We start from the raw sequence: 72089 nt of genomic DNA on the forward strand, positions 1-72089 counted from the left end.
TAACTATAACAATCTTATTTCAAGTGATGATCTTACTTGAACTTGTTTTCATGTCATGATTCTGCTTCAAGAACTTCGAGCCATCTAAAGATCCGTTGAAGCTAGATCCATTTTTCTCTTTTCCAGTATGTTTATCCAAGGAACTTAAGGTAGTAATGATGTTCATAACATCATTCGATTCATACATATAAAGCTATCTTATTCGAAGGTATAAACTTGTAATCACTAGAACATAGTTTAGTTAATTCTAAACTTGTTCGCAAACAAAAGTTAATCCTTCTAACTTGACTTTTAAAATCAACTAAACACATGTTCTATATCTATATGATATGTTAACTTAATGATTTAAAACCTGGAAACACGAAAAACACCGTAAAACCGGATTTACGCCGTCGTAGTAACACCGCGGGCTGTTTTGGGTTAGTTAATTAAAAACTATGATAAACTTTGATTTAAAAGATGTTTTTCTGAGAAAATAATTTTTATTATGAACATGAAACTATATCCAAAAATTATGGTTAAACTCAAAGTGGAAGTATGTTTTCTAAAATGGTCATCTAGACGTCGTTCTTTCGACTGAAATGACTACCTTTATAAAAATGACTTGTAACTTATTTTTCCGATTATAAACCTATACATTTTCTGTTTAGATTCATAAAATAGAGTTCAATATGAAACCATAGCAATTTCATTCACTCAAAACGGATTTAAAATGAAGAAGTTATGGGTAAAACAAGATTGGATAATTTTTCTCATTTTAGCTACGTGAAAATTGGTAACAAATCTATTCCAACCATAACTTAATCAACTTGTATTGTATATTATGTAATCTTGAGATACCATAGACACGTATACAATGTTTCGACCTATCATGTCGACACATCTATATATATTTCGGAACAACCATAGACACTCTATATGTGAATGTTGGAGTTAGCTATACAGGGTCGAGGTTGATTCCAAAATATATATAGTTTGAGTTGTGATCAATACTGAGATACGTATACACTAGGTCGTGGATTGATTTAAGATAATATTTATCGATTTATTTCTGTACATCTAACTGTGGACAACTAGTTGTAGGTTACTAACGAGGACAGCTGACTTAATAAACTTAAAACATCAAAATATATTAAAAGTGTTGTAAATATATTTTGAACATACTTTGATATATATGTATATATTGTTATAGGTTCATAAATCAACCAGTGGCCAAGTCTTACTTCCCGACGAAGTAAAAATCTGTGAAAGTGAGTTATAGTCCCACTTTTAAAATCTAATATTTTTGGGATGAGAATACATGCAGGTTTTATAAATGACTTACAAAATAGACACAAGTACGTGAAACTACATTCTATGGTTGAATTATCTAAATCGAATATGCCCCTTTTTATTAAGTCTGGTAATCTAAGAATTAGGGAACAGACACCCTAATTGCCGCGAATCCTAAAGATAGATCTATTGGGCCTAACAAACCCCAACCAAAGTACCGGATGCTTTAGTACTTCGAAATTTATATCATATCCGAAGGGTGTCCCGGAATGATGGGGATATTCTTATATATGCATCTTGTTAATGTCGGTTACCAGGTGTTCACCATATGAATGATTTTTATCTCTATGTATGGGATGTGTATTGAAATATGAAATCTTGTGGTCTATTATTATGATTTGATATATATAGGTTAAACCTATAACTCACCAACATTTTTGTTGACGTTTTAAGCATGTTTATTCTCAGGTGATTATTAAGAGCTTCCGCGCATACTTAAATAAGGACGAGATTTGGAGTCCATGCTTGTATGATATTGTGTAAAAACTGCATTCAAGAAACTTATTTTGTTGTAACATATTTGTATTGTAAACCATTATGTAATGGTTGTGTGTAAACAGGATATTTTAGATTATCATTATTTGATAATCTACGTAAAGCTTTTTAAACCTTTATTGATGAAATAAAGGTGATGGTTTGTTTTAAAATGAATGCAGTCTTTGAAAAACGTCTCATATAGAGGTCAAAACCTCGCAACGAAATCAATTAATATGGAACGTTTTTAATCAATAAGAACGGGACATTTCACTACACACATGACGTAACAGTCGAATATAATACATGACAAAGGTTTTATTAAATGCAACACTTTATTTAAATAAAAGTATGAGACTCCATGCACAGCTTGCTCAGATAATGCAACAGCGAAAGACTTTCTTAAGGACCTGAGAATAAACATACGTAAACAGTCAACACAAAGGTTGGTGAGATATATAGGTTTATCATCGATATAAATATAGACCACAAGATTTTATAGTTATAAATATATGTACACTCGCAAGTGTATAAAAGTATTCTATAAGTTGTTGAGCGCTTCGGTAACCATACTTAACCATTAATGTGGCATATTCCCTTTATTATGAAATCTCCCTACATTGTACCAAGTGTAGTAAAAACGAAGTACTATGCAACCGTTTACGATACTAGAGCGACTAGCCTGGTTGGGGTTGTCAAACCCGATAGATCTATCAATAGGATTCGCGTATACATGTTCTTACAACATGTAAATATTAGTTACCAAGCTATTAGGGAAGATATACAAAGTGGTACAACTCAACGTAGAATATATTTTAAGTACTTGTGTCTATGGCGTAAAACATAAAATGCATGTATTCTCATCCCAAAATATTTTAGAGTTTAAAAATGGGACTATATGCTCACAGTAGTAAAAGTATATTAATAATAAGTTTTCAACTTCTTAAAAATATGACCGTCGTCCTTGGATTCACGATCCTATAACAATAATAACGATTCAGATAATAATACGACATATGAATAAAATAAAGCAAGTTCATAGAATACTTATATAATAATTTTTAACATTTTATGTTAGTAGTCCATTGTTAGTAGTCCTTTGTTAGTATTCCAAAATAGTCCGAAAAGTCCAACAGTCCAATAATCGGTATATATATATATATATATATATATATATATATAATCTTAGAATTACCCCCACGATGTATTGTATACGTATTGTATTTGCATCAACCCAGAGACGTATTGTATATGTATTATCTTAGAATTAACTAAGACGTATTGTGTATGTATTGTCTTAGGATTTATCAAAACGTATTGTATACTTATTGTGTTAGGACGTACCAAGAATATTATTATACATATATACAATCACAGAATTAACCAAGATTATAATATTTTGTTATACTACTGATAACATGTCCAAATATATATAGGATATAGGAAAAGTTAACAAGGATATGGTTAATATAGTTTTTATAATATAAATTTTGTCCATACAACGTTAATTTTAGCAGATTTTGTTTTGCTCGCTAAATATTCATTACAACTCCGTTTAAAGTGAATCAAATTGCTATGGATTCTTTAAGAAGTAAATTTTACAAAACCAATTCAAAAAGTTCATCCCAAGTAGTAATTCTTAGAGCTTTACCCTCTTTTTGTGTCGGTGGACATATTTGGAAAAATTCCGGCATCCACCCAATATATGATTTTTGATAAAATACTTCCACTTTGTCTAAAATCATGAAAAAAATACTGGAAGTCTTATTTATATATATTAACATATTTCCAAAGTCTTAGCCTCGAACTCAAAGTCTAAGTTAGGTTTTTAATTCCCAACCTAAAACAGCCCGCTTTTTACCGAATGGAGATTAAAGGATATATGTTAAGTTTCAAGGTGTTCTTCATATGTACAAGTTATAAGTTCTTATATTAACTTAATATAACATCATAATATATATAAATAAGTGTTATTAGAGTTAAGTTAGAAAGATTAGATTAGTTTTTCAAACAAGCTTGGTGTTCACCAAAATAAGTTCTAGTTTTTACAAGTTTTATAAGTATAATAAGATAGCAACTATACAAGGAATTGAACAAGGATTTTGAGAAGTATTTTACCTTGATTATTAAGAGGAAAGTTGTTGAGATTAAAGTATGATATGAGAGCATTCAAGTGTGTATTTTTAGTTTAAGAAAATGTGGAGTAAAAATGAGTTAAAATTGTCCTTATTTATAAGCTTATAATTTTGGCTTTTAGTAAAAATATCTAAGATAAGTTAAATTGTATTAAGTCATGCATGACATATTAAATTGATTAGGTCATGGATGACATATTACACAAATAATTGCATATTTCTATTGGTATATACCAATAGTAAATACTTCTAGAAGCTGTGTATAATACGGGTAAAAATACCGTATGAATGCGAGTAGAATTTTTGAGGAAATTGAACGGAAATATGAGTATAGCTATCCTTTATATGTATTGGTATATTATAAAGTGTATTCAATACTTGTAAGGATGTATTTACACTCGTAATACATTATATGTAAATACATTTTAACATAAGTTAATTACGTCGTTTAAATAGTAATATATATATTGTTTGAAAACTCTTTAAATTAGTAGTATGAAAATATATATATATAATACTTTGTTAATATATTTAATGAGATATTTAATTATCATATTTTCAAGTTAATTATATATAAATTCATATATATACACAATAATTAAACAATTAAACAATTAAATCAAGTTATGACGTTCGTGAATCGTCGGAATAAAAGGGTGACCAAAAGCTTGTGTAAAACTCTTTTCAGAGGTTCAAAATTTATTAAAATTCATTGCTTATCAAGTCGGAATTATATAAAGATTAAGTTTAAATTTGGTCAGAAATTTCCGGGTCGTCACAGTACCTACCCGTTAAAGAAATTTCGTCCCGAAATTTGATCGAGGTCGTCATGGCTAACAATAAGAATGTTATTATGACGAATATAAGTTGATTCATAGGGTTTTATCATGATTGAGAAATATGAATAAAATAATTCGATTACTCGAAACGTATGAGTGAAGCTACCGTAAAAGAGTGAAATGAGAAAATAGGGATTCGTCTTATCTTTTGACGTCATCACCGTTGATCTCCGGATTAAAGAAAATCTTTGTAATCTATATAAGATTTGATTCTTCGGCGATTAAGGAAATTATGATCCTCTTCGATTTAATGCAATAATCTGTCTCAATTTCTGTGTCGAATATTTTACTATAAATCAACCTTCTACGTTTCCTTATTTCCACATCTCCCATCTTTTATACTTTCTTCCTTTCTTGGTACTTCCAAAACAGTCATCAATATGCTCCATCTAGTTTTAATTCTTAATATATTCTTGACTATCACATCTGTCATTCTTCTTTTTCATCTTCCACCGGTGGAATCCGTTAATTTATACTATGCTCTTGGGTTTATAGTGTTCTTAGTTTTTCCGTGTCTTTATATTGCTATACGCATCGATATACACGGTTTGTAATTTCTACGTTGTCTTCGTGCTTATATTTTTCCTTATATTTTGGAGTTTCATGCTTCCGTCTTTTTTTCCCGACTTCAAGTCAAGCGAATAATGGTCTAGAATTCATAGATATGAAATTCGGAATGAACATAGCTAATGCTCTAAGCGAGAAATTGTAATAGCACAATTTAACTTGTGAAATTACCAGAATCCAAAGAAAAAGATAGAACTATCAATAGAATATGTTCTTGATATGTTTAGAGATTAGATTGAATGTAAGAGTCATGTAACTTGGCACATGATGACGTTATGGACTGTGAATCATTACGTTCCGTTTAGAAACTCAGCATGACTTACCGTAATATAATCACGTTGATCAAGTGTCATTATATTATACTAACTCATGCTTCAGTTCCCAACATTACTTCAAAAACATTCATACTTTACACTCAGAGGTTTCAGAAGTTTAGAAACTAAAACAGTTTTCTTTATGATGTGATACAGATAACGCGAAGGAATAAATGATTTCAGATAAGAATGGTTATGAAAATATCTTAAGAAATATGAAGGATATTTATAATGGAAGATACGATGATATCTTAGAATATTTAAGATAAGAAGATGATGAAGAATATTGTCCGCAAGGGTTTTAGAGTAAGGAGCAAGGTATTTGCTAAGGATTTTAGCAGACACCGAATCATTTGGATTCTTTGAAGGTAGATTTCGTCCTTGTGATTTGTCCACAGCCTCCTTCAGGATTTGCTCAATCCGTTTTCCAGTTTCAAACCTTCTCTTTTTCTGTACTTTGCTAACACAATATTCTTTATCATCAACTTTTGACTGTTACGGTTGTCTACAGTTTCTGCTGCTTCATTCAGCTTTTTCAAAACTTCATAGTACTGATTCTTAGGCTGAAGTGCTATTCCGGATTTCTGAATTATAATTCCAGGAAATAACGTTATATGTATATGCAGAAATGATGTGAGATTCAAGAATAATTATTGATGCTTCCGGGGGTTTGGTATGATAATTATTGTTACAAGATGTAGATGGGTACATGACAAGGTTTTATAGTAATCTTTCAGAGAGATTTAAGTCAAAGAGCAATAAAGTTGCTGGTAAGCTTACTACTAATGTGGTGGAATATAAAATGTTCCCCAGTAACGATGGCGAAAAGACAACGTATATATCAAGGTTATAATAAGGCTACTCCGGATGAAAAGTCGAAGTTGTCTTTTTGGAGCTGTGATAAAATTCGCTATTTTGAAAAGGGATTGTAAAGTTATTTTGGGTAATAATAATGCTAAATGATCTGACACGGATACGTGTTGAACCTTTGCTTAGGTTCAAGTGTCCTCCGAATGCATATCTATATGCATATATTCTTCGTATGTATCGTGTGATTGGTTTATTCTCTCGATTGTTCCTTAGTTGAGATGTTTTCAAGAATTTTGAAGGGTTTAGACGCAGGTTGTCATTGTCAATATCCGTATAATGAATTCGTCGTGAATCTTGAATGATACGAATATCTTTATGAGTTCTGTGAATGAAAGTGATGTTCTAGTATAGTTTAAATTTAAAGTATGATTTTGAAGGATGTAGGAATTTAAGATTGATGGTACTTCTTAAATCTTGACTTGGATTTTGATCTATCAAAATCAGAATATGTAATTGAATTGGTATGGAAAATGACTGTCTTGAATTTTGTGAAATAATGTATATTGCTATGAAAGGAGAGAGTATAATTAACGATTGTCGAAACATCATTGAAAATGTACAGTGTAACATATTAATGTGAACTTAAGTATTTCTCGGGTATTACCTACCCGTTAAAATAAAATTTCACAAGTAATATTTTGTACAAAATAATTTTTATTACAGTCTTTATGAAAATATATGTATGTATATTTTCTTCAGATGTAATATGGATTTAATGAGTTAACATTATATTAATCTCATTTGGTTTACGGTTGGAACTAGAAATGAATAATCCCTAAAACTTTAGAGATTATATAATTGCCGCGGAATATTTATTCAACGTAAATGAAATAATGAATTAATACTTCATCACTCATTATTGTTGGTATCCCTCAGTGCCTGCGATGCGTATGATGTTGATGCTCATAATGCGGCTTGCAATGTTGAGGCTTGTGATGTTGTTGGTACTGCTGCTGCTGGTGCTGGTAGTGGTTTGATGTGAGTATAGATGATGAGAATTTGTTTTGTTTTGTATTGTGAAAGAAGATGTTTAAAGTTTCTTGAATAAAAAGAGAGGTCAAGAGCTTTATAAAGGGAATGAAATGATGTAGGATGCACTTGCTAATGAAGTTTTGTTTTTCATGACAGTAATTTTTTTTTTACTAAATAATTCACCATGCAAGATACGGAGTAAAGGTCGGATAGCCTCAATAATATTAGTAATATTATACTCGTTGCGGCATATCCTGGAAAGGAGAGAGAAAACGTGTTATGAACGGGTTCGCCGGTAAGTGCCTCATGTTCTCCACCGAGAGGCGAATTAGATTCATGAAACAGATCGCCTTCTTATTGTCTAAATTGATTAATTCGTCCACGAACCCACCCCCAATTTATCCAGAAGAGGTGATGACTAATTGGTTGGTTCATTACGGTTAGACTGCTCTCGGAGCTTAAATGAAATTCCATATCGGAATAGCTTTTAGAATCCGATGAACTTGAGCTTTGTGAAGAATCCGCCTTACACGTTCAGAGGAATGATTGTTGATATGAAAAAGATTTAGGACTTAGATTGATATTCTTAATACATCATTTACATATGTACATTTAATACCAAAATCCGATAATTTACAAAGGAATTTACGGAAGATGTCAGGCAAAGTCTACCGTGATAGATATGATAAGATATGAATATTTGTCTATATACTATCTATCCAATAATTGCAATAAGACGCGTCTAGACTTAAGATGATAAACAGGTAATTTCCGACAAGAATGATAAGCAAAACTTTTAATATGCAGATAAGGTCGAAGTCCAGACTCACTAATGCATCCTAACAACTATCAGTTAGACACACTAATGCAAGACCTGGTTCGCTAAGATCACCGCTCTGATGCCAACTGAAATGACCCGTCCATATTACTATAAACGCAGTACGTTCTCATTGGTCCCATAGCGAGGTATTTGACCTCTATATGATACGTTTTAGAAAATATTGCATTCGTTTCATAAAAAGCACATCATTATTATACATAATGCATGTTTTAAATAAGTGGGCAATTATTTAATAAATAATCCCCAAAATACATCAGTTTTCAATTACTACACACATGACGTAACAGTCGAATATAAGACATGACAAAAGTTTTATTGAATGCAACACTTTATTTAAATAAAAGTATGAGACTCCATGCACAGCTTGCTCAGATAATGCAACAGCGGAAGACTTTCTTAAGGACCTGAGAATAAACATACGTAAACAGTCAACACAAAGGTTGGTGAGATATATAGGTTTATCATCGATATAAATATAGACCACAAGATTTCATAGTTATAAATATATGTACACTCGCAAGTGTATAAAAGTATTCTATAAGTTTTTGAGCGCTTCGGTAACCATACTTAACCATTAATGTGGCATATTCCCTTTATTATGAAATCTCCCTACACTGTACCAAGTGTAGTAAAAATGAAGTACTATGCAGACGTTTATGATATTAGAGCGACTAGCCCGGTTGGGGTTGTCAAACCCTATAGATCTATCAATAGGATTCGCGTATACATATTCTTACAACATGTAAATATTAGTTACCAAGCTATTAGGGAAGATATGCAAAGTGGTACAACTCAACGTAGAATATATTTTAAGTACTTGTGTCTATGGCGTAAAACATAAAATGCATGTATTCTCATCCCAAAATATTTTAGAGTTTAAAAATGGGACTATATACTCACAGTAGTAAAAGTATATTAATAATAAGTTTTCAACTTATTAAAAATATGACCGTCGTCCTTGGATTCACGATCCTATAACAATAATAACGATTCAGATAATAATACGACATATGAATAAAATAAAGCAAGTTCATAGAATACTTCTATAACCTATTATAATTCTTAAAGATATTCCACGTGGCTTCATCAGCTTTTCCTTGCCCCTTATTTCAAACCTATTCTCAAATCATGACATCTGTCCAATTGTAATTGGTTTATTCTCTGAACAAATACAAATTAAACGGATCTTCAATTGCTTCTTCCCCCACATATTTTTCTCATTCAATACCACGATTAACATACCATATACGATCTTCAATTACACGCTCATATTCTTTTCTCCAACCCTAAGACCCTAATACCTTCATCGGCCGATTCATGGATTCAATAGCATTTTTTTTCCCTAATTAGGGTTTATCAAATTTAATCTTCTACAATTCTCATCTTCTAATAGGGTTTCATATTTTTAAAATCAGATAGCCGCACGACCTGCATCGATTTCAATTATGTAACGATGGATTTACAAATCGTTAAATTTTTGGGATGATTTTGACGAAGCCTCTCATCCCAGGTGCCGATTTCAATAGATAGTTTACGTTTATAATCCATATATTTTAACCATTAAGGGTGATTTGGAGTTTTGTAATCGGTAAATTTCAACGATATCATAGATGAAGTTTTGAAATCGATTAATTTATGATAAAATTTCATTTGATAATTTATTATTAACATGATAAAGTTGATTTAGATAATTAATTAAATACTACATGTGTGTGGTGGGTTTTTTTTATTGTTGATTGAATAATTACTTGATTTTTTTTGTTGCTGATTGAATAATATCACAACTATGTCTTTATATGGTTGATCGGATTATCACATTTAGTAAGGTTTTGTACTTTATAATAAGTGACTCTTTTTGTTCACATGTTATCCTAAATGAGATGACTGAGTTTATTGGCTTTTTGGAAGTCCTAAGACTTCAATTTATCAAACCTCATGTCTATTTTGAAATTTGGTTGTAGAATGTCTGGGTTTGTTTTGTGAAATGAGTGAGTTTTTAAGGATTCTTATTGTTATAATAGCTTAAAGAATATAGCAAAGTAGTTAATTCTCCAAAAATATCTGTAGCCTATTGGAAATTAGAAAAGTTTATGTCTGAGTTTGTGAAATGACTGAGTTTTTAAAGATTGTTAATGTTATATTGGTCAAACAAATTCATACAATTTACAGTGTTAGTATAAGTCAAACAAAAAAACTCAACAAGTTCATTCTGTTTGCAGTTAGTGTTGGTCAAATAGAAAAGTCCTCAAGTCAATTCAGTTGGATGAAGTCATTAAGTCTATAATTCATTGTGTTTGCTGGTAGTTTGACTATTTATGAAGTCAAAAAAAACTTTATGAAAATTCATTGCAGTTTTTAAAACACAGTTTATCAAACAAAAAATTCTTTGTAGTTTGTAAAACACGGTTGGATGATGGTAGTTTGATCATTTATGAAGTCTTTAAGTTAATTCATTACACTTTGCATATTATGAAGTCTTTTTGGATGAATGATAGTTTGACTTTTCTAAGTCAGTTGACATGAATGGTAATTGAATCTTTTTGTTGGTTGAAATGAACTGATTATTTATGTTTTTGAAAAAACATACTGATTTGAACCATTTATGTAGTTTCAACTGACAAATTTTGACCATTATTTATGTTTTTGCATTCATCGCTCAGTTGTCAAATATATTTGTCATATTAGTATATTACCCAAAAAGCATACCAATTATGTAAGTTTGTGTATGTAGTACATAACAAAAACACTACAAAAATATCTATAAAAAATAGCAACTTTCAATAGTGGCAACTATATCTCATTTTCACAACTTGCTTAGTTGGCAACTTTCTAATTTCACTCACTGGGCTAATAAAAAGAGTACTAGAATGCTATTTATGTAGTTTCCATTTTGTTTTTTCTTTTATGTGTATGCAGGACTATACAACTAAGTTAGTTGTATATCCAAATGCACAAAATCTAAAGCTTAAGATATTCTGTTAAGCTAATTTTATTATTTTTGCACACGCACTTTCTGCCAAATCACATTTAATTACCAAATCCAAAACCTGTTTTATTACAAAAATGATTATCAATCACATAAACGATGGTGGATTAGGTTTAGTAATATGTTTAGTTCTGTCATGTATCTTTTTGATACGGGTCAAAACAAGTTGGGTCGGTTTGGCAAGACCCACCACCATGTTTGTGTTCATTCAATTGAAACACCCTATTGAGTCATTTACAATACACTCCATATTTTTGTTAGTCATTCACAGTCACAATTTACACTGCATTTTTGTGGGTCATTATACTACAGTTTTTCAACTAATAACAATATAAAAAAAGTACAGTTCAACTAATCAGCTATAATCCATATTGTATTTCAATAAAAATTAAACTGTACACTAAAGTAATATAAGTAAACTGATTATATATGATACCATAAAAACATGGGTCACATACAAAGATGTTTATGTAAATGTATATGTACATGTTTATGTAGGGTCTCAAGGTGTATATGGAGCTATGCTCAATCACAACAATGGTATGGTATCGTCACTAGACTTTGATGATTTTTCGGATTTCAGTAACTTCACGTTAACCCACGGGTCGCATTCCTCCGATTTAATCCTTCTTGAGAGCTATCTAAAGGCAAAGTAGGCTCACGTTCGCCGAAAGGCAAATAGATTTTTTTTTAGCTCAAAGGTATATACATTACTTATTCTTCTTTGTACTCACTTGCATACTTTGAAATTGTACACATTTAAGTTATATGATTTTGATAATTGAATTGATCATTTTGTGTTTTGGAAGATTTGAAGAACAGTTTGACTTGTATAAGTCAAACTAATGGTTGTTTCTGTTAGAAATAGAATTCTCTATTTTTTTTGTTGGTATTGATATGTTAGAAGATCTTGGTTATCACTTTGTAGAAGATGTTTGAAGAGTCATAGAATAGTTTTGCTGTTTTTTGATGTTTTGAAGGTCAGTTTGACTTTTATAAGTCAAACTATTACTATGATGATATGTGAACCGATGGGCATCAGAATTATGAATGTGGGTAATGCTGGCAATATGGATTTTAAGCAGTTAAAAAGTGGTTGTGAGTTTATCTTCTGTCTCAAGTAGCTTAATGGGTTTAATATGCATGGGTTGGCATTTTTAAGTTAAGCTATACTTTTTGATTGTTAGATCATCAGTGTTTGGTTATATATAATGGTTGGGATTGGAAGTTAAATAGCTTAATTAGGATTTACAGATGGTATAATTTTGGTTTGAATAAGTATGATGGTAATCGTAAGGAACACTTTTCATTTCATCCCCGTAGATCCACTTCTTGCTTTGAAAATTAGGATAGACTTCAGACTAAGATTATAAATGGTATGCCTTTTGATGACTCATAAAGTAACTTAAATTAGGTTGAAAATGATTGACCTGTTGTTTTTATAACCAACTGTTACTGTTATAGGCAATTGTTTGCTGACATATACATCAAGAGGTGTGTCGGGTTTGGCAAATTATACCATGGAAAGTGGGATGTTAAAGTCACGATTTTTGCTGACATTATGCTACATTCAAAGTTTTTGATGTTGTCGTTGTTTGTAATGGACATTATTCGGAGCCCTGAATAGAAGATATGTCGGGTATCTTTAGTTATGGATTAAGAATGTTAATGATTCAAATAATTGACCGTGTTCAGCCCTTAAATTTTTTTTATCTTTTTAGTACTTAATGTATAACACATACAATATGTACGAATATTAACGTATTACTATACAAACTTTTTTAGCTACCGTGCAACGCACGGGCTATTAAAGCTAGTATATAATAATTTTTAACATTTTATGTTAGTAGTCCTTTGTTAGTAGTCTAAAATAGTCCGAAAAGTCCAACTGTCCAATAATCGGTATATATATATATATATATATATATATATATATATATAATCTTAGAATTACCCCACGACGTATTGTATACGTATTGTCTTTGCATCAACCCAGAGACGTATTATATACGTATTGTCTTAAAATTAACTAAGACGTATTGTATACGTATTGTCTTAGGATTTATCAAAACGTATTGTATACTTATTGTGTTAGGACGTACCAAGAATATTATTATACATATATACAATCACAGAATTAACCAAGATTATAATATTTTGTTATACTACTGATAACATGTCTAAATATATATAGGATATAGGAAAAGTTAACAAGGATATGGTTAATATAGTTTTTATAATATAAATTTCGTCCATACAACGTTAATTTTAGCAGATTTTGTTTTGCTCGCTAAATATTCATTACAACTCCGTTTAAAGTGAATCAAATTGCTATGGATTCTTTAAGAAGTAAATTTTACCAAACCAATTCAAAAAGTTCATCCCAAGTAGTAATTCTTAGAGCTTTACCCTCTTTTTGTGTCGGTGGACATATTTGGAAAAATCCCGGCATCCACCCAATATATGATTTTTGATAAAATAATTCCACTTTGTCAAAAATCATGAAAAAAATACTGGAAGTTTTATTTATATATATTAACATATTTCCAAAGTCTTAGCCTCGAACTCAAAGTATAAGATACGTTTTTAATTCCCAACCCAAAACAGCCCGCTTTTTACCGAATGGAGATTAAAGGATATATGTTAAGTTTCAAGGTGTTCTTCATATGTACAAGTTATAAGTTCTTATATTAACTTAATATAACATCATAATACATATAAATAAGTATTATTAGAGTTAAGTTAGAAAGATTAGATTAGTTTTTCAAACAAGCTTGGTGTTCACCAAAACAAGTTCTAGTTTTTACAAGTTTTATAAGTATAATAAGATAGCAACTATAAAAGGAATTGAACAAGGATTTTGAGAAGTATTTTACCTTGATTATGAAGAGAAAAGTTGTTGAGATTAAAGTATGATATGAGAGCATTCAAGTGTGTATTTTTAGTTTAAGAAAATGTGGAGTAAAAATGAGTTAAAATGGTCCTTGTTTATAAGCTTATAATTTTGGCTTTTAGTGAAAATATCTAAGATAAGTTAAATTGTATTAAGTCATACATGACATATTAAATTGATTAGGTCATGGATGACATATTACACAAATAATTGCAGATTTTTATTGGTGTATACCAATAGTAAATACTTCTAGAAGCTGTGTATAATACGGGTAAAAATACCGTATGAATGCGAGTAGAATTTTTGAGGAAATTGAACAAAAATATGAGTATAGCTATCCTTTATATGTAGTATATTATAAAGTGTATTCAATACTTGTAAGGATGTATTTACACTCGTAATACATTATATGTAAATACATTTTAACATAAATTAATTACGTCGTTTAAATAGTAATATATATATTGTTTGAAAACTCTTTAAATTAGTAGTATGAAAATATATATATATAATACTTTGTTAATATACTTAATGAGATATTTAATTATCATATTTTCAAGTTAATTATATATAAATCCATATATATACACAATAATTAAACAATTAAATAAAGTTATGACGCTCGTGAATTGTCGGAATAAAAGGGTGACCAAAAGCTTGTGTAAAACTCTTTCTGGAGGTTCAAGATTTATTAAAATTCATTGCTTATCAAGTCGAAATTATATAAATATTAAGTTTAAATTTGGTCGGAAATTTCCAGGTCGTCACACCACAAAATCAAGCTAAATTTTGTGGAGAATTTTCCAAATACTTTTCAACTGCATATTAGGCCATTTTTGTAAGATAACTAGAAAATGGCGCTACGAGCAAATATTCCTCAAGCTTTCCCCGTTCGAAGCAGTTTATACTCCGAAAATGACATTTTACTATTTTTAAAGGTGAATTTTTGAACTTTTAGATCTTAGGATAAGTAATACATTAACATGTGAATTGTTGTGTCTGTTTAAATACCACTATGATACTTGTTTTTATTTAATATTGTATTTATGTACATCGAGAATCATGTTGGGGCTACTTTCTCACCACTAGCTACAAAAAGTTGCTGCTTTTATAACGTCTTGGTTTTATTGTTCGAGTATTTTTAGCCGATTTTTTATTTCTTTAAATTCATTTTTGTTTTTTTTCTAAATTTCATATTGAATGAAAATTTATGAGAGTGTATTTTCGTTTTGATAAAAATAAATGGCCGCAAAACACATATTTGAAGTCACTACATTCCACACAAAATGGGAAAAATTTTGTGGAGAATTTTTCGAAAATTTTTAACTGAAAATTATGCCCATTTACACAATATTACTAGAAAATGGCGCTACGAGCAAGACTTTTTTAAGGCTTTCCCTCGTTCGAAGTAGATTAGATTTCGAAAATGACATTTAACTATTTTTAAAGATAAATTTTGCACTTTTAGATCTTAGGATAAGTAATAACTTTACATGTGAATTGTTGTGCTTGTTTAAATACCACTATGATACTTGTTTTTATTTAATATTGTATTTAGGTACATCGACAATCATGTTGGGGCTACTATCTCACCACTAGCTACAAAACGTTGCTGCTTTTATAACGTTTTTGTTTTATTGTTCGAGTATTTTTAGCCACTTTTTTATTTCTCTAGATTCATAACCTTATTTTTGTTTTTATTTCTAAATTTCATATTGAATGCGGATATATGAGAGTGTAGTTTCGTTTTGATTATTATTAATGGCTGTAAAACACATATTTGAAGTCACTATATTCCCCACAAAATCGGACAAAATTTTGTGGAGAATTTTTCGAAAAACTTTCAATTGCAGATCAGACCCATTTTTGGAATATAACTAGAAAACGGCGCTACGAGCAAGACTTCCTTAAGGATTTCCCCCATTCGAAGCAGTTTAGATGCCGAAAATGACATTTTACTATTTTTAAAGGTGAATTTTGCACTTTTAGATTTTAGGATAAGTAATACCTTCACATGTGAATTATTGTGCCTGTTTAAATACCACTATGATATTTGTGTTTATTTAATATTGTATTTAGGTACATCAAGAATTATGTTGGGGCTACTATCTCACCACTAGCTATAAAAAGTTGCTGCTTTTATAACGTCTTGGTTTAATATTTTCATAGAAAAGGCGTCATATTTTCATGTAGTTTGTATGTAATGAATTTTATATATATATATATATATATATATATATATATATATATATATATATATATATATATATATATATATATATATATATATAGTACGTGTTAGAATAAGTGTTTCATCACCCATGAATGCTTAATAAGCTGATAATTGAATTATGTTTTGTAGTTAATCAATAGTTACACGAGCTTTCATGTTCTACTCCTTTCATGTTCCTGAGATGCTACATTTTTTCCTATAAATACTCATTCTCATCTTCACATTACTCACATTTTTCAAATGTAACCCATCATCATCATCGTCATCATTTTTGTAAGTTGCTATGTTCTTTCTATGTTGATTTCATCCACCACATAACATCGAATGTATATTGTGATATCATTTCATTAAGATGTTCTTGAAGTTCAAATTAATATTTTCAATTTTTGTAATTGTTTATCATTAAAGATGATTATTTAGAGTTCATTTATAAATGTATAACTTTTATACAATTTATTATATAGTTAAGTAAATAGTTTACTTTTTTAGATTTCATTCTAATATTATTAGAATTTGTATATTAGTTAATTAAAAGTAAATAATATGCTAAAAGTTAAGTAACAATATAGATTACTCAATATTTAGTCTTTATTGTAACTATTTTTAATTATCATATGCGAAATGCGGAAATGATAAGTGATCATGTAGTGAAGTGGTAAAAAAAATTAAAAAGATACGAGTAATAACTAGGCACTACTCATTATGTATACATAAATAATAATAATAATAATAATAATAATAATAATAATAATAATAATAATAATAATAATAATAATAATAATAATAATAATAATAATAATAATAATAATAATAATACTATATATATAAATCGATTGAGAGAGTTTAGAGAAATATATTTTCAAGTTTCTATGAAATAATGAAACCTATTGAATTCTATTTATAATAGATTTTTGAATTATTAAAGTGAATTATTAAAGTATGAATTATTAAAGTGAATTATTAAAGTATGAATTATTAAAGTATGAATTATTAAAGTGAATTATTAAAGTATGAATTATTAAAGTGAATTATTAAAGTATGAATTATTAAAGTGAATTATTAAAGTGAATTATTAAAGTGTGAATTATTAAAGTATGAATTATTAAAGTGAATTATTAAATTATGAATTATTAAAGTGAATTATTAAAGTATGAATTATTAAATTGAATTATTAAAGTGAATTATTAAAGTGAATTATTAAAGTATGAATTATTAAAGTGAATTATTAAAGTAAATTATTAAAGTATGAATTATTAAAGTGAATTATTAAAGTGAATTATTAAAGTATGAATTATTAAAGTGAATTATTAAAGTATGAATTATTAAATTGAATTATTAAAGTATGAATTATTAAAGTTAAAGTAAAATAAAAGTAAAGTAAAGGTAAAGTTAAAGTATAGTAAAAGTATAAAAACTATGTATGTATAATACGCGTATAAATATATATAATATTAATTTAAATCGTTATATATATTTAATGAAATAAAATATAAATATCGTTATATTTATTATACTGGTTAAGTAATGAGTTGTCAAAAGTGATTCTATATATTTATAAAAGTTATATATGTTTTAATAATAAAGTTCTTTTTAAACTGAAAACGTTTTTTGTACTTTTGAAACTAAATTAATAGAATATTATGGAAACCAATTCTCCACTAACTGTTGTCTAACTTTCGTAAATGACACTTTTTGTTTTTATTTATGAATAGCTTTACAAATTATTCTGAATATCGTTAAGAGGAATAGATTTTCTCAAATCATAGTGGACCTCTCAACAGAGACTTGTAATCATAATTCAATGTTTCTGATAATTCAATCATTTAATATATTTTTTTAATTTCATCGAAAATCATATTGAAACAAATACGTTCGTATAAAGTATTATACGTTTAATACTTTATTAATATTCTCAAGTTATAATATATATATACATATACATATCTATTTATATATAACGGTTCGTGAATCGTCGGAATTTGGTCGAGGTTATAATGAATGTATGAACACAGTTTAAAATTCTTGAGATTTAACTTAACAAACTTTGCTTATCGTGTCGGAATAATATAAAGATTAAAGTTTAAATTTGGTTGGAAATTTCCGGGTCGTCACATTTAATTATGGGACTCTATACATAGCCAATGATAATTATGGGACTCTATACATAGCCAATGAAGCAAAGTTGTTATCAATCATTAATAGTTAATCAATGTATTTAGTTAGAATTGTAAAAGATGATAAGTTCATCATTGTAATAAAGTAATTAAACTACTATTTATCTTCCTTGAAATAAATACGGGTATATCAATCGGTTAGAAATTGCTCTAACTATTGAATAACTATTATAACTTAACTATATGAATATATAAGATGTCTTTAACCACAAGTTTATGCTAAATCTTCTTAATTTTCAATTCTCTAGATACACTCTTAAGAACTATATGTATCTTTCGAATCTTTCAATATTTCATTACAATTTCGGTAGATATTGTTATATAACTTACTATTATTTTGATATTTTCATAGAAAATGCGTCATATTTTCATTTAGTTTGTATGTAATGCATCTTATATGTGTGTGTGTGTGTGTGCGCGCCGCACGTGCGCAGAATGAGTATTTCATCACCCATGAATATTTTTTTGCTCAATAACCTTATAATTGAATTATGTTTTGTAGTTAATTAATAGTTACACCAACAGTTATCTTATTTTTTTATCATCTTATCAATCTATTGTTTTCATGATTTCATATTAGAGTGCACAAAATGATATATTATGTTTATATCCAAATAATTCACATTTGTATTGTTAAACTCGATCCTTCACGTACCATCAAGTGTTTCATATTCATTAGATAATTTGATACGTCAATAACAGACAATTGAAACGAGGGATAAGACGACCAATGTAGTGACCCGAACTTTTCCATGTTTATATATATTAATTGAGATTGATGTTTACATGATTAAATGTTTCCAACATGTTAAGCAATCAAACTTGTTAAGACTTGATTAATTGAAATAGGTTTCATATAGACAATTGACCACCCAAGTTGACCGGTGATTCACGAACGTTAAAACTTGTAAAAAAAACTATATGATGACATATATATGGTTATATATATAGTTAACATGATATTATGATAAGTAAACATATCATTAATTATATTAACAATGAACTACATATGTAAAAACAAGACTACTAACTTAATGATTTTGAAACGAGACATATATGTAACGTTTATCGTTGTAACGACATTTAATGTATATATATCATATTAAGAGATATTCGTACATCATAATATCATGATAATATAATAATTTAAAATCTCTTTTGTTATTATAAACATTGGGTTAACAACATTTAACAAGATCGTAACCTAAAGGTTTCAAAACAACACTTACATGTAACGACTAACGATGACTTAACGACTCAGTTAAAATGTATATACATGTAGTGTTTTAATATGTATTTATACACTTTTGAAAGACTTCAATACACTTATCAAAATACTTCTACTTAACAAAAATGCTTACAATTACATTCTCGTTCAGTTTCATCAACAATTCTACTCGTATGCACCCGTATTCGTACTCGTACAATACACAGCTTTTAGATGTATGTACTATTGGTATATACACTCCAATGATCAGCTCTTAGCAGCCCATGTGAGTCACCTAACACATGTGGGAACCATCATTTGGCAACTAGCATGAAATATCTCATAAGATTACAAAAATATGAGTAATCATTCATGACTTATTTACATGAAAACAAAATTACATATCCTTTATATCTAATCCATACACCAACGACCAAAAACACCTACAAACACTTTCATTCTTCAATTTTCTTCATCTAATTGAACTCTCTCAAGTTCTATCTTCAAGTTCTAAGTGTTCCTCATAAATTCCAAAAGTTCTAGTTTCATAAAATCAAGAATACTTTCAAGTTTGCTAGCTCACTTCCAATCTTGTAAGGTGATCATCCAACCTCAAGAAATCTTTGTTTCTTACAGTAGGTTATCATTCTAATACAAGGTAATAATCATATTCAAACTTTGGTTCAATTTCTATAACTATAACAATCTTATTTCAAGTGATGATCTTACTTGAACTTGTTTTCGTGTCATGATTTTGCTTCAAGAACTTTGAGCCATCCAAGGATCCATTGAAGCTAGATCCATTTTTCTCTTTTCCAGTAGGTTCATCCAAGGAACTTAAGGTAGTAATGATGTTCATAACATCATTCGATTCATACATATAAAGCTATCTTATTCGAAGGTTTAAACTTGTAATCACTAGAACATAGTTTAGTTAATTCTAAACTTGTTCGCAAACAAAAGTTAATCCTTCTAACCTGACTTTTAAAATCAACTAAACACATGTTCTATATCTATATGATATGCTAACTTAATGATTTAAAACCTGGAAACACGAAAAACACCGTAAAACCGGATTTACGCCGTCGTAGTAACACCGCGGGCTGTTTTGGGTTAGTTAATTAAAAACTATGATAAACTTTGATTTAAAAGTTGTTATTCTGAGAAAATGATTTTTATTATGAACATGAAACTATATCTAAAAATTATGGTTAAACTCAAAGTGGAAGTATGTTTTCTAAAATGGTCATCTAGACGTCGTTCTTTCGACTGAAATGACTACCTTTACAAAAATGACTTGTAACTTATTTTTCCAACTATAAACCTATACTTTTTCTGTTTAGATTCATAAAATAGAGTTCAATATGAAACCATAGCAATTTGATTCACTCAAAACGGATTTAAAATGAAGAAGTTATGGGTAAAACAAGATTGGATAATTTTTCTCATTTTAGCTACGTGAAAATTGGTAACAAATCTATTCCAACCATAACTTAATCAACTTGTATTGTATATTATGTAATCTTGAGATACCATAGACACGTATACAATGTTTCGACCTATCATGTCGACACATCTATATATATTTCGGAACAACCATAGACACTCTATATGTGAATGTTGGAGTTAGCTATACAGGGTTGAGGTTGATTCCAAAATATATATAGTTTGAGTTGTGATCAATACTGAGATACGTATACACTGGGTCGTGGATTGATTCAAGATAATATTTATCAATTTATTTCTGTACATCTAACTGTGGACAACTAGTTGTAGGTTACTAACAAGGACAGCTGACTTAATAAACTTAAAACATCAAATTATATTAAAAGTGTTGTAAATATATTTTGAACATACTTTGATATATATGTATATATTGTTATAGGTTCGTGAATCAACCAGTGGCCAAGTCTTACTTCCCGACGAAGTAAAAATCTGTGAAAGTGAGTTATAGTCCCACTTTTAAAATCTAATATTTTTGGGATGAGAATACATGCAGGTTTTATAAATGATTTACAAAATAGACACAAGTACGTGAAACTACATTCTATGGTTGAATTATCGAAATCGAATATGCCCCTTATTATTAAGTCTGGTAATCTAAGAATTAGGGAACAGACACCCTAATTGACGCGAATCCTAAAGATAGATCTATTGGGCCTAACAAACCCCATCCAAAGTACCGGATGCTTTAGTACTTCGAAATTTATATCATATCCGAAGGGTGTCCCGGAATGATGGGGATATTCTTATATATGCATATTGTTAATGTCGGTTACCAAGTGTTCACCATATGAATGATTTTTATCTCTATGTATGGGATGTGTATTGAAATATGAAATCTTGTGGTCTATTATTATGATTTGATATATATATAGGTTAAACCTATAACTCACCAACATTTTTGTTGACGTTTTAAGCATGTTTATTCTCAGGTGATAATAAGAGCTTCCGCTGTTGCATACTAAAATAAGGACAAGATTTGGAGTCCATGTTTGTATGATATTGTGTAAAAACTGCATTCAAGAAACTGATTTTGTTGTAACATATTTGTGTTGTAAACCATTATGTAATGGTCGTGTGTAAACAGGATATTTTAGATTATCATTATTTGATAATCTATGTAAAGCTTTTTAAAACCTTTATCCATGAAATAAAGGTTATGGTTTGTTTTAAAAATGAATGCAGTCTTTGAAAAATGTCTCATATAGAGGTCAAAACCTCGCAACGAAATCAATTAATATGGAACGTTTTTAATCAATAAGAACGGGACATTTCAGTTGGTATCCGAGCGTTGGTCTTAGAGAACCAGAATTTTGCATTAGTGTGTCTTATCGAGTTTATTAGGATGCATTAGTGAGTCTGGACTTCGACCGTGTTTACTTGAAAAATGATTGCTTAACAAATTTTGTTGGAAACTATATATTTTTAACATGTGAATATTATGTGATATATTAATCTCTTAACACATTTGATATTATGTGATAGATGTCTACCTCTAGAACAAGTCCCATTGACTCACCTAATAATAATGAAGAGTCAAATGTAAATTGGAATGATTCGTGGACTGATTCACAAGTTCCCGAAGAGGAACCGGAAGAAGAGTCGGAACCGAAAGAAGAATCGAAACCGGAAGAAGAATCGGAACCGGATGAAGAAATAGAACCGGTGGGGGAAATAATAAAACGGTTAAGTAAAAGAAAATCCTCAACCAACCGACCAAGGTTAATTATGGTCAATGGTGTTTCCGCCAAGGAAGCAAAATATTGGGAGGATTACCAATTCTCCGATGAATCGGATTCCGACGAGAATTCCGATGATGTTATAGAAATTACCCCAACTGAATTTAAAAAGGCAAAAGAAAATAATAAGGGAAAGGGCATAAAAATAGAGAAATCTAATTCCAACCCCGATGAACTTTATATGTATCGTCAACCCCCGAAGTCCTTAAGTTGTAACAATGACCCGGGAACCTCTAAACCACCAGGTTTTTCTAAACCAATGTGGAAAATAACGGCTCGTATTAGGGGAACATCATATATCCCTAGAAACTTGGCAAAACGAACCAAAACCGAAGAAGAAGAAACAAGCTAGTCAGAATAAGATAGTTGTATTCGTGTGGTGTAATATATGTAATATAGTGTGCTTATGCTTTATGATATATGTAAAAATTGCTTGTATTAATAAGTATTTTTTTTATGAATCTAACTCTTGTCTATTTTACAGTATAAAAACACAAAATGGATAGACAACCCAATATTTTAAGAGACCTACCCGGAGACATGATTGATGAAATCTTGTCTAGAGTTGGTCAGAATTCTTCGGCACAACTATTTAAGGCGAGATCAGTTTGTAAGACATTCGAAGAACGTTCCAAGAATGTCTTGGTTTATAAGAGACTTTCGTTTGAAAGATGGGGGATATCACATTGGGAAACCAATAAGTTAACATGTGTTTACTTTGACGCATATATTGCGGGGAACCCAAATGCTATTTTACGCAATGGGTTAAGAAATTATTTTGACTCAATATATCCGAATATTGGACTTCGTGATTTAGAAAAAGCGGCTAACATGCAACATAAAGAAGCATGTTATGCTTACGGATTAGTAATGTTCGCTTCTCACCAAAGTGAGAAAAAGAACATCGGGCTACAGCTATTAAACAAAACGTTCCCACAAGTGACGGAGTCGGTAATTGGGGTAAGAAATGAGGTTTTTAGATTGTTACGGGACTGTTGGACATTACGTAACCCTCGTCCCTTTGACGACGTTACAACACGCTGTCTTATCAACGGTCATAACGGTTATGTTCCACAAGACCAAGGATGGGAAGTAATCCTAGTAAAACCAGAATGCATGACTTGTTTCTGGACGTATGAATTACGTGTCTTTATTGCCTTTGCTGAACGACTTGTGTACTAGCTAGAATTATCTTCACAAGCATCTTGTATCAAATTTATTGTGTGCTATATTTCATGCTATATGTAAAATAAGCGGTATTGTAAGTTTGCAAAAAAAAAAGTTGTGTAAAAGTTTGAACGCGAAATATTATTATAATCAGTTTTTCATATAGAATTGTAGTAGTTGAATTGTATATTAGCTACTAAGTATGAACTTAACGGGTAGGTACTACCCGAATTTAAACTTATAAAACGCTAATATGAAGAAAAAGCTTTTATAAATGAGTTCATATTATGCTACGAAATACTATTAACTACTCTTAATATTCTGTATGATTAACTTGTTCCATTTGATAATTTTGAAGGAAATGGCACCGACTACTCGACACACCGTGAATATGAATGAAGAGGAATTCCGTACTTTTCTAGCTTCAAACATAGCCGCAGTACAGGCTGCGCTACATACCAACAATAACCTTGGATCTAGCAGTACAGGAAATCGTGTAGGATGCACCTACAAAGAATTCACTGCCTGCAAACCTTTGGAATTTGATGGAACCGAAGGACCGATCGGATTGAAACGGTGGACCGAGAAGGTTGAATCGGTGTTTGCCATAAGTAAGTGTACTGAAGAGGACAAAGTGAAGTACGCTACGCATACCTTCACAGGTTCTGCGTTAACATGGTGGAATACCTATCTAGAGCAAGTGGGACAAGACGATGTGTACGCACTACCGTGGTCAGCATTCAAGCACTTGATGAACGAGAAGTACCGTCCCAGAACCGAGGTCAATAAGCTCAAGACAGAACTTAGAGGGTTACAAACCCAAGGATTTGATATTACCACGTACGAAAGACGATTCACAGAATTGTGCCTATTGTGTCCGGGAGCATTCGAAGATGAGGAAGAGAAGATCGACGCGTTTGTGAAAGGATTACCGGAAAGAATCCAAGAAGATATAAGTTCACACGAGCCCGCCTCCATACAACAGGCATGTAGAATGGCTCACAAACTAGTGAACCAGATTGAAGAAAGAATTAAAGAACAGACTGCTGAAGAGGCCAATGTGAAGCAAGTCAAAAGAAAGTGGGAGGAAAACGGTGATAAGAATCACCAATACAACAACAACAGTAATTACAACAATAATCGCAACAATTATCCCAACAATCGCAACATCAATCGCAACTACAACAAACGGCCCAACAACAACAACAACAACAACAACAACAACAGCAACTACAACAATCATCCCAACAACAATAATAACCGCAACAACAACAACAATCAGAAGCAGCTATGCCAAAGGTGTGAAAAGTATCACTCGGGGTTCTGCACCAAATTTTGCAACAAGTGTAAAAGAAATGGTCATAGCGCGGCGAAGTGTGAGGTCTACGGACCAGGGGTTAATAGAACGAAAGGAACAAATGGTGTCGGAACGAGTAATGGCGGAGCAAGTAGTGTTGGAGCAAGTTATGCCAATGTAGTTTGTTATAAATGTGGAAAACCGGGCCACATTATTAGAAATTTCCCGAACCAGGAGAACACGAATGGACAAGGCCGCGGAAGAGTTTTCAATATTAATGCGGCAGAGGCACAGGAAGACCCGGAGCTTGTTACGGGTACGTTTCTTATTGATAATAAATCTGCTTACGTTTTATTTGATTCGGGTGCGGATAGAAGCTATATGAGTAGAGATTTTTGTGCTAAATTAAGTTGTCCATTGACGCCTTTGGATAGTAAATTTTTACTCGAATTAGCAAATGGTAAATTAATTTCAGCAGATAATATATGTCGGAATCGAGAAATTAAACTGGTTAGCGAAACATTTAAGATTGATTTGATACCAGTAGAGTTAGGGAGTTTTGATGTGATAATCGGTATGGACTGGTTGAAAGAAGTGAAAGCAGAGATCGTTTGTTACAAAAATGCAATTCGCATTATACGAGAAAAAGGAAAACCCTTAATGGTGTACGGAGAAAAGGGCAACACGAAGCTACATCTTATTAGTAATTTGAAGGCACAAAAACTAATAAGAAAAGGTTGATATGCTGTTCTAGCACAAGTCGAGAAAGTACAAACTGAATAAAAGAGCATCAATGATGTTCCCATTGCAAAAGAATTTCCCGATGTATTTCCGAAAGAATTACCGGGATTACCCCCACATCGATCCGTTGAATTTCAAATAGATCTTGTACCAGGAGCTGCACCAATAGCTCGTACTCCTTACAGACTCGCACCCAGCGAGATGAAAGAACTACAAAGCCAATTACAAGAACTTTTAGAGTGTGGTTTCATTCGACCAAGCACATCACCGTGGGGAGCTCCTGTTTTGTTTGTCAAGAAGAAAGATGGTACATTCAGGTTGTGTATCGACTACTGAGAGTTGAACAAACTTACCATCAAGAACCGCTACCCACTACCGAGAATCGATGACTTATTTGATCAACTACAAGGCTCGTCTGTTTATTCAAAGATTGACTTACGTTCCGGGTATCATCAAATGCGGGTGAAAGAAGATGATATTCCAAAGACTGCTTTCAGAACACGTTACGGTCATTACGAGTTTATGGTCATGCCGTTTGGTTTAACTAATGCACCAGCTGTGTTCATGGACCTTATGAACCGAGTGTGTGGACCATACCTTGACAAGTTTGTCATTGTTTTCATTGATGACATACTTATTTACTCAAAGAATGACCAAGAACACGGTGAACATTTGAGAAAAGTGTTAGAAGTATTGAGGAAGGAAGAATTGTACGCTAAGTTTTCAAAGTGTGCATTTTGGTTGGAAGAAGTTCAATTCCTCGGTCACATAGTGAACAAAGAAGGTATTAAGGTGGATCCGGCAAAGATAGAAACTGTTGAAAAGTGGGAAACCCCGAAAACTCCGAAACACATACGCCAGTTTTTAGGACTAGCTGGTTACTACAGAAGGTTCATCCAAGACTTTTCCAGAATAGCAAAGCCCTTGACTGCATTAACGCATAAAGGGAAGAAATTTGAATGGAATGATGAACAAGAGAAAGCGTTTCAGTTATTGAAGAAAAAGCTAACTACGGCACCTATATTGTCATTGCCTGAAGGGAATGATGATTTTGTGATTTATTGTGACGCATCAAAGCAAGGTCTCGGTTGTGTATTAATGCAGCGAACGAAGGTGATTGCTTATGCGTCTAGACAATTGAAGATTCACGAACAAAATTATACGACGCATGATTTGGAATTAGGCGCGGTTGTTTTTGCATTAAAGACTTGGAGGCACTACTTATATGGGGTCAAAAGTATTATATATACCGACCACAAAAGTCTTCAACACATATTTAATCAGAAACAACTGAATATGAGGCAGCGTAGGTGGATTGAATTATTGAATGATTACGATTTTGAGATTCGTTACCACCCGGGGAAGGCAAATGTGGTAGCCGATGCCTTGAGCAGGAAGGATAGAGAACCCATTCGAGTAAAATCTATGAATATAATGATTCATAATAACATTACTACTCAAATAAAGGAGGCGCAACAAGGAGTTTTAAAAGAGGGAAATTTAAAGGATGAAATACCCAAAGGATCGGAGAAACATCTTAATATTCGGGAAGACGGAACCCGGTATAGGGCTGAAAGGATTTGGGTACCAAAATTTGGAGATATGAGAGAAATGGTACTTAGAGAAGCTCATAAAACCAGATACTCAATACATCCTGGAACGGGGAAGATGTACAAGGATCTCAAGAAACATTTTTGGTGGCCGGGTATGAAAGCCGATGTTGCTAAATACGTAGGAGAATGTTTGACGTGTTCTAAGGTCAAAGCTGAGCATCAGAAACCATCAGGTCTACTTCAACAACCCGAAATCCCGGAATGGAAATGGGAAAACATTACCATGGATTTCATCACTAAATTGCCAAGGACTGCAAGTGGTTTTGATACTATTTGGGTAATAGTTGATCGTCTCACCAAATCAGCACACTTCCTACCAATAAGAGAAGATGACAAGATGGAGAAGTTAGCACGACTGTATTTGAAGGAAGTCGTCTCCAGACATGGAATACCAATCTCTATTATCTTTGATAGGGATGGCAGATTTATTTCAAGATTCTGGCAGACATTACAGCAAGCATTAGGAACTCGTCTAGACATGAGTACTGCCTATCATCCACAAACTGATGGGCAGAGCGAAAGGACGATACAAACGCTTGAAGACATGCTACGAGCATGTGTTATTGATTTCGGAAACAGTTGGGATCGACATCTACCGTTAGCAGAATTTTCCTACAACAACAGCTACCATTCAAGCATTGAGATGGCGCCGTTTGAAGCACTTTATGGTAGAAAGTGCAGGTCTCCGATTTGTTGGAGTGAGGTGGGGGATAGACAGATTACGGGTCCGGAGATTATACAAGAAACCACCGAGAAGATCATCCAAATTCAACAACGGTTGAAAACCGCCCAAAGTCGACAAAAGAGCTACGCTGACATTAAAAGAAAAGATATAGAATTTGAAATTGGAGAGATGGTCATGCTTAAAGTTTCACCTTGGAAAGGCGTTGTTCGATTTGGTAAACGAGGGAAATTAAATCCAAGGTATATTGGACCATTCAAGATTATTGATCGTGTCGGACCAGTAGCTTACCGACTTGAGTTACCTCAACAACTCGCGGCTGTACATAACACTTTCCACGTCTCGAATTTGAAGAAATGTTTTGCTAAAGAAGATCTCACTATTCCGTTAGATGAAATTCAAATCAACGAAAAACTCCAATTCATCGAAGAACCTGTCGAAATAATGGATCGTGAGGTTAAAAGACTTAAGCAAAACAAGATACCAATTGTTAAGGTTCGATGGAATGCTCGTAGAGGACCCGAGTTCACCTGGGAGCGTGAAGATCAGATGAAGAAGAAATACCCGCATCTATTTCCAGAAGATTCGTCAACACCTTCAACAGCTTAAAATTTCGGGACGAAATTTATTTAACGGGTAGGTACTGTAGTGACCCGAACTTTTCCATGTTTATATATATTAATTGAGATTGATGTTTACATGATTAAATGTTTCCAACATGTTAAGCAATCAAACTTGTTAAGACTTGATTAATTGAAATAGGTTTCATATAGACAATTGACCACCCAAGTTGACCGGTGATTCACGAACGTTAAAACTTGTAAAAAAAACTATATGATGACATATATATGGTTATATATATAGTTAACATGATATTATGATAAGTAAACATATCATTAATTATATTAACAATGAACTACATATGTAAAAACAAGACTACTAACTTAATGATTTTGAAACGAGACATATATGTAACGTTTATCGTTGTAACGACATTTAATGTATATATATCATATTAAGAGATATTCGTACATCATAATATCATGATAATATAATAATTTAAAATCTCTTTTGTTATTATAAACATTGGGTTAACAACATTTAACAAGATCGTAACCTAAAGGTTTCAAAACAACACTTACATGTAACGACTAACGATGACTTAACGACTCAGTTAAAATGTATATACATGTAGTGTTTTAATATGTATTTATACACTTTTGAAAGACTTCAATACACTTATCAAAATACTTCTACTTAACAAAAATGCTTACAATTACATTCTCGTTCAGTTTCATCAACAATTCTACTCGTATGCACCCGTATTCGTACTCGTACAATACACAGCTTTTAGATGTATGTACTATTGGTATATACACTCCAATGATCAGCTCTTAGCAGCCCATGTGAGTCACCTAACACATGTGGGAACCATCATTTGGCAACTAGCATGAAATATCTCATAAGATTACAAAAATATGAGTAATCATTCATGACTTATTTACATGAAAACAAAATTACATATCCTTTATATCTAATCCATACACCAACGACCAAAAACACCTACAAACACTTTCATTCTTCAATTTTCTTCATCTAATTGAACTCTCTCAAGTTCTATCTTCAAGTTCTAAGTGTTCCTCATAAATTCCAAAAGTTCTAGTTTCATAAAATCAAGAATACTTTCAAGTTTGCTAGCTCACTTCCAATCTTGTAAGGTGATCATCCAACCTCAAGAAATCTTTGTTTCTTACAGTAGGTTATCATTCTAATACAAGGTAATAATCATATTCAAACTTTGGTTCAATTTCTATAACTATAACAATCTTATTTCAAGTGATGATCTTACTTGAACTTGTTTTCGTGTCATGATTTTGCTTCAAGAACTTTGAGCCATCCAAGGATCCATTGAAGCTAGATCCATTTTTCTCTTTTCCAGTAGGTTCATCCAAGGAACTTAAGGTAGTAATGATGTTCATAACATCATTCGATTCATACATATAAAGCTATCTTATTCGAAGGTTTAAACTTGTAATCACTAGAACATAGTTTAGTTAATTCTAAACTTGTTCGCAAACAAAAGTTAATCCTTCTAACCTGACTTTTAAAATCAACTAAACACATGTTCTATATCTATATGATATGCTAACTTAATGATTTAAAACCTGGAAACACGAAAAACACCGTAAAACCGGATTTACGCCGTCGTAGTAACACCGCGGGCTGTTTTGGGTTAGTTAATTAAAAACTATGATAAACTTTGATTTAAAAGTTGTTATTCTGAGAAAATGATTTTTATTATGAACATGAAACTATATCTAAAAATTATGGTTAAACTCAAAGTGGAAGTATGTTTTCTAAAATGGTCATCTAGACGTCGTTCTTTCGACTGAAATGACTACCTTTACAAAAATGACTTGTAACTTATTTTTCCAACTATAAACCTATACTTTTTCTGTTTAGATTCATAAAATAGAGTTCAATATGAAACCATAGCAATTTGATTCACTCAAAACGGATTTAAAATGAAGAAGTTATGGGTAAAACAAGATTGGATAATTTTTCTCATTTTAGCTACGTGAAAATTGGTAACAAATCTATTCCAACCATAACTTAATCAACTTGTATTGTATATTATGTAATCTTGAGATACCATAGACACGTATACAATGTTTCGACCTATCATGTCGACACATCTATATATATTTCGGAACAACCATAGACACTCTATATGTGAATGTTGGAGTTAGCTATACAGGGTTGAGGTTGATTCCAAAATATATATAGTTTGAGTTGTGATCAATACTGAGATACGTATACACTGGGTCGTGGATTGATTCAAGATAATATTTATCAATTTATTTCTGTACATCTAACTGTGGACAACTAGTTGTAGGTTACTAACAAGGACAGCTGACTTAATAAACTTAAAACATCAAATTATATTAAAAGTGTTGTAAATATATTTTGAACATACTTTGATATATATGTATATATTGTTATAGGTTCGTGAATCAACCAGTGGCCAAGTCTTACTTCCCGACGAAGTAAAAATCTGTGAAAGTGAGTTATAGTCCCACTTTTAAAATCTAATATTTTTGGGATGAGAATACATGCAGGTTTTATAAATGATTTACAAAATAGACACAAGTACGTGAAACTACATTCTATGGTTGAATTATCGAAATCGAATATGCCCCTTATTATTAAGTCTGGTAATCTAAGAATTAGGGAACAGACACCCTAATTGACGCGAATCCTAAAGATAGATCTATTGGGCCTAACAAACCCCATCCAAAGTACCGGATGCTTTAGTACTTCGAAATTTATATCATATCCGAAGGGTGTCCCGGAATGATGGGGATATTCTTATATATGCATATTGTTAATGTCGGTTACCAAGTGTTCACCATATGAATGATTTTTATCTCTATGTATGGGATGTGTATTGAAATATGAAATCTTGTGGTCTATTATTATGATTTGATATATATATAGGTTAAACCTATAACTCACCAACATTTTTGTTGACGTTTTAAGCATGTTTATTCTCAGGTGATAATAAGAGCTTCCGCTGTTGCATACTAAAATAAGGACAAGATTTGGAGTCCATGTTTGTATGATATTGTGTAAAAACTGCATTCAAGAAACTGATTTTGTTGTAACATATTTGTGTTGTAAACCATTATGTAATGGTCGTGTGTAAACAGGATATTTTAGATTATCATTATTTGATAATCTATGTAAAGCTTTTTAAAACCTTTATCCATGAAATAAAGGTTATGGTTTGTTTTAAAAATGAATGCAGTCTTTGAAAAATGTCTCATATAGAGGTCAAAACCTCGCAACGAAATCAATTAATATGGAACGTTTTTAATCAATAAGAACGGGACATTTCAACCAACGCATGGGCATTGCCTTCTAGTAATAGGAATAGTAATAGTAATAACATTATCATAATTCATTATGAACAACTATAGTTGCAAACACATACGTTGGATCAACATGGCTCCAACTCGTATGGTGTCATGCCAAGATGTGATCCGCTTATTTCTCAATGTGTGGCCTCAACAATTTCACAACAACGTCTGGTTGTATCTTATACGTTAAATTCTTTATTCATCCTTAATGCCTTATCTGTTAACAGATTAAAACACCAATATTAAACTTGATGTTGGGCAAATATATTAAAAGAAAACAACAGAATATATATACAACAATTTTGCAAATAAGTTGTAGACGTACTCATATAAAACTGGTTAAACTGATAATGCAACTATACATAAATACATAAAATAACATTATCATAATTCATTAGTGCTTATCATAAAACATTAAAGGAAAATGGAGATAATTGATGACCATTTAAATTAAATTGAAAGGCACAAACTCCAGACAATGGTCCTTAGGGATGGCATCGGGTCGGGTTTGGGCCGGGTATAGGTAATCCCAGTCCCAAACCCGATAAGGAATCTCGATCCCAAACCCGGTCCCATACCTGGCGGGTCCCCATTTACTTACTAACTATCGGGTTTCGGGTTTCCTCACGGGTATTCGAGTCCCCATTTACCTATTAATTTTCAAGTCTTAAACCTATTAAGTCATACAAACAGGGACCTGATTATCAGTTAAATTGATACGGAGTAATATACAATGTTTTAATTTTTGTTACCGTTCTACCATTGTTTTATGTAGTAAATTGTTAATTAATATTTATATGAATGTTGTTGGAGACTAGTAGTTACATCATATGGTTCATATGCTAATATGATCAACCTCGAATATTTTATGTTGTTTAAAATCAATTCATTATATGATGCAAGTTAACACAACAAACTAGCTAGTTGAATTTATCAGTTGGTTTCACATTATTAAGTTTAATCAATTTTGGACGGAAATAGCTAGTCCAATATAGTACAGTGAAAGCTTAAATGTTCACAAATAACAGCACATGCTCGATATATACACCTAGAAACAAACTAGAAAATTACCTGTAGGATGTGAGAAGGTATCCAGATGCAAATTTAGTTGTTCCATAGCATATCCAAATTTAGTTGAATCGTATAACTAGTCGTATTCTTGTTAAAATTTTGTTGACTTAATATTTAACTCGTTATCAGGATCATATATATATTATCTATAATTGTAATTTAAGCGGGTCGGGTACACGGAGACATGAGTCAGGTCTTTTTTCGGGTATACGGGTCGGGTATACGGGTTTGTATCTAAAACTCTCCCCGAACCCAAACCCGGATAAAATTTTAGAACCATCCCCATAACCGGCCCGCGGACCCGCAAACCTGGCCCGAACCCGGCCCAAAAATCTCGGGTTTCAGGTTTCCCCATCGGATACGGGTCTTTCACTACTTCATTTCTTTCACTACTTTTAAGTTTATCATGATAATACTAATACAACTTACGCAAGTGTAGCTGAAAATAAGTGCATAGCTGTTGAAATTTTCCTTCATTTCATTACACAATTCATTTTTACAGTATCATCCAACTTTACAATTTAATCTGTAGATAGTACAGTATCATGCAACTTTACACTTTTGAACAACAATTTGAATCCCATAAGAGCCTGGAGCTCTATTCGTTTAGGTTAACAAATATTGTTTAACAAACCTAAATTATCTTTTCGATATGTTTAAAGCAAATAACAATGAAAACGAAACCCTAAAGACCATCAAATAGCGAATAGAAACTTACCGTTGTCAACAACGATGAACGGAAAAACCCTAATAGAAATCACACGGCAAACCCACCGCAACAACCATCGACTGAAACAATGTGATGACCCGGGAATTTCCGACCAAATTTAAACTTTAATCTTTATATGTTCTGACACGATAAGCAAAATCTGTAATGTTGAGTCTCGAAAGTTTTGAAAACTACATTCATGTAATTAAGTACCCTTTGACCATTCTCGACGATTCACGAACCATTATAAAATTGGATATGAATATATATGTATATATATGTATATATATATATATATATATATATATATATATATATATATATATATATATATATATATATATATATATATATATATATATATATGTGTGTGTGTGTGTGTGTGTGTGTGTGTATGTGTGTGTACATATATATATAAACGTTAACAAAGTATTAGATGTATAATATTATACATGAACGTATTTGTTTCAATATGTTTATCGATGGAATTAGAAGATAATATCAAATGTTTGATTATCAGATACATTGTATGATTATAAGTCTCTGTTGAGAGGTCCACTATGATTTAAGAAATCTGTTCTTTTTAACCATATTCGGAAATTGGTAAAAGTAATTTACAAGTGAGGACAAAGTGTCACTTAACAAAGACTTAGACATAAGTTAGTGGAGAATTAAATTTCATAATACTTGATTGATATATTTTCAAACGTACGAAAACGTTTTTCGATATAATAGGACTTGATTATTAAAGATGTCTTTATTTAAATAACGTAGGTTGGAATATTGGTTATTAGATATATACATAACTGGTAACGTGTATTTAAAACGTGTTTATGTATATTAAATATATATGATTTCAAAGTTAGTTAGTAAACAATAGTAACACTCAATTGCAAACCGATTGGTATTAAACGAAGTAAAAGCGAATATTTATAAATATAAATTTGTAAGTTGTTATATATAATATATTTACATCATTCTATACATAATGATTATTATATGTATATTGAAAAATGTATATAGATATATATATATGTAAAAAAAAATATTAAGTATACAATATAGGTTATGTAATACAACCTATAATATATAATATATTAAAAACAGTTGTCATTATCTTAATAATAACATCGTTACCAGTGTTATTAATATTACTATATAGATATGGAATTAAATAAATAAATATTATATGTACTAATATTATTATCAATATTAATATAATTAGTATTATTATTATAATTGTTATTAATAATAATATTATTATCAATTTCACTAATATTATTATTATTACTCTTATTATTATCATTATTAATATTAATACAAATATATAAATATATATATATATATATATATATATATATATATATATATTATAAATATTTATAATAAACTAAAAAGTCATTAATCTATTGTATGTAAAATTTATAATATCTATTTTATTTAGTATTAAATTGATATTATTATTATTATTATTATTATAACTATTATTACTATTATTATTATTAATGTAATTATAATAAATATTATTAAATATATATTACATCTATAATAGATAAAAAAAATAAATAAATAAATAATGAGATCAGATGGCTAACTGTATTTATCTTTGACGCCTTTATTTTTTTTCCCCATCTTTTCCATACAGCTCGTGAACTCTGGTCGACTAAATCCTCACAACAAAACAAGATTAATTCTGATTCTAACATCCATTATACACTCATATTACTTGTATCTGCCTTCTGCAAATTCGAAAGAAAACAGAAAAGGAAAACAGAAACCTAGTTCGTCTCTGTTCGTACTACCTATTTATTCATACTTCGAATTCGAACCAAACTCCAAAAACTAATAATGTATTGTTGTTAGGAATCATGCACTCAATCTTTCTTCAAAATCTCAAGACTCAATTCGTGATATCGAGTGAGAATTTCGAAGTCAAAATTCTTAAAACAAAAAGTCAAACGAATTTCTTTGAACGAATTTGAGTAATCAGTTACGATTAAAGTTCAATTGGTAATTCTATAGTGTTAGGATGAAGATTTGGAAGGTATTCCATGAAGGTGTCGAAGTCTCAAAACGGATCAATATCAAAATTGAATTTTTTTTTTTTCTTTTACAGCGAAGCTGCTGTAGGAGTATTTTTTTTAATATTATCCTTTTCCTTTCATGTTTCTGTAAACCAATTGATCAGCCGAGCCATTCCAATTGTTTATAAATCCAAAAACCGAAATCATTTTTTTTCATGGTTGATAGTAATCCCTGTCGAGTTTAAGGTTGAGAAGAGGAAGAAGAAATAGTGAAACAGATAGCTATAGGATATATAAACTAGTCAGGGTATTAAAACAGAAAAATCAAAACAGACGGATGGTTAGGCATATGTTTAGTGAATGGGAGGTCGTAGGTTCGAGCCCGGGCATGGACACTTTTGTTTTTGGAAGCTTTTCATATAAGGTAGTGTTATTGATATTATTGTTATTATTATTATTATTATTATTATTATTATTATTATTATTATTATTATTATTATTATTATTATTATTATTATTATTATTATTATTATTATTATTATTAATTATGTTATTATTGTTATGTTGATTATGGTTATCACTAATATTAACATTATGAGTGTTATTATCATTGTTATTATAAGTAATATCAATTAAAAAAAACCTATTATTACTATCATTATTGATATTATTATTATCAGTTTTATTATTATTGTTAATACTATGATTATTATATTATTACTAATCGAACACATATTATTATTATTAACATAGTTGTAAGTAGTAAAAACCATTATCATTATTATTAACATTATTAATGTACTTATTATTATAAATGTTATAATTCAAGTATTAGTTATCATTATTATTATTATAGCTATAAATAAGAATATTGTTATTTTTATCACTGTTAATATTATATTTGTTTTAACGACTAATATATGTATTATCATGAGAACATAAATACTATGATTAATATTAGTATTAGTATCACTTTTAGTACTATTATTATTATTATTATTATCAGTAACATAAGTATTATTATAAATATTATCATTATTATTATTAATATAATCATTAGTATTATTATTATTAAACTTATTATTATTATTATCATTCTTACTAAAAATTAATATTTTGTCATCACCCAAACAATTAATATTATCATAAATGGATACTTTTATATAAAAATACATTACGCTATACTTTTATTATTAAAAAGATATTAGTTAATACTATATCAATTATTACCCAAATATATATACTAAACCTTAATATACAGTTTTTAGTATTAATGATAAGAAATAGTTACATAAAACATATAAACTAAAAATATTAAATTATCTAAATAACATATAGTATAACAAGTATAAAATTAATATCAAAATATATATATAATTACTCAATTACGATTATATGTTTTAATATATATATATGAATGATATAGGTTCGTGAATCCGAGTCCAACCCTGCATTGTTAGATGTTGTCTTATGTATTTTTACTACAAAATACAGTATGGTGAGTTTCATTTGCCTTTTTACCCTTTATATTTTTGGGTTGAGAATACATGCGCTGCTTTTATAACTGTTTTACGAAATAGACACGAGTAAATGAAACTACATTCTATGGCTGGATTATTAAACCGAATATGCCCCTTTATAGTCTGGTAATCTAAGAATTAGGGAACAGACACCCTAATTGACGCGAATCCTAAAGATAGATCTATCGGACCCAACAAGCCCCATCCAAAGTACTGGATGCTTTAGTACTTCGAAATTTATATCATGTCCGAAGGAGGATCCCGGAATGATGGGGATATTCTTATATGCATATTGTGAATGTCGGTTACCAGGTGTTCAATCCACATGAATGATTATTTTTGTCTCTATGCATGGGACGTATGTTTATGGGAAATGGAAATATGAAATCTTGTGGTCTATTAAAATTATGAAATGATTATTTATGTTAAACTAATGAACTCACCAACCTTTTGGTTGACACTTTAAAGCATGTTTATTCTCAGGTATGAAAGAAATCTTCCGCTGTGTATTTGCTCATCTTAGAGATATTACTTGGAGTCATTCATGACATATTTCAAAAGACGTTGCATTTCGAGTCGTTGCGTTCATCAAGATTATTATTAAGTCAATTATAGTTAGATATATTATGAAATGGTATGCCTGCTGTCAACTTTCGATGTAATGGAAGTTTGTCTTTTCAAAAACGAATGCAATGTTTGTAAAATATATTATATAGAGGTCAAGTACCTCGCGATGTAATCAACTGTTGTGAATCGTTTATAATCGATATGGACTTCGTCCGAATGGATTAAGACGGGTCTTTACAAACAATGAGAACAAACCCCTAATAAACGACCACCAATGGTAAGAAACCATCAGAGAAGCAAACACGAATGCCCAAAATCAAGCGCAACGAACATCGCGCACTGAAAAAGAACCACAACAACCATCGATGAAGAGGGAATTGTCCATTAATCGAACCAAAACAACCATCGATGAAGTGGCAATTGTCCATTAATCATCAGAGACATTAGGCATCTAGGGATGAAAACCATCGCCAGATGCTAGATGAAACCATACACCGCCAAAATCATGGGTAGGTTAAAGACTGAAATGGGTATACCTGGCAAACGGGTCGAGATGGGTCAGGTTGGGTCAAAGATCAAATGGGTTCGGGTCGAAATAGGTCATGGGTCGAAACGGGTCAGAATTAAAATGGGTCGAACGGGTTGGGTCGAGACCCGGGTCGGGTTGGGTCGGGACCCGGGTCGGTTGGGTCAGGCTAATAAAAAAAAATTTGTTTATATTTTTTGATGTATCTCTTCCGAAAACGCGCGCCGAAAACGCGAGCCGAAAACGCGCGCAGAAAATGTGCCCCGAAAACGCGCACTCGCGCCGAAATCGCGCCCCGAAATCGCGCCCCAAAATCGCGCGCCGAAAATAGGCACCGAAATCGCGCCCCGAAATCGCGCCCTGAAATCGCGTGCCGAAATCGCGCGTAGAAAACACGCGCCGAAAAAAGCACGCACAAAACGCGCGTCGAAAACCGCGCGCCCAAAACGCGCTGAAATTGAGCGCCAAAAACGCGCGCCAAAAACAGGCGACGAAAACGTGCGCCGAAGCGCACGCCGAAAACGCGCGGAGAAAACGCGCCACGAAAACGCACACCGAAAAGCGCGCCAAAAAACGCGCCCCGAAAACGCGCCCCGAAAAAGGGCGACAAATATGTGCGCCGAAAACGTGCCTCGAAAACGCACGCCGAAATCGCGCGCCGAAAAACGCGCGCCGAAAACGCTCGCAGAAAACCGCGCGCCGAAAACTCGCGCCGAAAAACGCGCGTCGAAAACGCGCCCCTAAATGGCGCGCCGAAATCACGCTCCGAAAAACGCACGCCGAAAAACAAATCTTTTGAAGTGAACTCATTTGGACCCATTTGGGTGTTCAAGTAATTTTTGTATTGTGATTGGACTCATTTGGGTCTTTAAGATATTTGTTATATTATGTGCTTTGACCCATTTGGGTCTTCAAGTAAAAACCCAATGGATCCATTTTTAAGACTTTGGGTCCATTTTGCCAGGTCTAGAAATGGGGTATAAAAAAAACCCTAGCAACTATAAACATGAGGTTGAGAAAGGATACAAAATGACCAAAGTACCCTTAAAATTATGTGAAAGGACAATTCAATCCAAACCCAACTGAAACAGTAAATCAACAGGAGTAGTAGGCAACTTTTATAAATAGTATATAGAGATAATTCAATCCAAATGAAACGGTAACTCAACAGGGGTACTAGGCAACTTTTATAAATAGTATATAGAGATAATATATACAGGCATTATGAAATAATATATGCATGTTATCTATTATTTAAATTTAAATGGGTCGTCTTACGGATTTGAGTATTTTTCTAGTATACGGGTTGTTTAATCGGATTTGTATAAAAAGTTGTACCTGACCCGGACCCGTATAATAATTTAAAATCATTCACATACTCGACCCTTGACCCGCAGACCTGGCCCGTACCCATTTCAAAAATGTCGAGTTTAGATTTTTTTTTCATCGGGTACGGTTATTTTTTTTCATGAGTATTGAACACCGGAGGGGAGTACAAGAACTTCAGGGTCCCGCGTTTTAAATGTTACTAATGAATCCACTTGGCATGCTCTAAAAAAAGTAATAATGATACGACTAGCAAAATGAATGTTATATCAACGAAAATTGACAATGATGTAGAATAATGAACTAATCTTTATATTTATGGAGAATGTTAAACGTAACCTTAAGGCTATGTTTAAACATACTATATTTAAGTTTTAAAATTTTGTTGTATTAATTGAAAAGCATAAATGTTTGTTTTTTAATATCAACTTTCCTTATATAATTGAAGTATTAGTGATATTCATGATAACAATTAATTATAAATATAAAATTAATTAATGCTTAAATGTAACATTTAGGAGTACGTTTATCATTTTAAATTGTATATATTTTGTAAAAAAAAAAAACAAGTGGAAATGCAAGGGAAATTTAATAAGTAACCAAGTGTATATGATAACTTAGTAATTAATATTTCATTAATATATAAACATAACACATAAAGAGCTAAACTACATCTTTAACTTACCAGCCTAAATGTAACATATCTTAAGGTTGTAGGAGAGCTACACTTTGAATCTTTCTTCCTCACTTCAACCAAAACACAAAAAGAAAAAACAACAGTTATTTTTTAACAAAAAATAAAAGAAATACGGTTTGTTTCTGTGGATCTCTTTTGAACCGTTTCTGGTGTTAGCATTTTTGGCCTGCTAAGTTGCTCTAAAAAAGTATCCATCCATGTGAGTCGGAATATAGTAATATGTGTTACAGCGGTACAGGCCCACGTCTCTTTCATGCATAATACATGTACAAGCTGTTAGCAGCAGCACAGGCTATGGAGTTTTCGCTAGGATGCCACGCCAGATGGAGCAGCTTCGTTGTAAAATCAAATGAATTTCCATTTGCATCAACCCCCGGGCTCTCTCCTCCTCCTATACATTTTTTTTTCATTTACAATCGATAAATTATAATTGTATTAGATAGAGGTGACAAAATAAGAAAGTTGGGCAACGTGTTGACTGATTTGTTTCGTGGTCCACTAGAGAATAAACACAAGCCACATAAGGACCCATTCATAAGCTAATGGGTCAAAATTGTCACCACTAGTACAAAATGAAATAAAAGAAGACAGCTGACCTCGTCTGACCACACGGGTTATGCTGCTTAGGGATCTGGAAGGCCTTGAAGGGGTCTGGACTTGTCTCCTACATTTTTTATAACAGATGTCAATCAATCACATCTAAAGAAAAATAATATTGTTATGCAAACAGTTATTTAACTACCTCATTGGGTTTTTGCTAGCTTCCAGGGTTGTAGCTTCTGTATTGCCAGCACCACAACCAAACACGCGAAATAAATTACTGTAATCATATTGACCAAATAAGTTAGTGAGAACAAGATGAATAAGAAGATTAATAACAACCACCTGAAATGTATTTTACCTGTAAGAGCCAGTTGCCACTCGCTGGCTATCACCACTGAGACAGCACTCGAATTTATCAAAGATTGAATCATTTTCATAGAGATCACATAGCTGAACATAAGTAATTCAACAACATCAATCAATGTAGATTAAAATTAAGAGTTAACAGTTTGTAATAAAACAGGTGAATGTGTAAGTATATACCCTGGGTCTTAAATGTTCATGCACCTGGAACGTTGAAACTGGACCAGAGTCCATGTTGATGTCCCATAGCTGCACAAATCGTAGAAATTAACACCACAAGTGTTATGGCTAATAGCCTAATAATTAGGTATATGTAATGGCCCCTCAATGACAAAATAACGGAAACCCTAGCAATGCTAATCAATGGAATCAATACTTTTTCAGTATGACTACGTAAAAAAAGGGGCACATATTTGAAACAAATTATAAAACCATGCAATCACCGCAGACATGACAAAATGGGTAGATCGAACAAGTCAAATATGGACATTTTGTGATATACATCAGATTAGGTTGATCACTTGATCTATAGCATAAAAAAAACACATATCTGTTTTTACACTAATATATGATATTACATCAAGTATAAATGCAGTAGTGACACTTGAGCAACAACAAATTTAACTTCTTGAAATAAAGCAATCAGAAAGTTAGAAGCATTTATATTCACTTCAGAATACTTTGAATCCATTTGAAACATTTCAAATTAAGCTGATGTTTATAAGTCGTTGGAGATGTAATACAAAGTAAAACCAACCTAATATACATAGATGTGTGCAGATAGAGACCTCTATTGGATATTTACAGCAAACATCCATTAATAACCTATAATATATTCCAGAACAGTGGAACAAACAATTTTTTTCGTCTTCTTGTATAGGTGTCCAGATCGAAAGAACAACAGATTATAAAAATCATGAACAGTAAATCCGTGATAACATACAAAAGATGAAACTGTTACAAACCTTAAGGGTCATGTAGTCACGACTGAGTATATATCTCCCATCCCTTGCAAACTTTATATCAGAAATAGAAGCTATTATCTCAGTGAAGAATGACCTTGAACCAGGTGCTTCATGTTCTTCGAACCTAAAAAAAGAGTATATCAATGCTTCTTTTAATTATAACTAAAGGCTAAATTGCATCTAGACACAAACTATAAAAATCATAAATTTCTGTTAAAGCTGTTTCAGAATACTATGTAGAAGCAGCAGAAAAAATAACATGTAGAACTAAGTTTCAGAAAAGCATAAATTTGACGGAAACACTTACAATTTAGAGTGTTTATCACATAGCGCGGACTGACGTAAATCAATGAGACGAATGGAACCTTTTGAACTACTATAAGCTAGTGTGCTACAATTAGTAGGATGAAATTCAGCCGAAGTGATCACCTCTGCAAAAAAAAGAAAAAAAAAAGATTCACAGTCATGGAAGCAAACTAAACGTGCTTATAGATGAGAAATAGAGAATAATATTCCAAAAGTGTAAAAATAACGTATACTTTAATTATGATTAGAAAACTAATATTAACGTAATCTCTTTCAACAAAAGGGACTAAAAGGTTATACATTATAAATAGACATTGCACAACTGTCAACACATTTAGAGCGTTCTGCCCATTTGACAAGTTAAATTGAGTGTATATCTAATCACTGTTAAAAAACTGTACCAGTGAGATCTTCCATGTTGGCAGGCTTGACATCTACAATGTTGAAACTCTGATTGCTAATTTCCAAATTCCAAAGGTTTATCCGTAGATCATCAGCTGAAATGAATGTTTCGCCATCACTGATGTATAGGAAGGAAGAAATAAGGAGGCATAAGAGTATATTTACCTAAATGGGTACATACAATACATATAAACCCAGATGCATAGTTATACAACTATATAAGCACATATGAAATGAAATTGCATACATGATTGCAGCACACCAAATTGTTATTGATAAAAGCTGCTTCAATAAGACATCAAAATATCTGGTTATGCATTGCATTTAAACTAAGTGCAAATGTCACTCAGACAAGAAAAACAGAACTTACAGATTTCATAACTGCCATATCGACTACCACACCAATAAAAAAAATATATTTTTGTTAACATAAAAGACTACTATTTTCTATAAGAAGAACCCTGCAAAGTTTTGGAGAAATATTCTGAGAAAACAGCATGTGAGATAGATGATGTTTTATCACGTTATTTTTAAGGAAAAGGTTAGCACTATTGATTTTTTAAGTATTTAACAAACTAAACCGAAGCTAAACATTAACGTGTGAAAAAGATTAAAGCATTACATCCTCTTATACTATCTTTCCACTTGTAATTTGTAAGCCTTACAAAAATAAAATATTGCAACCCTTAATTCTCTCTAAACTTGATAGCAGATAGTAAGAACCATGTTTTTTCAAAGACTATAACCAAAACTTAAATTCAATTCTCACAACTGAAAATAATTTGATATTGAAAATTCCTTGGAAGCCTTGGACTACTAAGGTGACACGTAGACTAGCTCTACCTTACAAAAAATAGTAGAAAGTAATAGCAACTGGTAAGCATCTCTTCAAGGTGTATGATGACCAATTGACCATATTGCAACACAAGATTCAAGCAGTCGAAAGCAGATATTTATGAATAGTGAAGCATTAGCCAGAAATAACTGTAAACCTGTTATTTGAAATCGAGTTAATATGGTAGTCATGTGCGTGAGCATACACCCTTCTACATCTGGAAACAAGGTTTGTCTCATAACTAGTCACCTACATACGGAAAAAAAATTAATAAAAGGATAATGGTAATAATTAGTTAAATAATTAATAATAACAATAATAATACAACAGTAATAAAATGTGACCCCTGAGAGTTTGTTTTAATGAAAAACAATTGTGGTAAATTTAATGGTAGTTGGTCATGATTATAGAACGTTGCGAATGAATTTACCTACAGTGCTAACACTAGTGGACGACAATTTAGAATACGAGAGATCAGTTGAAAGATATCATGAGAGAGCATTTATTTAATATTTAATATAATAAAATGATATAAATAAACTATGCAAAAAACATCAGCATATGTCTAGTTAAATTACCACAGGTAGACGCAGTGATGGGATGCCTGCAGGAGGAAATTTGAAGTCATTGCTCAAACTACCAGTAGACTTGTCTTTGTGTCCCCCATTTGAAAGATGTGAATTAGGGCTGGAAGATACACTCGAACTAGCTATATTGCTCTTTCCAGCAACTTTCGAAGTGTCCATGTTCATGTTTGATACTTTCTTGACCTTCTTCTCTTGGACCTGTGTAAAGCCCAAAACAGAACGAGTCTCAGAACTTACCCACAATGGGCAGCAAATATATAAAGAGCACCTCATATGAACGTAATCAGATATAAAAATTAGGTGCTATCAGACATAAGTTAATGTCTAAATGCATGAACCTGTTAGAGAAATACAACTGGGTGGCAGGAAATTAGAGAGGTTACCTTCCAGAATTTAATGGTTTTATCATTAGTTGATAAAAGGAACAGGGCACCATTGGCTGTTTGGCACCATTTAATTTTGTTAATTTTCTCCTCAATTTCCAGACTCTTCAGATAATCAAACTGAAAGAAAAGTTGGATATACATTATGATAAATATATATCCATCAACTAAAAGAAAAAGAAAAATAAAAAATGGTAAGTGTACCATTGGCACAGAGAAGTTATTAAAACAACAAAAATAGAAAAATTCAAAGTTCAAAGAAACCTCGGGTTCATGGCTCTGGAACTCAGTTTTATAGCGAAACTCTGGATGTCTACTTGTTGGGTAATCAGTTTTCTCTAAATCCATTCGCTTACCACCATTCTACATAACATACAAATCACAGTAAATATAAATATCAAAGGGATATGAAAACCATAATTCGAAATTGCAACAGTCACAGTCACACACACACACACACACACACACACACACAAATCTAAAGGTAAGAACATCAACAGAAAATTCCTATATGAAAACCTACTGACCTCCTTTGTATCTGTTCTCTCGAATAATACCACACGGCCCCCACGATCGCCAGTTGCAAGGTGACCACCACTTTTATCAAACTCGATTGCTGAGATGATATCAACTGTATGAAGAGATGACAAATAGATCAGATATATAATCACACAATTACAATTAATGAAATAGAAGAAGACGGTAAAATCAATAGGTGGATAAATAATTGAATACATGCTAAATAGGAGTTTATATTTGTTCCTATTATTAAGTGAAGATCCATAATTCTAATTAGACAGCTGCTTAAAATAGACATTCGATACTGCAGTACACGTGAAATTAAACCTTTTCAAATACACCCTCCAAGAGGTTAAATTTTCATAGCCAAAAAATTAATGAACAATTTTTGAAAGAGCAAGGGGATGTTGGTATCTGTGTGTGCCATGAAGTACACAATCTATTTATGTCTGTCTATACTCTATATAGATAGGCTTTAAGAAGAAAAAAAATTCAAGTAAGCTGTAAGCCAAAAAGAAAGGCTTTTAAGCACTGCATCTCGTGATAAAGTTTAGGCGGAGGAGTGTAACTGCCTTATCGCGCTATCCGACTTGTATGTGAAAAGCATTTCGTACTCATAACTGATCCCTTCCTAGCGAAAGGTGTGCTCCAATGAAAAGTATACAACACTAGTAGTGCCCCTTTTGACGACCAAGTCACAATGGAAACAATGTATGGGGATGCGAAGAATATTTGAAAGCACTTTCGAACCATCACACGGATTCCAACCCAACAATTGAAGATGACAAACAATGGAGTATGTTTCTGACAATTCACAACTCTCAGTTACTTGTTGCAGCCCGTCTTAGGTCCCCAACCTTGTCCACAAAATGGGAAATATGGTGGTATACAGAGCAACAAAATGCATTTGGACAGATACCACAGAGATAAGATGCTTGCTCAGTGTTGTAAATCTCATTATTTCTCCCTGAGATCTCATTTTTGGAAGGAAGCCGAGACGAGATATACAGCTAGCGAGATTTCTCGATCATCGGGCTCAAACTTGGTCAAAGCCACAATTTCTCGGATTTTCTCGCTCATTTCTCGGATTTTCTCGTAAAATCTCGTAATTTCTCAAATTTTCTCGCTCATTTCTCGAATTTTCTTGTAAAATCTCGTTGAATTTGTATATAAATAATATACATACATATATATATATATATATATAGGGTCATAATCAAGAGGAAAGCACTTTTTTAGGGGGAAGGGGGAAGCAAATTATTTTTTTTCATTTTTTCGTTTGTTGAAAAAACTTTGTTCACGAACATTATAGATTAGATGAAAATATGAACATTTAAAAAAGACACTTTGTGATAAATGTCATTATTTTGGCGGGAAAACGCTCGAATAAAAAAATTAAAACATTCAATGCATCGAATGTTTTGCTGCCGAGTTTATTTGCATCGTTTTGTTTTCATCTTGTGTGAAGTGTTTTTTTCGAATTTAGCCCGATTTAGAGTTTAGGGTTTTGGGTTTTGGGTTTTCGGGTTTACTCCGTAAACCCTCAACCCAAAACCCTAAACTCTAAACCGTTCGTGTTAAAATATTCAATCTAAACCCTAATTTCTAAACCATAAACCCTAATTTCTAAACCCAAAACCCTAATTTCTAAACCCAAAACCCTAATTTCTAACCCCATAATTTCTAAACCCTAATTTCTAACCCCTTAAAAAAAAACTCAGCAGCAAAACATTCAACGCATTGAATGTTTTTATTTTTTTTCTTCGAGCGTTTTCCCGCCAAAATAATGACATTCATCACAAAGTGTCTTTTTTAAATGTTCATATTTTCATCTTATCTATAATGTTCGTGAACAAAGTTTTTTCAAAAAACGAAAAAAAATTACTTCCCCCCAAAAAAAGTGCTTCCCTCTTGATTAAATATATATATATATATATATATATATATATATATATATATATATATATACACACACACACACACACACACACACATATATATATATATATATATATACACACACACACACACATTAAAAAACTAAAAAGTCAACGCAAGTCAACGTCCAAGATCTCCCCGGGATGCCAAGACCTCCCCAAAAATGTCCAAAAGAGATCTCCCTAAGATCCGAGTTCTCCAACCTTGTGCTTGCTTAAGGTATAAAGATTAGTTACAAATGATATACTGGCTTTTATTTCAGAAATCATATAGCATCATGGGATTAAAGATGCAGAACGGCACTACAAGACAGCAGAGTGACCCCAAAGAAGGTTTTCAAGTCTATTAGCAAGACTGGGAGATTTCCAAGATTTAAAAGTGGGTTACAATGTGCACTAAGAAAAAACTAATTAATTTGTAGAAGATATTCTTGCTTGCCTACGTCTGCTAACATCAAACCACTGTTGTCATTCAAATATAGCTGCATTAATGAGCCTTATCATTCAATTTGCTCGCTCTTACATTTTGGAAATCTATTATGAAAAACTTTGCTATTTGGATAACATATTCCGATATTCGAAAAGAAACACTAGATATCAACATTGAAGTTGATGGATAGTTATACCAGCTGAGCCAGGATGCCTTTGGTATATCAGACCAATATAAATCTATAATGGGTGACAAAAAGAGTACTATCGTAGTAAAAGCCACCTCCTTATGAACTTAACATAAGGGTGTAAATTGAATTTCAACCAAATTTAAACACGAGAAACTAGTAATTCTCTTATAACAATGGTTTGTCATGTTAATTTTCAGAATTTCCTTATTAAGAGTGTCGAGTGACAAAAAAAACTGTTCACAGTCGAGCACGAGGAAATTATATTGACTTTTGATTCAGTATTTAGTCAACCACGTCGAAAAGATGTAAATATGTGCTTTTAACCAACTAATTCCACGTTTCGACTTCAATAAATTTGGAAGCAACTAAAATGCCTCCATATATATGTCAACACAATAACGTCATTGCAACAAATGCAGTAACTACGTAATAAAACTTATAAACAAGTTTCCAAAACATTCTAATCATAGAAAAAGTGTTACTATTATATAGGAGCACACAAACCTATCAATAAGACCATATAACATCAGAAGTATATGACAATATCACTATATGGGAACAATATTTCGTCGTCAGTTGACATAACCATCTTCGAACAACTTTCTATAATAACATATGAATTCAAGTATATAACTATCTATCTAGTCTCATAACTCTTCCTATAATAAACTGCATATATCTGGTGATGTATGCATGTATACCAGTACTGTACTCAATTACATAAAACACTACTTCTGTATATGTACAATCACAGCTAAATTAGTGTACATGTGAGAGTGTAATCTACAAATAAACAATTCAGTCAAATATTCAAGTTTCCGATATCTAACATGAATCATTAATGCATCGATCTAATAAACAGATCATACAGGAGTACAGGAACTCATCCAAACCCTAACAAGCGGATCCACATGCTAACAATAAACAACTTATATATGTAACGCAAATAAAACCTAATTTACCTTCTTGTACTTCTTCACCGGCGGTGCGTTCGCCAAACACCTGAGAGAATTTCCAGTCAAGCGGCGGTGGTGGACCCGCCGGAGCTGCCGTAACATCTCCTCCATCACCACCGTTCATTTCTTCTAATTTTTCCTTTAAATAATAACCGAACGGTATGCAAATATATAAATCTCTATAATATATAATCAAATCACGACCGTATCACCGGATCGCTTTTTTCCAATTAGCATTTCCGTTGAATCGTAGTTTCTGGATCGTTATCTGTGATAATGTAGCATTTGAAGGTTTGATTAGAGATTTATGAGCATCAGCACCATCGTTGATCATGCAAATCGATGACTCGTTTATTGATTGATTTGAGATTTTATTTTTTTTCTGAATGTTGTTCGTGAACACACTGCCTCTTTTTTTCTTTTTCTTTTTTTGGTTTGTAGTCGGGGAAGGACCAAACCCTTTTACCGTGTTTTTACTTCATTTTTTTATTTTAATTAATTTTTATTTGTAGCTTTTATTTTATTAAATTTAAATCTCCAAATTAATTAAATTTTAATTAAATAGTAGTTTATTTTATTTATAATATTATATTAAAAAGTTTTGGCGCCAGCCGCGCGTCGCAGCGGCGGACCCCTTATTTTTTTTATATAACGTAAATTAGTTATCTTTCGTTGTACACAACTTATGTTTTAAATTGTAAACTAGTTAGCTTTCGTTGTACACAACTTATGTTTTAAATTAAATATTTAAACATTAATAATCCTAACAAAATCAAATAGAAATATGCTTCAAATAAATAAATAAAATAGTTAAAATCACATAATTTTTTTGTTATTTAATAGTAAAGTGTGGGTATAGAAAAAAATTGTAAATAAAAAGAGTAAAAAAAGAATTTAAATAAATAATAAAAAAGTGATAAGAAATAAAAAAAAAGTCATATGAGTATTATATGAAAGATTAGATTAAAAAAAGTTAAAATCAAAATAATGAGAATGATAAGGTTGATTTAAAAATATCAAACATTAAGGGTGCATTTTGAAAAACTAAAGAAAAAGGGGAATTAAAAGGTGAAAAGTAAAAAAAAAAAAAAAAGGGGGACTCGAACCCAGACCTCCTTGTTTAAGAATATACACAATTAATCACTACTGCGTTCTTGCACTTGATTTATGTTTACGATGGTTAATACTTAATCCTTCAAAAAATTCCGATTTCGAAGTTGAAATTCAATTGGAATTTACTGTTCATCAAATTTCCATATGAATATATATACAATTTAGAGTAATTATATGGCTAGTCCCTATTGTTATATCAAAGTATCGATATCAATTATCAATGGTCATTATTTCTAAAAAATTATATTGATCGTCCTTTAACTATAAAAAATTATACATTTTTACGTCTGCTATAATATCATTAACTATAACTATAACTATAACTATAACAATTTGCATAATATGATTTTCTCCACTAAAACATCAACTGTAATCTATTGGTACCCTTTTCAACACTAGATTGATTTCAAATTGAAACATGTGAATCTTAGTATTTATATCATCATTATCGAGAGAAAAAAACTACAAACAATAATTTTATTATTAACAGTCGCCAAAAAATGTGTCAAACTGTTATATATATATATATATATATATATATATATATATATATATATATATATATATATATATATATCCAGTGGCGGAGGGACATATAAGGTTATGCGGTCCAATGACACCATAGGAAAAAAAAAAAAAAAAGCTAAGCTAGTATTATATATAATTTATAGATATAATTTGTAGTTTCTTATGAATTGACCCCAACCCCACATTCCCATCCATCCCAGATTTCCAGTTTAATTAAAACCCCACTCACGACCCACTCAACAAAATTTAGTACACTACTTTTCATTTGGTAATTGGATTGAAAAACACAGCACAATTGTTTATTAGTCTATGTAGCCCAATTGTTATTTTAATAGGGAGTAATACAAATCGTTGGTGAGTGGTGACTTGGTTTCACGGAAGTTTGCAAAATAAAGTAACCAATTGCCTAGACTTTTATACTTTTATTCATATTATTATATTCATTAATTCTCATTAATTCATTAATTCATATAATAATACTAATACTTTTCTCAAGCTCGATCATCGTCAGCGAAGGAGCCGTCCATTCTCAATCAAGTGTATAATTTCAATTCAGGTAATAATATATCGGTTACATTTTCTTTTTCTTTTTTGGTATCTAAAATTTTAGGGTTTATTATTTTTTAGGTTTTATGCTTAATTTACTTTCAATGTTTGATAATCCTAGTTTACTTCATTACTTGATACTATCATCATATCATGAATTGTTTATGTTACTTATTTGTACGTTCCATTTAATGTTGATTATATAGAGATGCAAGACACCCTAGATAATTTTGTAAAAAGAAAATCATCTAATGAATGAGAACCTTCAAGCGCAAAATTTCCAATAAAATTTCAAGATCTAACTCTATTCCTTCAAGCGCAAAATTTCCAATAAAATTTCAAGATCTAACTCTATTCCTTCAATGCCAAAAGAAATTGATATAACTGATCTTCCTTAGGATCCCGCAAATAGAAAAAAAAATATTAAACTATGACCCTAATCAAAGAGATGAAATCTGAGACTTTATTTGCAAAGAGGACCTTGTCAACCACGTGGTCATTCATGTTCGACAAAAAAGTAGGGCCCACTAATAGACGTTTTGTCGTAGCTTGGTTTGATGAATTTTGTTGATTAGATTATACTGTAAAGGCTGATAAGGCATATTGTTAGTGGTGTTATTTGTGTAGAGATCAAGTAGACAAACAGTGTGGCAGTGATTTTAATTTTTGTCTTGATCGTAGTTTGTCAATTATTTTAGCGATTTAATATATTTCGTTGTTATTTTATGACACCATCCACTTATAATCCTGGCTCCGCCACTGTATATATCTTTATATAAGTGAAATTAAAATACAAATAATAACCTAAAACCAATTCTCCATGTTAAGCATTTATCATAAAACTATTTACTTCTCATTTGCTTTTCAAGATTTACTAACACCAAAATAGTGTGAGCACCCAATTATATTCACTGCCATCCTTACTTTCTATTTTGATAAAATTATTAATTATTGCTTTCCAATGTTTATCAAGTATAGAGACTATAAATCTTTTAAAGTAGAGGGTCGCTTGACACACATTCACGATATCAATTATTGACTTTGATAATAATAAAGCAGCATGGCCGTCCCGTTAATTCTAATTCTTCATATGAGTCATGTTCAATCAACAAAAAGTAAGCCTTTGTATACAAAAGTTTTAAACATATGTACGAATAAGTTCAGTAAACACTAAAAACTTTGGTTAAGTATTAACACTATAGGCCCCTTTGAATTATGGTCCATGTGTGAGCGTACTTGTTGCACGCCCTCAAATCCGCCCCTTTAAAGCAGTGCTTGTTTTAGGTGGTGCTTTGTCATTTAATGTGAATTATTAAATGTTAAATGTCATGAATATTTTAGCGGGCATTAATGGTATGAATAAGTGAGGTGTATTTTTTATAGTTCATGAATAACTAATGATATAAGGAGAATTTGTATAATTTGATATAAAGTAGAAGGACTATCATATAATTTACTCTATTATTTATACAAACATTTAACCTTTTATAGCTTTTTAGTTATAATATTGTTATCAACTTTTTTTTGTTTCATATTATAGAACACTATACAAATATCGGCTTATGATTCAATTCACTAACATCATTATATTTTGACTGTGGTATCTAATTTTGAAACAATCAATTTGAATTTGAAATATAATAGTAATAGTAAAGTTAGTGTAATATCCCATAAAATTAACACCATAACCTTAATAATATTTATAATATATATTCTGAGAAGGTAATCATTTATAAATAAATAGTTGCATTATAACATAAATATAATGTAATTTAAGTTGGTTATAAGATTGTTTAACAATAAAAATAAGATAGGTTAAATATTAATTATGTTGTCACTTGTTTAATGAATTCTTAAATTATGTACTTTTTAATTATTTCACTTTAAAATATAGAACTTATAACTTTGAATTTTTTTTAGTATAAGTTAAACTTTAATCAATTAGATACAATGTATGATTCAACCTTACATCTTATTCAAGTCTATATACATGAAGAATATCTTCGGATTCCTTAACATTATTACCTATAATTAACGAGTGATAATCACTTACTTACTTATATATCACTCACCATTTACCTCAAAACCGATGATAACAAGTGATAATCGCTCATTTACTTACATATTAAAAATCATTTGTCTCAAAACTAATAAGACCATCAATCACATTTGATGTTACAATTGCAAAGAAATTCTTGAATTTTTCTTCTCTAATTTTTTTCTAGCCTAAAATTTTTACACATGTTACTTATCAGCTTCCTAAGTGATTGATTCACTTTTGTCGAAAAACAAACTCGTGTTGGTGTCCAAGTGTTAAGCTTATAATTATATCTTTTGTTACACATTACTAAGAGTATATTATCCTTTTATAAGCTCTAGAATTCTAAATTCAAATCACATAAAAATCATGTCAAAACTTGATTTAACATTTAATATTTTTGATAGTCAAAATACAATAAAAATGATGAGATTATAATCAAGCTTATAATTGTAGAATTAAATGAATAAACACGTGAATGTCATACGATATGATGATATTATAGATTAAAGGATATTACATATCCTTATTTGAATGCATTTTGTGCTAATACTTTTATATTTTTATATTCCATTCAGTGATCATTTTCATTTTGACAATTATTTCGTCTTTGGAATTTCGTTATTCGAGATAAGGTAATGATATTCTAGGTGGTACTATGATCATTTCGGTAAATTCTTTTCTCTAAACTTTGTTTAAATCATGTACGGAGTATAAATCTTATTGGTATGATATGCTTATTTGAAAAATTATTTTGTTTATCAGTCTTTGAAGTGTATACGTTATGGTTTTCTCCATTTTTGGTGTATTAACGAAATTGCTATTCGCATTTGTAGGTTGGCTTATTATAATATTTTAGTCTTTGTAGATTGTATCAAAAGCGTGGCTCGAAAGCGCAACCAATTTAGACCCGAAATTAGTCACATAACAACCCCAAAATCAACCCGCAATAGCTATAATGTCAGCCCTGATACAGCCCGAAAAGTCCCAAAAATAGCCCCAAAAATGTCCCAAAATCGTCGCTAAAGAACATGTGTGAGTGTGGCGAGTGGTACGGTTATTCGTATTGATTGTCCCTCATTCTATGTGGATTTACATGTTCCGTTAAGTCATGTTTAAGTTGTTATTTAAGAAAGGGCTCAAATATTGTGTTATGTGACTTTAGCTTTGACCGTGGTTTGTCTTTGAATAAAATTAACGCCTTTTTAATCAACTAAGTTTCTTTTTATATCGTTTATTAAGCTTTGCAAGTTAGGGGTATTATAGTTATAGTTATAGTAAGTAAAATATCTCACATTCAACGTAGTGATCGGCTCGTGTATCTTTCAAAACCCAGCTCGTCCAACATGTTTTATACGATTCGTTGAGAGTCAATATTTATAACTTTCTTAGCTTATTTATAATAAAGAATGGTAATACAACTTAATTTGAACTTGATATGAGTTTCAACTTAAATTATTGTATTATGTAACATAGTGAGTAAGTGATTAGATTTACAATTTATCGAAATTTATATATTTGTATATTAATGATACGTCATTCGTATAACATTACAGAATTACGAAATCGGTATTAAAAAACACATCAGTCGTTCACCGTAAACATGATCCAAAGTAGGGACGGCAATGGATCTAAACAAATCCGATATCCACGGGTATCCGCGTCCGTGATGGGTGGATAAAATCAAAAATCTTTACCTGCTGGTGGGCGATGGATGTAATTTTGTACCCGCTGACGGGTTGCGGGTGGGTGATGGATGTAACAGATCTGTTACGGGTAAAATCCGATCCGAATATCCGTAATACCCGTTTCAAATAATCCACGAATATACATGTTCTAAATAGGTGAAAATCGCCACCTTGTTTGTTTTTTATAAGACTATCTTAATAAATATGATTTTTACCTATCACTTTAGTAATTCGTCAACGTACTATATGATTAGTTTTAGCAACTAAATTTTAATTGTTAATTTTAAACATTGTAGCTACGCATATATTAACAAAAAAGTATAATTAATATATACTTTTTCATTTTATTATATCATAAACATGAGTATATGATTGGATGATGTTTTTATCTTACTTTGGAATTATGTAATAATATTTATTTTTCAATACTTTAATTTACATATACTTCATAAATAAGATCCGCGGGTAACCCGTGACCCGCGAATATCCGTGGGTACGGGCATGGATCTAAAAATAAATCAGTTAACTAAGATCTGCGGGTTAATGGATCACTAAAAAACCGCAGGTGCGGGTGATGGATATAGTGGATCCGCGCCCACGACCCGCGGGTGCCATCCCTAATCCAAAGTTATTAGGTCGTGACCACACTAAATCCGTATAGCATTCGTGTAAGCCCTTAGGCGTTGCTTAGCTTGTAAGCCTCATACATTATGCGGTGAGCTCAATCCATCTAAAGTGTCGCGTAAGCCCCATGCTTTGAATATTTAGGGATCAACCACTTAACTTCGAATCAACTTGAAGAATTTACACAAATAAACTGAAGAAACACTTGGTTCACAATTGATGAACCAAAAAATCACTATGAAAACTGAGATCCAAGATTACAGAGAAAAACTGATGAACTGAATAATACAAAGAATACAGAACTAAAGAAAAAAATAGAAACCCTAAGAATATAAAAGGGAAAATAATATGTCGGTAGGAACTATCAAAGAATGACAGAATAGTCCCTGAAGTATTAGCACAGATTCAACTACCTCCCAACTATGTATTTAACTAAATTAAACCCATATCAGATATGTTGTTTTTATTTAGCAAATACTGGTTAGCAAAGAATCTGTGACCTTCAATCTTGAGGTCTTCTTATCATCAACACACCAGGATAAGGATTGCAGCCTTTGATCATCACTTTGAACACCCTCCCTCAAGCTTTATCCTGAAACAAATCTAACAAACCAAGACCATTGCACATAAAATAATGTTGTTTTTTACCCAACCCTTTTGTAAAAACATCAGCAAGTTGATCTTTAGAATTAATAAAAATAGGTTTTATAAGCCCAGAACATGTTATTTCTCTAACAACATGAAGATCAATGTCAAAATGTTTTGATCTCTCATGAAAAACAGGGTTGGCAGTCAAAAGAAGTGTAGATTTATTATCACAATATAACTCAACAGGTAAAGTATACTTAATGTTAAGATCATTTAAGATTTTAATAATCCAAATAATTTCACAAGTAGTTGTAGCTAAAGCTCTATATTCAGATTCAGCAGAAGATCTGGACATAGTTGCTTGTTTTTTACTTTTCCAAGAAATTAATGAACCATTTAAGAAAATATAATAGCCAGTAACAGACCTTCTAGACTCAAGACATTTACCCCAATCAGCATCTGAATAAGCATTGAGCATACAATTACCAGTAACAGATTTATCAATATTTATTCCTTTACCATGAGCAGATTTTAAATATCTTAAAACTCTATATGCAAGTTTAACATGAGATTATAAAGGAGCATGCATAAACTGACTAAGGCATTGAACAGTGAAAGATATATCAGGTCTTGTTAAAGTAAGATAAATAAGTTTCCCAACAAGTCTTTGATATTCAGTTATATCAGAAACAAATTTATCATTTTCAGATTCAACAACAGCAATAGAAATATTTGTTTCTAATGGTGTATTAATAGGTTTACATGCAAGCATTCCAAAATCATTTAACAATTCTAAGCAGTATTTCCTTTGTGAAAGACATACACCACCAGTATTATTTTTAACAACTTCTATGCCCAGAAAAAACTTTAGATCACCAAGGTCCTTAATCAAAAATTTTGTTTTAAGAAAATTTTTAACTTTTAATATTTCATTATTATCATTACCAGTTAGAATAATGTCATCTACATAAACAAGTAATGCAACAAACTTATTCTTTTTGTTATAAGTAAATAAAGAATACTCATTTAAACTTTGAACAAAACCAAATTCAATTAAGGAACTAGTTAACTTTTCATTCCACTTTCTGGGAGCCTGTTTAAGACCATAAAGAGATTTTTTTAATCTGCACACTCTATTATCAGACTCATTAAAAAAACCAGGTGGTAAAGACATGTACACTTCTTCACCAAGTTCACCATAAAGAAATGCATTATTAATATCAAGTTGAAAAAGTGTCCACCTATTTTGAACAGAAAGATTAATAAGGCATCTAATTGTGACAATCTTAACCACTGGAAAAAAAGTTTCATCAAAGTTAATCCCTTCTCTTTGACTAAAACCCTTAGCAACTAACCTAGCTTTATATCTTTCTATCTCACCATTGGCCTTATACTTGATTTTATAAACTCATTTACATCCTATAGGTATTCTGCCAATGGGCAGTTCAGTAATTTCCCAAGTATCATTTCTGTTTAATGCTTCCATTTCATTATTCATGGCAATAATCCAGTTTTTATCATTTTTAACTTCAAAGAAATTTTGTGGCTCAATGGACTTATCCAGGTTAGAAAGAAAACAAAGATAAGATTCAGATTTAATTTTTGAAAAATTATTTACATTTTGTATGGGATATTTAACTTTAGTATTAACATCAAACTCACTTAACTTTTTTGGAAAAACTCTAGGTCTAGAAGACCTTCTTAAAACACTTTGATCAACATTATTGTCATCTACTGTATTAGTCTCCAAAATATTTTCTGGAACATTATCATTATTGCCTCAGGGATATCTAATTCTTCATTTAGACTAGTGGTATCACCTAAGTGACCACTGCCACTAGCCTCACTTGATGAACTAGTGGTATCATTTTGATCACTGCCACTAGCTTCATCGGAATCAATATCAACTCTCCCTTCATCATTGGGACTTGGAGAATTAATGGATGGTTTTAAAGCAGACTCAAAGAAAGATAAGTATTCAGTATTAACTTCAATATTTTTTGAAAATTTTTCATTATTTTTCAATTTAAATGAAAAAACTGTTTCATAAAATTTAACATCTCTTGAAAAAATATAAGTTTTATTATCAAGACTATATAACTTGTAACCTTTTTTACATTAGAATAACCAATAAAGACACACTTTTCAGCTTTACTAGAAAATTTATCACAATTATTTAAAATACTAGAAAAACATAAACATCAAAAAATTCTCAAATGAGAGAGACTAGGTTTTTTATTATAAATGCATTCATAAAGAGACTTTCCACCCAATACAGAAGAAGGCAATCTGTTGATCAAATAAGTTGCAGTTAAAATACATTCAGTCCACATATAAAGAGGAATATTACTTTGAAAAAGTAAAGATCTTGCAACATTTAAAAGATGCATGTGCTTTCTCTCAGCAATCCCATTTTGTTGAGGAGTATAAGCACAGGTGGTTTGATGTATAATACCTTTTTCATTACAAAAAGAATTTAGATTTTGATTTACAAATTCAGTGCCATTATCACTTCTTATATTTTTAACTTTAACACTAAACTGGTTATTTAATAAGTGAACAAAAGATTTAATGTTATCAACAGTTTCATCTTTAGTTTTTAACAAGAACACCCAAACAACCCTAGAAAAGTCATCAACAATGGTTAAAAAATACTTATAGCCTTCTCTACAAACAACTTTATAAGGACCCTACAAGTCTAGATGAATCAATTCACCTAAAGACATAGACTTATGATCACTTAAGGAAAAAGGTTCTCTAGTTTGTTTAGCCTTATGGCAGACATCACATATATGATTACTCTTATCATCAAGATTTAAAACTTTAAGAACTTGACTAGCAGGATGCCCAAGTCTACAATGCCAGACTTGAGTAGAAACAAAACAACTAGGACTACAACAAGAAATACCTTGCAACATATTCAACATATTCAACAAATACAACCCATCACTTTGACTACCAATCACAGTGTTCAACTTGAGAGTTAAATCCTGAATAAAACAAGTAGACTCATCAAAACTAACAATCAACTTATTGTCTTTAGATAGCTTATGGACAGATAAAAGACTCACACAATATCCAGGAATAACTAACACATCAAGTAAAATTAAATTATTTTTAAGTTTTAAATTTCCAATTTTGTCAATTTTAGCAAGAGTACCATTAGGATGTCCAACAGTTAAATTTAATCTAGAAACATCAACAAGATTAGTCATATTTTCACAAGAACCAGTCATATGTTGACTAGCTCCAGAGTCAACAATCCACCCATAACTGGTATTACCCACAGAAGTATTATTGGACTTAAAAAACTCAGAAAAATGATCATTAAAGAACACATTATAGTTTTTAAAATTACCTCCCATATTAATATGAGCATTTCCAGAAACATTGTTATCCTTGATTAGATTCATCAACTTATTTATCTGTTCACTTGAAAAAGGAAAAGAATTAGAAGATTGTTTTTCACTGTTTTGAGCACAAATAGCAGAGTTACACATTTGAGAGCAATCATTTGATATATCATTATTGTTTTTATAACCACCCTTCTATGTTTGAGATTTATTATTTGTATTATAACCCTTTACCCACCAAGAAGGATAGCCAACAATTTCATAACATCTTTCAATAGTATGCCCTTCTCTATTACGCTTAGTACATTTAAGATTTGGATTAGCACCCTTTCCTACTTTTCTTGAATTATCAAAAGTTTTTGAAACCAGAAAAGCAGAGCTTTGACTTTTATTACTTGAAATCTGAGAAGAACCTCTATGAGATTCTTCCCTTGAAAATTGTGGCAAAAGCAGATTTTACACTAGGTAGAGGATCACTGGTTAAAATATGACTTCTTATAGTAGAATAGGAGTCATCCAAACCCATTAAAAATTGCATAAGTTTTATCAGGTCATTATGAGATTTAAATTCCTTATTAGCATCACAAACACAAGTAGGTAATTTAACCAAAGCATCAAATTGTTTCCATAAAGAATTTAGTTTGTGATAATAGTCAGAAACAGTAGAACCACTTTGAGTTATAGTATTAAGTTTGTGATGTAAATTATATGTGATTGACCCATCAATTTTATCATAAGTTTCCTGTAGTTCATCCCAAACAAACTTAGCAGATGTACTAAAAACTTGACCAACAAACAAATCTTCAGATATAGAATTCAAAATCCAAGACAACATAACAGAATTACACCTATCCCATTGACTCATAAGCACAAGATCAGAAGTATTTTTAACACAAGTACCATCAACAAAACCAACTTTATTCTTAGTCTGCAAAGCAAGAATCATACTTCTACTCCAAACACTATAATTCTCAGTACCTTTTAAATTTAATGAAACTAAAGCAGTAGTACTAGTATCACTAGGATGAAGATATAATGGATCTCCAAAATCAAGACCACTCACTCGAGTGATCTTAGATCCACTACTATCATCCCCAGACATAATGACAAATAATCAATTAAGAGCACTTATAAAACAGAGAATACAAGAAAGTAAAGAATCCTAAAGGAAAACCACAGCAGTGATCCAGATAGATGAGATCTCAAAAGGATCGCACCCCAGGTCTTACTATGGTCCTCTATGCTACCAAGAACAAGAATAACAGATATAAAGATTCAGAACAAACAAGTAAACAATTAATAACAAGAATTAGCAACAAGCAAATAAGCAAATAATAACGGCCTTGGCTATGGACCAAGTATGAAACCCAAGGGGCAGTTGATCCACAAATTGTAATGTGAACTCCTTGGATCAGGTACTTGCCACCAACACAAGAGAGAAAAGAGGTGTTATAGAGTAATCCACGCTCAGAAGCAAGAATCAACACGTGAAACACAGCGGAAGACTTCGAAGATAAGAATCAGTAACCGGATTTCAATATGAAACCCTAACCCAAATTCTTCAAAAAAACCCCGTAAACAGACTAATAATCAACCAATTAGTGAAGATAATATCACAAACTAGATTGATATTCAACACAACCACCAGAACTCAAAGAAACCCTAAATCGATCGAAAAACTTTTAGAACAATCAATTGAACAGATTCTGTGACGCCCCGTACAAAACCATCGTGTACGATTCGTCAATAACAGGATCTTCACACGGTCAAACACTATATGCTGTTTGAAAACCGATTTGCATTCATAAAAAGATAACGTTTTACAAAAGATAGCGCGCATCCTACGAATAGGAGCATAAACATAAATATTTGACCCTAAGGTCGTTACAAAGCCATTGTTTGAAATTAACATAAACTATGAATGCCAAAGAAAAGTTCCATGATTGAGACATCTCTAGTAATGCAGCGGATAACTAATACATCAGGTCCTTAACAGCAATTCAATAACAGCATGACATCAAGTCTAACAGCGGAAGCAATAAACCTCTAGGCACCTGAGAAATACACGCTTAAAAGTCAACACGAATGTTGGTGAGCTATAGTTTAAGTTGTAACAGTAACGTAAGATAGGCCACGAGATTTCACAGTAACAAATAGTATGAAAAGTATATGTATAACCGTGGGCACCCGGTAACTAGACTTAACGTTTATAACCCCCTGAAAGTACACTTGGCGAGTGCGTATGTTCACGAATTATTAAACACCCGTTAAATGCTAGCGTGACTAGCCCGAGTGGGGATGTCAAACCCTATGGATCCATATCTAAGATTCGCGTTCACCAGTTCAAAAACCAATGACTAAACGTTACCGTGCTAAGGGGAATGTTTATGCCGTTGTATAACCCACACACATATAAAGTTTAAGTACTCGTGCCTAGTATGTAAAATGTAAAAGCGCTATTCTCAGTCCCAAAATAGTTAAGGTAAAAAGGGATGCTATAACTCACAGTGATAAAAGGGGTAAAGTCGGTAATGAAAGTACGCAAGTAGTAAGTCGGTCCGAAAGGTCGTCAACCTAAATCAAAGGTTACTAAGTCAGTAGGTTGTCTTTATAAATTTTAATAGTACATAAAATAAGTTTAAGTGTCATCATCATCATCATTCATCATCATAAAAGCTAAGTAAGTTCGACAAAAATAGAGATCAAAATAATTGGCTGACTTTGGTCAGCTTCTACGACCTCTACGTAAATCGAAAAGATGCATAGTCAGTGGCTATGGCTCCGTATATGAGTCCCCTAACAGCTGACCAATTTTCAGAACCTAACTCATCTTCGTTTGACCGTAGTGACAGTTTAAGTGCGAGTAGGTCAGAAATTTTAGCACAACGTTAATAGGGTGTAGTGACTCTCGGAGGGCCATAAATCCTAAACCGTAACTCGGATTAGGACGAGGCCTAAATGGAAAATCATCTAATCGAACCGAAATAACTGAAAATCAACTTTCCAGTAGCCCAGCTAGTCTGATCAGATACGAAAATCAGTGGACAAGTGCTCCGGTGGGGTTCTTGGTGCTTGATGCTCATCACGGTTCTCATCCTTGATGCTTGTAGCTTCAAGTGTACAACTCGTTGATGGTTTAGCATCAAATTTGACCAAGATTCTACCATCAATACACAATATGTTAAGACTAAGTTGAAATGTCCCGTTCTTATTGATTAAAAACGTTCCATATTAATTGATTTCGTTGCGAGGTTTTGACCTCTATATGAGACATTTTTCAAAGACTGCATTCATTTTTAAAACAAACCATAACCTTTATTTCATAAATAAAGGTTTAAAAAGCTTTACGTAGATTATCAAATAATGATAATCTAAAATATCATGTTTACACACGACCATTACATAATGGTTTACAATACAAATATGTTACATCGAAATCAGTTTCTTGAATGCAGTTTTTACACAATATCATACAAACATGGACTCCAAATCTTGTCCTTATTTTAGTATGCAATAGCAGAAGCTCTTAGTATTCACCTGAGAATAAACATGCTTTAAACGTCAATAAAAATGTTGGTGAGTTATAGGTTTAACCTATATATATCAAATCGTAACAATAGACCACAAGATTTCATATTTCAATACACATCCCATACATAGAGATAAAAATCATTCATATGGTGAACACCTGGTAACCGACATTAACAAGATGCATATATAAGAATATCCCCATCATTCCGGGACACCCTTCGGATATGATATAAATTTCGAAGTACTAAAGCATCCGGTACTTTGGATGGGGTTTGTTAGGCCCAATAGATCTATCTTTAGGATTCGCGTCAATTAGGGTATCTGTTCCCTAATTCTCAGATTACCAGACTTAATAAAAAGGGGCATATTCGATTTCGATAATTCAACCATAGAATGTAGTTTCACGTACTTGTGTCTATTTTGTAAATCATTTATAAAACCTGCATGTATTCTCATCCCAAAAATATTAGATTTTAAAAGTGGGACTATAACTCACTTTCACAGATTTTTACTTCGTCGGGAAGTAAGACTTGGCCACTGGTTGATTCACAAACCTATAACAATATATACATATATATCAAAGTATGTTCAAAATATATTTACAAAACTTTTAATACATTTTGATGTTTTAAGTTTATTAAGTCAGCTGTCCTCGTTAGTAACCTACAACTAGTTGTCCACAGTTAGATGTACAGAAATAAATCGATAAATATTATCTTGAATCAATCCACAACCCAGTGTATACGTATCTCAGTATTGATCACAACTCAAACTATATATATATTTTGGAATCAACCTCAACCCTGTATAGCTAACTCCAACATTCACATATAGAGTGTCTATGGTTGTTCCGCAATATATATATAGATGGGTCGACATGATAGGTCGAAACATTGTATACGTGTCTATGGTATCTCAAGATTACATAATATACAATATAAGTTGATTAGGTTATGGTTGGAATAGATTTATTACTAACTTTCACGTAGGTAAAATGAGTAGTTTTTATCAATCTTGTTTTATTCGCCATTTCTTCGTTTCTAATCCTTTTTGAGTGATTCCAGTGGCCACGGTTTCGTATTGAACTTAACTTTATGAATATAAATAGAAAAAGTATAAGTTTATAGTCGGAAATACAAGTTACAAGTCATTTTTTAAAGAGGTAGTCATTTCCGTCGAAAGAACGACATCTTGATGACCATTTTGAAAAACATACTTTCACTTTGAGTTTAACCATGATTTTTGGATATAGTTTCATGTTCATAATAAAAATCATTTTTCCATAAGTATAGCTTTTAAATCAAATTTCTTCTTAGCTTTTAATTATCCCAACCAAAACAGCCCCCGATTTTACTACGACGGCGTATATCCAGTTTTATGGTGTTTATCGTGTTTTCGGGTTTTAAATCATTAAGTTAGCATATCATATAGATATAGAACATGTGTTTAGTTGATTTTAAAAGTCTAGTTAGAAGGATTAACTTTATTTGTGAACAAGTTTAGAATTAACTAAACTATGTTCTAGTGATTACAAGTTTATAACGTTGAATAAGACAGCTTTTTATGTATGAATCGAATGATGTTATGAACATCATTACTACCTCAAGTTCCTTGGATAAACCTACTGGAAATGAGAAAAATGGATCTAGCTTCAAAGGATCCTTGGATGGCTTGAAAGTTCTTGAAGCAGAATCATGACACGAAAACAATTTCAAGTAAGATTTCCACTCGAAATAAGATTGTTATAGTTATAGAAATTGAATTAAAGTTTGAATATGATTATTACCTTGTATTAGAAAGATAGCCTACTATAAGTAACAAAGGTTTCTTGATATTGGATGATTACTTGGAATGGATTTAGAAAACTTGGAAGTAAACTTGCAATCTTGGAAGTATTCTTGATTTTATGAAACTAGAACTTTTGGAATTTATGAAGAACACTTAGAACTTGAGAGAGATCAATTAGATGAAGAAAATTAAAGAATGAAAGTGTTTGTAGGTGTTTTTGGTCGTTGATGTATGGATTAGATATAAAGGATATGTAATTTTTTTTTCATGTAAATAAGTCACGAATAATTACTCATATTTTTTGTAATTTTATGAGATATTTCATGCTAATTGCCAAATGATGGTTCCCACATGTGTTAGGTGACTCACATGGGCTGCTAAGAGCTGATCATTGGAGTGTATATACCAATATTACATACATCTAAAAGCTGTGTATTGTACGAGTACAAATACGGGTGCATACGAGTAGAATTGTTGATGAAACTGAACGAGGATGTAATTGTAAGCATTTTTGTTAAGTAGAAGTATTTTGATAAGTGTCTTGGAGTCTTTCAAAAGTGTATGAATACATATTAAAATACTACATGTATATACATTTTAACTGAGTCGTTAAGTCATCGTTAGTCGTTACATGTAAGTGTTGTTTTGAAACCTTTAGGTTAACGATCTTGTTAAATGTTGTTAACCCAATGTTTATAATATCAAAAGAGATTTTAAATTATTATATTATCATGATATTATGATGTACGAATATCTCTTAATATGATATATATACATTAAATGTCGTTACAACGATAATCGTTACATATATGTCTCGTTTCAAAATCATTAAGTTAGTAGTCTTGTTTTTACATATGTAGTTCATTGTTAATATACTTAATGATATGTTTACTTATCATAATATCATGTTAACTATATATATAACCATATATATGTCATCATATAGTTTTTACAAATTTTAACGTTCGTGAATCACCGGTCAACTTGGGTGGTCAATTGTCTATATGAAACCTATTTCAATTAATCAAGTCTTAACAAGTTTGATTGCTTAACATGTTGGAAACACTTAATCATGTAAAATAATAATTTCATTTAATATATATATAAACATGGAAAAGTTCAGGTCACTACAGTACCTACCCGTTAAATAAATTTCGTCCCGAAATTTTAAGTAGTTGGAGGTGTTGACGTATCTTCTGGAAATAAATGCGGGTATTTCTTCTTAATCTGATCTTCTCATTCCCAGGTGAACTCGAGTCCTCTACGAGCATTCCATCGAACCTTAACAATTGGTATCTTGTTTTGCTTAAGTCTTTTAACCTCACGATCCATTATTTCGACGGGTTCTTCGATAAATTGAAGTTTTTCGTTGATTTGGATTTCATCTAACGGAATAGTGAGATCTTCTTTAGCAAAACATTTCTTCAAATTCGAGAAGTGGAAAGTGTTATGTACAGCCGCGAGTTGTTGAGGTAACTCAAGTCGGTAAGCTACTGGTCTGACATGATCAATAATCTTGAATGGTCCAATATACCTTGGATTTAATTTCCCTCGTTTACCAAATCGAACAACGCCTTTCCAAGGTGCAACTTTAAGCATGACCATCTCTCCAATTTCAAATTCTATATCTTTTCTTTTAATGTCAGCGTAGCTCTTTTGTCGACTTTGGGCTGTTTTCAACCGTTGTTGAATTTGGATGATCTTCTTGGTAGTTTCTTGTATTATCTCCGGACCCGTAATCTGTCTATCCCCCACTTCACTCCGACAAATCGGAGACCTGCACTTTCTACCACAAAGTGCTTCAAACGATGCCATCTCAATGCTTGAATGGTAGCTGTTGTTGTAGGAAAATTCTGCTAACGGTAGTTGTCGATCCCAACTGTTTTCGAAATCAATAACACATGCTCGTAGCATGTCTTCAAGCGTTTGTATCGTCCTTTTGCTCTGCCCATCAGTTTGTGGACGATAGGCAGTACTCATGTCTAGACGAGTTCCTAATGCTTGCTGTAATGTCTACCAGAATCTTGAAATAAATCTGCCATCCCTATCAGAGATAATAGAGATTGGTATTCCATGTCTGGAGACGACTTCCTTCAAATACAGTCGTGCTAACTTCTCCATCTTGTCATCTTCTCTTATTGGCAGGAAGTGTACTGATTTGGTGAGACGATCAACTATTACCCAAATAGTATCAAAACCACTTGCAGTCCTTGGCAATTTTGTGATGAAATCCATGGTAATGTTTTCCCATTTCCATTCCAGGATTTCGGGTTGTTGAAGTAGACCTGATGGTTTCTGATGCTCAGCTTTGACCTTAGAACACGTCAAACATTCTCCTACGTATTTAGCAACATCGGCTTTCATACCCGGCCACCAAAAATGTTTCTTGAGATCCTTGTACATCTTCCCCGTTCCAGGATGTATTGAGTATCTGGTTTTATGAGCTTCTCTAAGTACCATTTCTCTCATATCTCCAAATTTTGGTACCCAAATCCTTTCAGCCCTATACCGGGTTCCGTCTTCCCGAATATTAAGATGCTTCTCCGATCCTTTGGGTATTTCATCCTTTAAATTTCCCTCTTTTAAAACTCCTTGTTGCGCCTCCTTTATTTGAGTAGTAAGGTTATTGTAAATCATTATATTCATATATTTTACTCGAATAGGTTCTCTGTCCTTCCTGCTCAAGGCGTCGGCTACCATATTTGCCTGCCCCGGGTGGTAACGAATCTCAAAGTCATAATCATTCAACAATTCAATCCACCTACGCTACCTCATATTCAGTTGTTTCTGATTAAATATGTGTTGAAGACTTTTGTAGTCGGTATATATAATACTTTGGACCCCATATAAGTAGTGCCTCCAAGTCTTTAATGCAAAAATAACCGCGCCTAATTCCAAATCATGCGTCGTATAATTTTGTTCGTGAATCTTCAATTGTCTAGACGCATAAGCAATAACCTTCGTTCGTTGCATTAATACACAACCGAGACCTTGCTTTGATGCGTCACAATAAATCACAAAATCATCATTCCCTTCAGGCAATGACAATATAGGTGCCGTAGTTAGCTTTTTCTTCAATAACTGAAACGCTTTCTCTTGTTCATCCTTCCATTCAAATTTCTTCCCTTTATGCGTTAATGCAGTCAAGGGTTTTGCTATTCTGGAAAAGTCTTGGATGAACCTTCTGTAGTAACCACCTAGTCCTAAAAACTGGCGTATGTGTTTTGGAGTTTTCGGGGTTTCCCACTTTTCAACAGTTTCTATCTTTGCCGGATCCACCTTAATACCTTCTTTGTTCACTATGTGACCGAGGAATTGAACTTCTTCCAACCAAAATGCACACTTTGAAAACTTAGCGTACAATTCTTCCTTCCTCAATACTTCTAACACATTTCTTAAATGTTCACCGTGTTCTTGGTCATTCTTTGAGTAAATAAGTATGTCATCAATAAAAACAATGACAAACTTGTCAAGATATGGCCCACACACTCGGTTCATAAGGTCCATGAACACAGCTGGTGCGTTAGTCAATCCAAACGGCATAACCATAAACTCGTAATGGCCATAACGCGTCCTAAAAGCAGTCTTTGGAATATCATCTTCTTTCACCCGCATTTTATGATACCCGGAACGTAAGTCAATCTTTGAATAAACAGACGAGCCTTGTAGTTGATCAAATAAGTCATCGATTCTCGGTAGTGGGTAGCGGTTCTTGATGGTAAGTTTGTTCAACTCTCGGTAGTCGATACACAACCTGAATGTACCATCTTTCTTCTTGACAAACAAAACAGGAGCTCCCCAAGGTGATGTGCTTGGTCGAATGAAACCACGTTCTAAAAGTTCTTGTAATTGACTTTGCAGTTCTTTCATCTCGCTGGGTGCGAGTCTGTAAGGAGCACGAGCTATTGGTGCAGCTCCTGGTACAAGATCTATTTGAAATTCAACGGATCGATGTGGGGGTAATCCCGGTAATTCTTTCGGAAATACATCGGGAAATTCTTTTGCGACGGGAACATCATTGATGCTCTTTTCTTCAGTTTGTACTTTCTCGACGTGTGCTAGAACAGCATAGCAACCTTTTCTTATTAGTTTTTGTGCCTTCAGGTTACTAATAAGATTTAACTTTGCGTTGCTCTTTTCTCCGTACACCATTAAGGGTTTTCCTTTTTCTCGTATAATGCGAATTGCATTTTTGTAACAAACGATCTCTGCTTTCACTTCTTTCAACCAGTCCATACCGATTATCACATCAAAACTCCCTAACTCTACTGGTATCAAGTCAATCTTAAATGTTTCGCTAACCAGATTAATTTCTCGATTCCGACATATATTATCTGCTGAAATTAATTTACCATTTGCTAATTCGAGTAAAAATTTACTATCCAAAGGCGTCAATGGGCAACTTAATTTAGCACAAAAATCTCTACTCATATAGCTTCTATCCGCACCCGAATCAAATAAAACGTAAGCAGATTTATTGTCAATAAGAAACGTACCCGTAACAAGCTCCGAGTCTTCCTGTGCCTCTGCCGCATTAATATTGAAAACTCTTCCGCGGACTTATCCATTCGTGTTCTCCTGGTTCGGGCAATTTCTAATAATGTGGCCCGGTTTTCCACATTTATAACAAACTACATTGGCATAACTTGCTCCGACACTACTTGCTCCGACACTACTTGCTCCGACACTACTTGCTCCGCCATTACTCGTTCTGACACCATTTGTTCCTTTCGTTCTGTTAACCCCTGGTCTGTAGACCTCACACTTCGCTGCGCTATGACCATTTCTTTTACACTTGTTGCAAAATTTGGTGCAGAACCCCGAGTGATACTTTTCACACCTTTGGCATAGCTGCTTCTGATTGTTGTTGTTGTTGCGGTTATTATTGTTATTGGGATGATTGATGTAGTTTATGTTGTTGTTGTTGTTGTTGTTGTTGGGCCGTTTGTTATAGTTGCGATTGATGTTGCGATTGTTGGGATAGTTGTTGCGATTATTGTTATAATTGCTGCTGTTGTTGTATTGGTGATCTTATCACCGTTTTCCTCCCACTTTCTTTTGACTTGCTTCACATTGGCCTCTTCAGCCATCTGTTCTTTAATTCTTTCCTCAATCTGGTTCACTAGTTTGTGAGCCATTCTACATGCCTGTTGTATGGAGGCGGGCTCGTGTGAACTTATATCTTCTTGGATTCTTTCCGGTAATCCTTTCACAAACGCGTCGATCTTCTCTTCCTCATCTTCGAACGCTCCCGGACACAATAGGCACAATTCTGTGAATCGTCTTTCGTACGTGGTAATATCAAATCCTTAGGTTCGTAACCCTCTAAGTTCTATCTTGAGCTTATTGACCTCGGTTCTGGGACGGTACTTCTCGTTCATCAAGTGCTTGAATGCTGACCACGGTAGTGCGTAAGCATCATCTTATCCCACTTGCTCTAGATAGGTATTCCACCATGTTAACGCAGTACCTGTGAAGGTATGCGTAGCGTACTTCACTTTGTCCTCTTCAGTACACTTACTTATGGCAAACACCGATTCGACCTTCACGGTCCACCGTTTCAATCCGATCGGTCCTTCGGTTCCATCAAATTCCAAAGGTTTGCAGGCAGTGAATTCTTTGTAGGTGCATCCTACACGATTTCCTGTACTGCTAGATCCAAGGTTATTGTTGGTATGTAGCGCGGCCTGTACTGCGGCTATGTTTGAAGCAAGAAAGGCACGAAATTCCTCTTCACTCATATTCAAGGTGTGTCGAGTAGTCGGTGCCATTTCCTTCAAAATAGTCAAATGAAACGTGTTAATCATATAAAATATCAAGAGTAGTCAATAGTATTTCGTAGCGTAATATGAACTTATTTATAAAAGCTCTTTCTTCATATTAGCATTTTATACTCTTTAATTCGGGTAGTACCTACCCGTTAAGTTCATACTTAGTAGCTAACATACCATTTCAACTACTACAATTCTATATGAAAAACTAATCACAAAAAAAAATATATCATATTCAAACCTTTATACAATAACTTGCAAACTTACAATACCGCTATTTTACATATAGCATGAAATATAGCACATAAAACTTTGATACAAAGTAGTTGCAAAGATAATTCTAGTTAATAAATAAGGCGTTCAGCAAAGGCAACAAAGACAAGTAATTCATACGTCCAGAAACAAGTCATGCATTCTGGTTTTACTAATACCACTTCCCATCCTTGGTCTTATGGAACGTAACCGTTGTGACCGATAGTATGACAACGTGTTGTAACGTCGTCAAAAGGGCGAAGGTTACGTAATGACCAACAGTCTCGTAATAACCTAAAAACCTCATTTCTTACCCCAATTACCGACTCCGTCACTTGTGGGAACGTTTTGTTTAATAGTTGTAGCCCGATGTTCTTTTTCTCACTTTGGTGAGAAGCGAACATTACTAACCCGTAAGCATAACATGCTTCTTTATGTTGCATGTTAGCCGCTTTTTCTAAATCATGAAGTCCTATATTCGGATACATTGAGTCAAAATAATTTCTTAACCCGTTGCGTAAAATAGCATTTGGGTTTCCCGCAATATATGCGTCAAAGTAAACACATCGTAACTTATGGGTTTCCCAATGTGATATCCCCCATCTTTCAAACGAAAGCTTTTTATAAACCAAGGCATTCTTGGAACGTTCTTCGAATGTCTTACAAACTGATTTTGCCATAAATAGTTGTGCCGAGGAATTCTGACCGACTCTAGACAAGATTTCATCAATCATGTCTCCGGGTAGGTCTTCTAAAATATTGGGTTGTCTAACCATTTTGTGTTTTTATACTGTAAAATAGACAAGAGTTAGATTCATAAAAGATACTTATTAATACAAGCAATTTTTACATATATCGTAAAGCATAAGCACACTATATTACATATATTACACCGTACAAATACAACTATCTTA

At 32.0% G+C, this 72089-nt stretch overlaps 2 protein-coding genes across 3 annotated transcripts; both read right to left on the reverse strand.

Moving 5' to 3' along the window:
* Positions 1-40829: 40829 nt before the first annotated feature.
* Positions 40830-49782, reverse strand: LOC139845644 (serine/threonine protein phosphatase 2A 55 kDa regulatory subunit B beta isoform-like). 2 transcript variants are annotated; one of them, XM_071835911.1, is made up of 14 exons: positions 49362-49782; positions 45851-45954; positions 45588-45686; positions 45324-45443; positions 44932-45138; positions 44511-44602; positions 43518-43636; positions 43118-43241; positions 42811-42934; positions 42026-42094; positions 41841-41932; positions 41682-41759; positions 41536-41603; positions 40830-41330 (listed from the first exon to the last, which is right to left on the reverse strand). In XM_071835911.1, exons 1-14 carry the CDS (start codon positions 49477-49479, stop codon positions 41191-41193), a joined length of 1554 nt encoding a protein of 517 aa, XP_071692012.1. In that variant the 5' UTR covers positions 49480-49782; the 3' UTR covers positions 40830-41190. The 2 variants fall into 2 exon arrangements, with proteins under 2 accessions (XP_071692012.1, XP_071692013.1); XM_071835912.1 differs by lacking the exons at positions 45851-45954; positions 49362-49782 and having other exon boundaries at positions 45324-45490; positions 45588-45668.
* A 10466-nt stretch (positions 49783-60248) lies between these two features.
* LOC139842934 (uncharacterized) lies at positions 60249-60935 on the reverse strand. The gene has a single exon (XM_071833032.1). The coding sequence runs from the start codon at positions 60933-60935 to the stop codon at positions 60249-60251; it is 687 nt and encodes a 228-aa protein (XP_071689133.1).
* Between the last annotated feature and the right edge of the window lie 11154 nt (positions 60936-72089).

This window comes from Rutidosis leptorrhynchoides, chromosome 4 (assembly GCF_046630445.1).
Source record: "Rutidosis leptorrhynchoides isolate AG116_Rl617_1_P2 chromosome 4, CSIRO_AGI_Rlap_v1, whole genome shotgun sequence".
Taxonomy (NCBI): Eukaryota; Viridiplantae; Streptophyta; class Magnoliopsida; order Asterales; family Asteraceae; genus Rutidosis; species Rutidosis leptorrhynchoides.

Coding starts and splice junctions, on each gene's coding strand:
- LOC139845644 (XM_071835911.1), bottom strand. CDS start 49,479: ATGAACGGTGGTGATGGAGGAGATGTTACGGCAGCTCCGGCGGGTCCA. Junction 45,444..45,587: donor TCCAGAGCCATGAACCCGAG/GTTTCTTTGAAC, acceptor CTTTTCTTTCAG/TTTGATTATCTGAAGAGTCT. Junction 42,935..43,117: donor TGTGATAAACACTCTAAATT/GTAAGTGTTTCC, acceptor CTCTTTTTTTAG/GTTCGAAGAACATGAAGCAC.
- LOC139842934 (XM_071833032.1), bottom strand. CDS start 60,935: ATGTCTGGGGATGATAGTAGTGGATCTAAGATCACTCGAGTGAGTGGT.